General features: G+C 49.7%; 3 protein-coding genes across 7 annotated transcripts; 1 reads left to right on the top strand and 2 right to left on the bottom strand.

Moving 5' to 3' along the window:
* Window positions 1–13,463: 13,463 nt before the first annotated feature.
* Nolc1 (nucleolar and coiled-body phosphoprotein 1) lies at window positions 13,464–21,751 on the bottom strand. Its single transcript, XM_051146691.1, has 13 exons — window positions 21,474–21,751; window positions 19,058–19,113; window positions 18,801–18,943; window positions 18,566–18,699; window positions 17,698–17,869; window positions 16,127–16,260; window positions 15,876–16,011; window positions 15,362–15,490; window positions 15,054–15,164; window positions 14,408–14,944; window positions 14,146–14,252; window positions 13,939–14,031; window positions 13,464–13,836 (listed from the first exon to the last, which is right to left on the bottom strand). The coding sequence occupies exons 1-13, from the start codon at window positions 21,591–21,593 to the stop codon at window positions 13,678–13,680; spliced, it is 2,031 nt and encodes a 676-aa protein (XP_051002648.1). The 5' UTR covers window positions 21,594–21,751; the 3' UTR covers window positions 13,464–13,677.
* A 2,909-nt stretch (window positions 21,752–24,660) lies between these two features.
* Pprc1 (PPARG related coactivator 1) lies at window positions 24,661–41,032 on the bottom strand. 3 transcript variants are annotated; one of them, XM_051146689.1, is made up of 14 exons: window positions 40,849–41,032; window positions 36,573–36,755; window positions 35,851–35,997; window positions 35,646–35,744; window positions 32,717–35,543; window positions 32,424–32,477; window positions 31,319–31,376; window positions 30,528–30,595; window positions 28,965–29,682; window positions 26,747–26,881; window positions 26,580–26,646; window positions 26,341–26,462; window positions 25,365–25,516; window positions 24,661–25,147 (listed from the first exon to the last, which is right to left on the bottom strand). In XM_051146689.1, exons 1-14 carry the CDS (start codon window positions 40,999–41,001, stop codon window positions 25,044–25,046), a joined length of 4,887 nt encoding a protein of 1,628 aa, XP_051002646.1. In that variant the 5' UTR covers window positions 41,002–41,032; the 3' UTR covers window positions 24,661–25,043. The 3 variants fall into 3 exon arrangements, with proteins under 3 accessions (XP_051002646.1, XP_051002645.1, XP_051002647.1); XM_051146688.1 differs by having other exon boundaries at window positions 30,528–30,598; window positions 32,717–35,540; window positions 35,652–35,744; XM_051146690.1 differs by lacking the exons at window positions 28,965–29,682; window positions 30,528–30,595 and having other exon boundaries at window positions 24,662–25,147; window positions 32,717–35,540; window positions 35,652–35,744.
* A 10,605-nt stretch (window positions 41,033–51,637) lies between these two features.
* Ldb1 (LIM domain binding 1) lies at window positions 51,638–64,451 on the top strand. 3 transcript variants are annotated; one of them, XM_051146687.1, is made up of 11 exons: window positions 51,638–51,950; window positions 60,758–60,860; window positions 60,968–61,012; window positions 61,120–61,195; window positions 61,285–61,387; window positions 61,503–61,675; window positions 62,155–62,277; window positions 62,475–62,558; window positions 62,659–62,782; window positions 62,997–63,139; window positions 63,821–64,451. In XM_051146687.1, exons 1-11 carry the CDS (start codon window positions 51,926–51,928, stop codon window positions 64,049–64,051), a joined length of 1,230 nt encoding a protein of 409 aa, XP_051002644.1. In that variant the 5' UTR covers window positions 51,638–51,925; the 3' UTR covers window positions 64,052–64,451. The 3 variants fall into 3 exon arrangements, with proteins under 3 accessions (XP_051002644.1, XP_051002643.1, XP_051002642.1); XM_051146686.1 differs by having other exon boundaries at window positions 62,997–63,145; XM_051146685.1 differs by lacking the exon at window positions 51,638–51,950 and adding an exon at window positions 57,758–58,017 and having other exon boundaries at window positions 62,997–63,145.
* The last annotated feature ends 4,499 nt before the right edge of the window (window positions 64,452–68,950 follow it).

Genomic DNA, 68,950 nt, shown 5'->3' with positions numbered 1-68,950 from the left:
CTGCCAGGATGGACAGACCCTGTAACCTACTGGAATCTGGGAACACAGAACACAGAGGTCAATTGTTTCTAGATTAAACGCTTTGCTAGATACCCAAACAAAGTTTAAATATAAGCCAAGAGGATCTACCTAATTCCAAATAACCTGACTGTACGAGAGAGAGAGAGAGAGAGAGAGAGAGAGAGAGAGAGAGAGAGAGAGAGAAAGAGAGAGAGAGAGGGAAACCCTAGCAGTATTGAGATAAGTGGTTCTCAACCTTCCCAAAGCTGTGACCCTTTAATACAGCTCCTCAGGCTGTGGTGACTCCCAGCCATAAAATTCTTTCATTGCCTTTTCATAACTGTAATTTTGCTACTGTTGTAAATTATAATGAAAATATCTGACATGCAGGAAATCTGTTATGCAACTCCTGAAGTGGTTGAGACCCACGGGTTTAGAACCACTGATTTAGAGGACAGCAACAAAGTATAGGCACCAACAGGTGAAAATCTTACATTCCATTCCACCAAAAAAACTACTGACAGCTGGGCCAGGTGGTGCACATCTGTAACGCCAGGCAGCACTCAGGAGGCAGAGGCAGGCAGATCTCTGTGAGTTTGAGGACAGCCTGATCTATAGAGTGAGTTCCAGGACAGCCAAGGCTACACAGAGAAACCCTGTCTCAAAAAATAAAAATAAGGGGGCTGGAGAGATGGCTCAGAGGCTAAGAATACTGTCTGTTCTTCCAAAGGTCCTGAGTTCAATTCCCAGCAACCACATGGTGGCTCACAACCACTTGTAATGTGATCTGGTGCCCTCTTCTGGCATACAGGTGTAAATGCAGGCAGAGCACTGTATACATAATAATAAATAAATAAATTTTTTTAAAAATGAAAATGATGCCTAATTGAGTGGCAGAAAAGGTGACAAATCTTGACAGAATAGGATACACCCAACTCTCAAGAGAGAGGAGAGGGAAGCTACTTAAGAGGCAGTTTTACAGAGAGAGAAGGCCGTTTTACCAGGCCAGTAATAGAGAGAACTGAGGTAAAGATGGAATGAGCCAGAAAATGAGAAGAAGCCAGAAGATTAGAGCAGATTGCTGAGTTAGTTTGAGCTTAAGCAGAGCAATTCTGGGCCAGGCCTAGAAAAAATCCAGATTAAATAAGTCAGCTGGGAGAAGAGTTTGAGCCAGAACAGCTGAGTTGAACCAGCCAGCCCAGAGCTCAGAAAGAACAAGTAAGGGCGAGCTTATCAAGCAGTCTCAGAGGCTGAAAACATTCTAGGCCTAGGTTAGATTGTACAGAGGCTAGAAGTTTCCAGGACCAGGCCTGGGTTAGCAGAAGGAGGCAGTAAGACTCCAGACAACTGAAGAAGGAGAATAAATCTTATTTTACACAAGAGGTTTGTGAATTTAAGGCAAGCCTGTTTGTCTTTCTGTGTCTATCTGTCTATCTTCTCTCCCTCGTCTTTCTCTCTCATACACGGAGTGGGGGTGGGGGGCAGAAAAGAGCAATAATTGAAACAAGAAAAAATTTCTAGAGGAACAAAAGGGCAGATTGAGTAGGCAAAAGAGGCACTGATCTTAAAAATAGGACATAGAAAAGCCGGGCATGGTGGCACACGCCTGTAATCCTAGCACTTGGGAGGCAGTGGCAGGTGGATCAATGTGAGTTCGAGGCCAGCCTGGTCTACAGAGTCCAGGACAGCCAAGGCTACACAGAGAAACCCTATCTTAAAAAAAAAAAAAAGGAGCTGGGCGTGGTGGCGCACGCCTTTAATCCCAGCACTCGGGAGGCAGAGGCAGGCAGATCGCTGTGAGTTCGAGGCCAGCCTGGTCTACAAAGTGAGTCCAGGATGGCCAAGGATACACAGAGAAACCCTGTCTCGAAAAAAAAAGAAAGAAAAAAGAAAACAGGACGTAGGAATTATTATATCCGAGAAACAGAAAAGAAAGGGCCAGGTGTGGTGGCACACACCTTTAATCCCAGCACTCAGGAGGCAGAGGCAGGCGGATCACTGTGAGTTCAAGGCCAGCCTGGTCTACAAAGTGAGTCCAGGACAACCAAGGGTAACATGGAGAGACCCTGTATCGTGAAAAAAAATTTTAAAAAGGAGAGAGACAGAGAGAATTTGAGAGTATATTTGAAGAGGAAGTGCTTAAAAACTTCCCAAACTTGATGAAAGGCATGAATACAAACATTCAAGAAGGAATAGCCAGTAATGGCGCTCACTTTTAATCCCAGCACTCAGGATGCAGAGGTAGGCAGCAGATCTCTGTGAGTTCGAGGCCAGCCTGTTCTACAAAGAAGAGTTCCAGGGCAGCCAGGGCTACAAAGAGAAACCCTGTCTTGAAAAACAAAAACAAACAAACAAACAAACAAATTCAAGAAGCTAAATGAAGTCAAAGTGAAATGAACTCCAGGAGACTCATCCTGGGACATATTGTACTTTTTTTTATTTTTTGAGACAGGGTTTCTCTGTGTTATCTTGGCTGTCCTGGACTCACTTTGTAGACCAGGCTGGCCTTGAACTCACAGTGATCCCCTTGTGTGCGCCACCACACCTGGCTATTTTTTTCTTTTTTCTTTTTCTTTCTTTCTTTCTTTTTTTTTTTTTTTAGAGAGTCTCACTTTGTAGCCTTGGTCAACGTGAAACTCATTACATGTAGACCAGCCTGGCCTTGGACTTGTAGAGATCTGTCTGCCTCTGCCTCCTAGAATTACAGGCATGTGCTACCACACCCAGCACAAAGCTTTCTTTTTAACAATACAACATTTTTATGACCCGAGTGCCCTCCTTCTGACTTGCAGGTGTACATGCAGGCAGAGCACTGTATACATAATAATAAAGAAATCTGTTTGAGAGAGAGAGAGAGAGAGAGACAGAGAGAGAGAGAGAGAGTGCTCAACTGCTCTTGTGGAACACCAGGGTTCCCAGCACCCACAAAGGGCAGCTCCAGGGAACCCAACACCCTCATCTGGCCTCATGTGTTGCACATAAACACACTCAGGCATATACATATACATAAAAAATAATCTTCCAGGGTTGGAGAGATTGCTCAGTGGTTAAGAGCACTGACTGCTCTTCCAGAGGTCCTGAGTTCAATACCCAGCAACCACATGGTCACTCACACCCATCTATAATGAGATCTGGTGCCCTCTTCTGGCTTTCGGGCATGCCTGCAGGCAGAACACTGAATGCATAATAATTTTTTTTTTTTTTTAATTTACAAAGGCCAGGCGTGGTGGCGCATACCTTTAATCCCAGCACTTGGGAGGCAGAGGCAGGTAGATTGCTGTGAGTTTGAGGGTAGCCTGGTGCACAAAGTGAGAAACAAAACAACAACAACAAATTTTTTTTTTCAAAAAAGAAAAAGATGTCTCTTTTGCCCCTTTAGTCCCTTCCACCAACTGAGGGCACAGCAAAATGGCTTATGGCCTGCCATCTTGATCTTGAGCCTCCAGGCTTCAGAAATGTGAGAAGCGAACGTCTCTTTTGTCATAGCAGCCAAGTGGACTGAGGCCGAAATCAATACCAAGAAGTAGGGTTACAAGATGTGGAGGTGCACGCTTTTTTGTTTGTTTGTTTTTGTTTTTTTCGAGACAGGGTTTCTCTGTGTAGCTCTAGCTGTCCTGGACTTGCTTTGTAGACCAGGTTAGCCTCAAACTCACAGAGATCCACCTGCCTCTGCCTCCCAAATGCTGGGATTAAAGGTGTGCACCACCACGCCCAGCAGAGGTGCATGTTTTTAACCCCAATACTTGGAAGGTAGAGGCAAGCAAACTTGATTTAGAAGCCAGAGGTTATGTAGTGAGACCCTGTCTTCTTCTTCTTTTTTTTTTTAAGTGGGACTGGAGAGACGGCTTAGAGGTTAAGGGCACTGCTCTTCCAAAGGTCCTGAGTTCAATTCCCAGCAACCACATGGTGGCTCCCAACCATCTATAATGTGATCTGATGCCCTCTTCTGGCAAGCAATTGTACATGCAGGCAGAACACTGTATAAATAATAATAAATAAACAAATCTTAAACAAATAAAGATAGAACTTATTTAGTTTCATTAACTCTTCTGTTAAAAAAATTGGAATATTGCTATAACAGCTGCCTAAAACACAAAGGCTTTGAAACTAGACTGAAGGAGAGACAAACTTGTTTTTTAGGATCCCAAGTGCGGGATTGGAACGGTCTTGTGAGAGAACAGGTGAGGTTAATCCACTAGAAGACTGACCACATCATGTGGGAGCTTGATTGTTGCCAGCTGAAAAGATCCCATGAACAGACTCTGGGAGGAGATATATAAATGAGCCCAGAACTGGAGGTGGAGCTTTTTGGAGACTTGGGATAGTTTTGGCTGTTCATCGCTGCACTTCAAGGCGCTTTGGAGCTCTGGCTCCTGCTGAGGTTCGGGGTTCTGGTTACTCTAGGTTCCAACAGAAGAAATCCTGCTGATTGTGCCAGGAGAATCGTTCCTCGGAACTGATATCCTTACGGTTTTGTTATTGTGTCTATTAATCCTCATTTCCTATTGTTTTGGTTAGTCAGGTTATAAGTGACGTATGCTCGGTCACTAAGTTGTTAATAAAATATATTGGTTAAAAAAAAATTGAGCATACACTAGACAAAAGGTAAAGGCTATTAGAATTCAGAAGAACATTCTAGAAAAGGTGTATATTGCTATAAGAGTGGTAAGGGTAGGGCCGGGCGTGGTGGTGCATGCTTTTAATCCCAGCACTCAGGAGGCAGAGGCAAGCAGATAACTATGAGATCGAGGCCAGCCTGTTATACAAAGTGAGTCCAGGGGAAAAAAAAAGAGTGGTAAGGGCTGAGCTTGGAGTCAGAGGTGGATCTCTGAGTTCAAGGCCAGCCTGGTCTACAGAGAGAGCTCCAGGACAGCCAAGGCTACACAACGAAACCGTGTCTCAAAAGAGAATAAAAGCTATATAATAGACTTCAATAATTTCTTTATTATAATAGAGTATATTTTATTTATTCTTTGATAATTTCATACACGTAAATAGTGCATTGTGATCATATGCACCCCAACTTCTTTCCCACTCTCTACAGATGCCCCCAACATTCCTTCACCCCATTTCATGTCCTGTCTTTTTCACTGTTTTTAATAACCCCCGCCCCCAGTCCAGTGAGCGCTGCCCCTTGGGGTGTTCACTGGTCTCGTTGACTTGGTCTTGTCCAGGTAACCGTTGCCACAGTGAGCTTACGGGCACAGTGGCCATGCCATATCCTGGACACAGCACTCCACAGCACTCCTTCCTACCCTCCAGGCCTTGTCTTTTCTCTGGAGAGTCTCAGAATGGAAAGATGTATTAGAATGGATCAGGGTCTACTTATTGTAGAGTGGTGGTATTTGTATACTCATATTTTTCTTTTTCTTTTTTTTTTTTTTTTACACTTACTTATTGGAAGGTCCATGTGCACTGTGGGAGATTCAGGCACACACACCATGGTGTACATGTGGGTGTCAGAAAACAGCCTGTGGGAGTTAGTTCTCGCCTTCCACAGGTGATCAAACTCAGGCGCCCTCATTTTACACTTCCTGCCCTCGCTGACTGATTTTTTTATTTTATTTTGAGACAGGGTTTCTTTGTGTAATAGCCCTGGATGTTCTTGAGCTCTCTTTGTAGACCAGGCTGGCCTTGAACTCAGAGATCCACTTGCCTCTGGCTCCCAGGTGCTGGGATTAAAGGCATGCACCACCATGCCCTGCTCACAAAAAAATACTTTTAACCTGTATTTGTTTATAATACATCCCTTAAAATCTTTATTTCTGTTGTAGTCAAACTAAGCTAAACTTAATTCAGGATTGATATTTTCTTCATAGCTGGGAATTTCCTGCATCCTGTCTCAGTAATTAGTTGTGTGTTGGTTTCACAATGTAATAACTGCACGTGCCACCAAGTTCCAGTTTATGTGAGGCTGGGGGCCAATCCAGGGCCTCAAGAGCTCTCCCAACGGAGCACAGCCCAGAGTTGTTCTCTTAGAGGGCTTTTCTAAACCTCTCCTCAAATCTTCTAACAGAAAAGTGATTTTTTTTTCTTTTTTTTTTTTTTTTTTTTTTTTTTTTTTTTTTTCAAGACAGGGTTTTTCTGTATAGCCTTGGGTGTCCTGGACTCCCTGTGTAGACCAGGCTGGTTTCGAACTCACAGCAATCCACCTGCCTCTGCCTCCTGATTGCTGGGATTAAAGGTGTGTGCCACCACACGCTAAGGAAGAGTGATATTTTCTTTTTTTTTCTTTTTTTTTTTCTGTTTTTTTGAGACAGGGTTTCTCTGTGTAGCCTCGGCCATCCTGGACTCACTTTGTAGACCAGGCTGCCCTCAAACTCACAGCGATCCGCCTGTCTCTGCCTCCCAAGTGCTGGGATTAAAGGCGTGCGCCACCACACCCGGCTTGAGTGATATTTTCTTTGGAACAAGACAACCTGTTTTGTCCTCCAGAAAGACCTGTATACACATGACGTAGACATAGACACAGAGATATAAATAAAAGCAAATCTCTAAAGGGGCATTATCTAGATTGGCATACATGACAGGGCCTGGGTAGTCCAATAAAGCTGTCTGCATGATGCTAGGGAGGCTGAGAGCCCTATAACTCCTCAACACATAACTCAGAGGGCCCAGTCTGGTGTTGCAGTCCACGTTGGAAGGCCCAAACACCTGGAGTCTCATGGCAACAAAGGATGACGACAACAGAGACACCCTGGCCAGTGGAGACAAGGCAGGCAGGCAGCTCTGCTTTTTCTTGGGGAGCTTTCCATCTGGGCTTATAAGATGTTCTTCTCAGAAGGAGGCTTTCTCCCTCAGCTTCCCTGCCTGCCCTACAGAAGGGTCTATTTCCCTCAGTTAATCCCTTCTAGAAAAGCCCTCCTGCCCAGAGGCACATCTCTCTCTTTTTTGCGGGGGAGTTCTCTGTGTAGCCTTGGTTATCCTGGACTCACTTTGTAGACCAGGCTGGCCTCGAACTCACAGTAATCCGACTACCTCTGCCTCCCAAGTGCTGGGATTAAAGGCGTGCGCCACCACGCCGGGCCCAGAGGGAAATCTCTTCTTTGGTTTCAGAGCCCATCAAGTTGACAATCAAGTTAACCATTCCCCACTGCTTCAGCAGATACTTGAGGCGCCCGTGGCATTTCTGTGCCCCAAGGAAAGTACTGACTGCTAGGTCATGAGTCCGAGGGGTGTCTAAGACAAAGCATGGCTCATGTCCAGGGAAGGATGCTTGTGTGCAGCCTGGTACTGGCTCAGCCCATGGCTTCAGTGGGATCCCGCTGTACTTATTGTGACAGCATCAGAGGTAGGTATCCCAACATTAGGAGCTTCTACTTACTGCTGTAGCAAAGGGCAGAATAAAGCTGTACACACTACAAGTTAGCTGTCCCACACATCCCTCTCCAGATTCCCACTGCTCATGGCTTGTCAGCAGGTCCAATGTGCACAAGGTAGATTTAAAAAAAAAAAAAAAAGGGCCTCATTATATACCCTGAGTGGGCTGAAGCTTACCTGTGGACCAGGGTGGTCTCAAATCACAGAGATCACCTGCCTCTGCCAACTGAATGCTGGATTAAAAGGCAAATGCCGGGTCCTGGGGTCCTCCTCAAACTAAGGCACAAGCCAAGGAGAATATAGGCAGTAAACTTCGAACCCCTACCCAGACCTAGCTGATGAACATGATATTCTCCACCGTCGAGTGGAGAGTGAGATCTGACTCTCACACGAACTCTGGTGCCCCTTTTCTGACCCCGTCTCCTGGATGGGGAGGCCTGGCGGCACTCAGAGGAAGGATAGCAAGTTACCAAGAAGAGACTCGATACTCTAAGAGCATATATAGGGGGAGGAGGTCTCCCTCAATCACAGACATAGGGGAGGGGAGAAGGGGGGAAGTGGGAGGGAGGGAGGAATAGGAGGATACAAGGGAAGGGCTAACAATTGAGATGTAATATGAATAAATTAATAAAAAATGGGAAAAAAAGGCAAATGCCACCCTTCTCCAACTAGCTACAGCTAGGCTTTTATTAATTCTCAGATATATGTACTTTGTACAGCTATTTTTGTTGTTGCTGTCTCAAGATGGTTTCTCTGTGTAGCCCTGGCTGTCCTGGAACACACTCTGTAGACCAGGCTGGCCTCAAAGTCAGAACTGGCTGCCTCTGCCTCCCAAGTGTTGGGATTACAGGTGTGTACCCTCACTGTGCAGCTTTTGTTTTTTTGTTTTTTGTTGTTGTTGTTTTGGTTTGGTGTGGTTTTGGTTTTTCGAGACAGGGTTTCTCTGTTTAGCCTTGGTTGGTCTGGACTTTCTTTGTAGACCAGGCTGGCCTCGAACTCAGAGATCCACCTTCCTCTGCCTCCCAAGTACTGGGATTAAAGACGTGTGCCACCATGCCCGGCCTTTTCTGGTTTCTTAGAGAGAAACTTTCACAATGTGGACAGCCCTTAATGAAAATGAAGGAGGATATCCTTAATTCCATTCATCAGGACCCCCTGAGTTGGCACCCATCTTCATTTCCTGACAGAGGACTACACCAAGAAAAGGCAAGATGGAGGGTGGGGGCACAACTGTAAACCAAGCCCTCAGGGAGGCAGAGGCAGGTGGATCGCTGTGAGTTCAAGGCCAGTCCAGTCTAAAATGTGAGTCCAGGAAAGCCAAGGCTACACAGAGAAACCCTGTCTTGAAAATCCAAAAAAACAATTTATGTACCTTAATTTTATGTGCATTGGTGTTTTACCTGCATGTATGTCTATGTGAGAGTGTCAGATCTTGGAGTTACAGTTGTGAGCTGCCATGTGGGTGCTGGGATTTGAACACAGGTCCATCTGGACAAGCAGTCAGTGCCCTTAACAGCTGAGCCATCTCTCTAGCCCCACCGGTTATATTTTTTTAATAAGCTGTTTCCCAGCTAAACCCCACCCCCAACACTTGCATGTTTCATTTAGGCTGCCTGCCCTCAGAAGCACATGGTGGACAGCAGTTTGCTCTAAGTCACTAACCCACGAAGACCTGCTGTCCTTTCTTCCTCCTTTCTCTCATCTCTGTCACCCCCAAGCCTGGAAACCTTGGCTCTGCCTCTCTTCTGCCCAGTCCAGGCTGTAGGTGACTTTATTTACCAATCAGGGATAATTTGGGAGGCAAAGTTTATACAACCTCATTTTGGATATGTGAGATTTGATTGGACATTAAGGATCTTGGGGAGCAAGCAAATAACACAGTAGCTTCAGGTCAACCAGACTACTTTATGCCTACCTTCATACACTTCTGACCTCTTTCCCTCTTTGTACTTTCACTTGGGTGGGTTGCAGTGTTCCATGAGAGCCCTGGCTTCTCCAAGCCATGTTGCCTGCAGTTGACTTTCAGGTAACAGGCAAGCACGTAGGCCAAAAGGAGACCTTTTGCTACCTCCAGAGCCAGTGGGGGGTCAATGGAGGACCTGTCTTACAAGGCTTCCTATGCAGTGGGCAAGAGCCCCACCTCCTGGCCTCTTTAGTAACTGCACAAGTTGAAGCAGCCTGGAATTATGAAAACTTACCTTCAGAATAATTTAGTTTCGTGGCAGCTATGCGAGTCAAGAATTATTGGGGCTGAGAATGTGACCTCGTTGGTGGGGTGTTACCCCACCATTCATGAGGCTTTGATCTCCAACACCACATAAAACCTGGTAGGATGGACACTACAATCCCATACTCAAGAAAATCAGCTCATAGTCAGCTACGCAGTGAGTTTGAAGCCTGGGTTACATGTCTTAAAAAAACAGTGTGAGCCAGGTGTGGTGGCGCATGCCTTTGATCCCAGCACTCGGGACGCAGAGGCAAGTGGATCGCTGTGAGTTCGAGGCCAGCCTGGTCTACAAAGCAACGCCAGGACAGCCAAGGATAACACAGAGGAGAAACTGTCTTGAAGAAAAAAAGCATGGCTAAAGATACTTTCCCAAGGACCCACGTGGTGGAGAAACCTGAGTCTTATAATTGTCCTATGACCACATGCACACTAAGGTGGTGCCCCCACGACACAAATTTTTAAATTAGGCTTATTCACTTTGAGTGTTGGCCTGCATGTATGTATGTACACCACATGTGCTTGGTGCCCTATGTCAGAAGGGGACATTGGATCCTCTGGAAGTGTAATTATAGATGGTTATGAACCACCATGTTGCTGCTGGGAATTGAACTTGGATCCTCTGCAAAAGCAACAAGTGCTTTTAACTGCTGGGCCACGTATCCAGGCCCAGTAAGTATAATTTTTCAAAAGGTTTTATAAAGTAAAAAATGTGCTACAGAGTGGTTGTACATACCTTTATCCCAGAAGTTGGGAGGCAGAGGCCAGCCTAGTCTACAGGGTAAGTTCAAGGACAGCCAAGGCTACACAGAGAAACCCTATCCAAAAAACCAAAAACAAACGAAAAATCCCACACAAAACAAATAAAAATGTCAGACAAAATTAAGAACAAAAGGGTCATGAGGCTAGGGCAGACCTTGAGTCTGAGACTGGCCTGGGCTTGAGAGACCCTGTCTTGAAAAGAGGGGAGGAAAAAAGAAAATGGGCAGGAAAATAAAATTCAGGGTTTTTTTCTGGCTGGATGGTGGCGACGATTGCTTTTAATCCTAGCACTTGGGAGGCAGAGGCAGGCAGATCTCTGATTTCAAGGCCAGCCTGGTCTAGAGTCCCAGGACAGCTAGATAGACAAAGAAATCCTACCTCAGGGGGAAAATTGTAGTTTTCTTGAAACAGGATCTTATGTAGCATTATCTGGCCTGGAACTTACTATGTAGACCAGGCTAGCTTTGATCTGAGATCTGTCTGTCTCTGCTGGGATTAAAGGTCTTTACTGCCACACTTAGACCTAAGTAGGCTTGTTTGTTTGCTTGAGACAGGGTTTCTACCTAGCCCTGGCTGTCCTGGAACTTGCTGTGTAGACCAGATTGGCATCCGAACTCAGAGATGCACCTGTGCCTGTCTCCCAAGTGCTGGGTAGGCACTTGTCACCACATGGCTAAAATAAGGCATTTTACTGTAAAGCTCATTTTTAGCCCCTAGATGATACAAATGAATTAACAAGGGCTAGATTTGGTTTACAGGTCATTATTAGCTGAACTAAATACTAAAAAAGAAAAAATTTTTAAATGGAGGGGGGTTTGAGGGCAGAAAAGGTACTGAGAAGTATGGCTAAGAACTGCCAAACCTACAGGGCATGATGGCCAACGCCTATAATCCCAGCACTCCAGGAGGCTAGCCTGGTCTACAAGAGTCCAGGATAGCCAAGGCTACAGAGAAACCCTAGGGGAGGGGCAAGGGCAGCAAACTACTGCTCCAAGAAGTGTCTTAAAGTTTATTATGTAGTTTGGGGGCTAGAGAGATAGCTCAGAGGTTAAGAGCACTGACTGCTCTTCCAGAGGTCCTGAGTTCAATTCCCAGCAACCACATGGTGGCTCACAACCATCTATAATGTGATCTGGCCTGCAGGTGTACATGCAGGCAGAGCACTGTATACATAATAATAAATAAGTCTTTTTTAAAAAAATAAAGCTTATTGTGTAGTGTTCTGCTTATATGTAACACCTGCAAGCCAGAAGAGGGCGCCAGATCTCATTATAGATGGTTATAAGCCACCATGTGGTTACTGGGAACTGAACTCAGGACCTTTGGAAGAACAGCCAGTGCCAGCTCTCCAGTCCTAACAATTTTTAAAAAATAACCTTTCCACTTACTTTTATTTTGGTGCACTGGTGTTTTGCCTCCACATATGACTATATAAGACCATCATATCTTGAAGTTATAGTTGTGAGCTGTCATGTGGGTGCTGGGATTTGAACCTGGGTCCTCTGGGAGAGTAATCTGTGCCTTTAACTGCTGAGCCACCTCTCCAGACCCCCAAGAACTTTCTATAATGAACTCAAATAGGTCGCAGCCTTGTTCCCTACTCGTTCTGCCATGTAAATGTGCTTTAAGGACTTATCCACACAAAAACACAACTCTGAGCACATCACAAACCATCCATTTTATTGTTTTGTAGTAAGACGTAGAGCTTTGACCATGCAGACAGCAGCACATTTTCTTCCTTAAGGAGCTGCCACAGGAAGACAGCTTTCCTTTTTTTCAGTTTTTCGAGACACGGTTTCCCTGTGTAGCCTTGGCTGTCCTGGACTCACTTTGTAGACCAGGCTGGCCTTGAACTCACAGCGAGCGTTTCACCTGCCTCTGCCTCTCGAGTGCTGGGATTCCTTTTCTTTTTCTAAGCCAGATTTTAATAGATTATCAGGTGACTGTGGAAATCAAGCAAGGTGAGGCTACTCTTGGCCTCTTCATTTTTCAGACATGAAACCTGGTGTGCCTATTCCTACTAGGTCAGCCAGGGTCGCCTCCCTCTCCCTCACTCACTCTGGTTATCTTCATAATCTCTTCCCTTAGCCCAGGACTCTGCTCACTCACTTCCTGCAGTACTGGAGCTTACTCAGGGAGGCAGGCCTGCTAGGCCAGCACCCTGTCACCAGCTGACTACACTGTATCAGTAACATCATAAGTAAGGTACTAACAACTGGGTCACAGGAGCAACCTAAACAAGACATCACCACTCCCATGTACCAACTTCAAGACAAAATGGTCCTGTTCACGTGCCTCCCAACCTCACTGTAGTGTCTCAGCAGTTCTCCCTGCCTCCTCACACAGATGCCCTGTGATGTGCCCACTGTAAACCTACTTCACACAGAGGACTCAGGCTTTAACTAGTCATTTCCACTTCCCTGACAAGTGATTCTACTGTGAAGGTTACATTCTGTTCCTGATTAATTATGTTAAAAAGAATCTAATAGAGGCAGAATTTAGTATACAACACCAGTAACAGTCAGGTTGTTGAAGACACCTTTCAATGTCAGAAAAGCCTTTTGTTTGTTTTTTGAGACAGGGTTTCTCTTGTGTAGCCTTGGCTGTCATGGACTCAATTTGTAGACCAGGCTGGCCCCCAACTCAGAGATTCACCACCACACCCAGCTTTGAAATCAAAACTAAAATGTACTATAAACATGTAGCAGTAATAGTCATTGAAGACAAAATACTCAAGACAGTTGCACGGCATTCACACCACATGAGAATTCTGCCTGTCTGTTATTTCCAAGAACAGCAATTTTATCCCCAAAAACTGGTGGATCCATGCTTCCGTCTCAGACCCAATGAAAGAAGATCAGCATGCTTAGCAGACAAACACTGCAACTGTTAACAGTCACTGCCCCAGCAGGGCTCTGGGAGGAAGGACCGAATGTGGATGTGTGCACTCACATGAATAGAATCCTCCAGTAAGAAGTCTTAACATGACCTTCTGCTCCATCTTAGGCAACAGCTAAGACTTTAATCTGTGGAACTCATCTCTGATAATCACAACAAAAATCTGTACGAAATTATTTAATATAATAAAATATACAAATTTCTCAGTATGAAGACCCACAGAAGGCAATGACAACTAAAATAGATTTTGTTAAAAAAAAAAAAAACCAAACCATCCTCTACTTTGTCCCTGACAATCAATGCTGAAAAACAAACGTGTGCAGAAGCAGGGACAGGAAAGGACTGGAGACTGCAATGTGACAGTCTCAGGACCTGCTGAAACTGTCCTTGCCAAGACACTCTCCTAACAGCACTGAGTTTCTGGGTCCGCTGGAGGTGAGTGGCCACCTTCTTTTGCCTGGGATGACCACAGGTCACTCACTGTCAAACTTGACAGAGTTGACCTGGACAGAGATGGAGCCTCCCCGGTAGCTGCCTCGCTTCTTCTTCGTCTTTTCATGCCGGAAGGACTTGCCTTTGGTGAACTTCAGAACCTGATTGGCTCGCTCACCCCAGTCTCCAGCTGCACCTCGCTGGTGAACAACAAGGTTAGTGCACAGCCGTCCCAGCAGCCCAGCCCGAGCACTCCGCCCCCCCACCCCCTCCCCAGTCCCCAGAGCGGCAGACACCCTCACCTTGGCATCAAAGGAATTGTCAGCTACTCGTGAGTCCACCTCGATCTCCTCTTCCCTGACCCTTCGGAATGGGGAGGATGCCCTTCTTTCTGCCTAGGAGAGGATGAGGTAGAGTGAAAGGTAACCTGGTGGGTAACAGCTCTCTGTGAGGGCCGGTTATCAATGGCTTAAAGGCCTGTTTTCTAAGAACAACGTGGAACACCTTACTTTCTTCCTTTTGGGGAACGTGTTGGGAGTCTGGAGCTTAACTTTCTTGGCTTGAGGTGTTTCTGCTTCCTCTGCTGTCTCACTCTGCTTCCGCTTCTTGCCTGAACCTACAAAACAAAAAGCCAGAATCTCTGTTGGAAATCCGAAACCAGCAGCCAGGAGGCAAAAACCATGTCCCCTGTTCACCTCCCTCCCTGAGGACATCCCAGGACCGGAGGACAAAACCGAGGGATGACTACCTTCTCCTCTTTGTTTTCCCTACCCGACTTTCCGTTCTGAGAAGCTGGGGTGCCATTGGCCTTGCTGGCCTGTGTTTTAGGAGTGGCCTTGCCCTTGGGCTTCTTTTTCTCCTCTTCGCTGGAATCTTCAGAGGAGCTGCTCTCGGCTTCTTTCTTCACAGGGGCTGGCTTGGAAGTGGGTGCACCTGCCACCTTCTTCGCTGGGGGCTTAGGTGTCTCCTCCTCCTCACTGCTAGAACTGTCTGAGTCAGAGCTGCTGTCCCCACCAGCCTGAGGAGCCTGTTTTGCGGGCAGAGATGGGGCTGCTTTCGCTGTCACCTTGGGCTTGGTGGTTGTCACAGCCTTTTCTGCTGTCTCCTCCTCACTGGAGCTGCTCTCTTCCGAGCTGGAGCTACTGTCAGCCTTTCTGCTCTGAGGCTTCTGGCCACTGCCTAGAGGCTGCTTAGGAGCTGCCGCGGCCTTTGCTGCACATGGCTTGGGAGTGACAGCTGGCTTGCTTAAGGGACTCTTGGTGGTACTGACAGGCTTGGCAGCAGCTTCATCCTCAGAACTGTCAGAGTCTGGAGAAGAAGGGACAGAGTGAACAGCTCCCAGTCAAATTCAGGGGAGCCTCTAACAGCAGCCCAGGGCAGTAAGTACCACATTGGCCCATGGCCTGGGCAGCATTACCTGAGCTGTCTGAAGAGCTCTCTGCTTCTATCTTCACCGGCACTGCTTTGGCACGTGCCTTGGAGACAACAGCCTTGGCTGGGGTTTTTTTCTCTTCCTCAGAACTTGAATCTGGGGGAAACTTGGGACATTAGGATCGGTCCAGAATTACAAGCCAATCAATCAGGAGAGCAACATAAGGAACAGAACAACTCACAGGATCTTAGCCTTCTCTGCCGTCAGTCAGAACAACATAGCTACGGGCTACTTTTTCCTGTTCTTGTCCCTCACCTGCTCTTACTAAAGCGTCATCACCTCCTGTGACTCACCAGACTCGTCGCTGCTCTCTTCACTGCTCTCCGCAGGCGGCTTCTGTGCAGCAGCTTTCTTTGGAAACTGGGCTCCCAATGACTTCTTTGGTAAAGGAACAGAAGGCGGCGGGACTGAGCTGTAGGGACCTGTTTAAAAGGCAGAACAGCTTTTGAAACACATTCGCCAGGCATGGAGGTCAGGCTTTCCCTTTCCTGAAGACCGTGGCTGGGGTTCACAGGTCATCTCTAACAGTGTGTCATTCTGTCTCCGTTACATGGGGCATTGTGGCTTCTCTATTGGGCTTTTTGGATCCCTTTCTGGAAGATAGTTGCTGTGCCACGAGGACTTGGTTTTATGGACACTGATGCCCCCATTCCAGTCACCTGGTTTTTTTGTTTTTCGAGAGAGGGTTTCTGTCCTGGCTCTTCTGGACTTGCTTTGTAGACCAGGCTGGCCTTGAACTCACAAAGATCTGCGCCTGCCTCTGCCTCCCAAGTGCTGGCATGCGCCACTACACCCAGCTCAAATCACCTGGTTTTTTCTTTATGGGCTTTTTCTGTTCTTCTTCCTCTTCACTGGAAGAGTCATCGCTGCTAGAATTCTTCTGGGTTGAGGTGGCAGCTACTTTCACTGGTGCTTTGGCCACAACTTGCTTCTTAGGTACGGTCTGCATCAGAGAGAAAAGTTAACACTAAAGGAAAACACCTTCACAAAGACTCCAGTCAGGAAAGACCCTCTCCCTTACAGCCTAACTTCATCCCTGACACATCTACAGCCCGAACCTTCTTGGGGGGTGCTGCCGCCTTTTCCTCCTCCTCAGAGTCATCGCTATTGCTGCTGCTGCTGCTGCTGCTGCTGCTGCTGCTGCTGGCTGCTTTGCCATTGGCTACTTTAGGCTGTGCTTTAGGTGATGTACCTGAGAAGCGGAAGAAACAGGAAGACAAACTGTGAATTTCAAAATGTCAGTTTCTCAAGTCTTTCTCCTCAGTCTACTCATCAGAAGGAAGGGGTAACAGCACAAGATATGCATGTAGGTTGTAAGTGTTGCTCAGAAGTAAGGTAGTCCTCGGCACACACAAAGCCCTGGGGTTCGGCTACTTGATGTATACAACTATGCTAAGCTAAGGAACACCTATTAACCACAGCACTCCAAAGCCTGAGGCAGGAGGATCACAATGTCTAGGCCACTGGACTAGTGAGACCTGACCTTATCAAACAAGCAGATCAGCATGCATGGCACACACACCTACATACTTAGCACTTGGCAGAGGCTGGACTTCAAGGTCCACATAGGTTTTTAGATCCTCAATCAAAAATTAAAATTAGGCTTGTGGTGGTGGTGTACAGTTTAGCCCCAGCACTTGGGAAGCAGAAGCAGGTGGGTCTTTTTGAGTTTGAGGCCAGCCTGGTCTATACACTTGAGTCTACTGGTCTACACTGCTGTGATTACAGGAGTGTACTACTACACCCTGCATTTTTTTGTTTGTTTGTTTGTTTTTAAGGCATGGTTGCTCTGTAATTGCCTTGGCTTTCCTGGACTCTTTGTAGATCAAGCTGACCTCAAGCTCACAGAGATCTGCCCACCTCTGCCTCTTGAATGCTGAGATTAAAGGTATGCACCACCATCACCCGGCTTGTTTGTTTTAGAAATGGGGTCTCGTTACAAAAGTTCTTTTTAAGGGGCTGGAGAAATGGCTCAGCGGTTAAGAGCACTGAGTGCTTTTCCAGAGGTCCTGAGTTCAATTTTCAATTCCCACCAACCATCTATAACATGATCTAATTAATATGTACTGTATATATAACAAATAAATAAATATTTAAAAAAAAAAAAAAAAAAAAAACAACGTTCTTTTTAAAGTAATCCATTTTCTCCTGGGCATGATGACTGCATCAGTCTGAGACAGTAAGAGCTTGATGTTAACTGCTTCTCAGCCCTTATACTGGCACCAGCCATAAAAGATAATCAGCCAGGCGGTGGTGGCCCACACCTCTACCGCCAGCACTCAGGGAAGCAGAGGCAGGCGGCTATCTGTGAGTTCAAGGCCAGCCTAGGCTACACAGAGAAACCCTGTTTTGTGAGTTATGTTTCTGACCGCTTTCTCTCTTGGGTGGCCTGGAACTTGCTAAGCTGACTAAGCTGCCTTGAATGCACAACACAATCACACAGAAAGTGCGGGGGTTACAGGTATTCACTCGCCATGGCTAGCTTTTCTACACGTGTGTAGTTCAGAGAACCGACCCCAAAGCCTCACACATGCTAGCCAAGTACTCTACCAGGGTCTCAGTAAGTTTTCCAGGCTTGTCTTTATAGCTCAACCCTGGTCCCAGCCTCCCCACCTGAGGACAGAAATACCTGGTTTGGCTGGGGCTGTAGTCTGAGCTTTAGCCACCACAGCTGTCTTTGGCTTCTGTGTCTGTGACGCTTCATCCTCTGAGCTCGAGTCAGACTCAGAGTCAGAGTCAGAGCTCTCGGCCTTCTTAGGAGGAGCTCTGACTGCCTTGGCTTGGGGCTTGACTGCTTTCTGCTAAAACAAAACAATGAAAACAAAGATGGCAGCAAATATCTTTAATCTCAGCATGTGGGAGGAAAAGACAGGTGGATCTGTATGAGTTCAAGGCCAGCCTGGTCAACAGAGAACATTCCAGGACAGACAGAACTATACAGAGACCCTGTCTCAAACAAACAAACAAAAACCATAAAGCAAAATACACAAAAGTGCGATCGACAAGAGCCTCTGGATGCGCACACGGCACCCGAGATGACACGGCATTTTTTTGAGAAAGGGTTTTTCTGTGTAGCCTTGGCTGACCTGGAACTTGCTCTGTTGCTCAGTTGGCCTGGACCCTTTAGGTGTTTTAGGAGCCCCATTGAAAGGGAAAAGAACAACTCAAAGAGGACACGATACACAAACACTAAAACGAAAGGTCAAGCATGCCATAAAGTGGACCTGATCCTCATATGACCTTGCCAACAGCTCCCAACAAAAACACTTGTACTCTCAGGGCCTTACACAGTGTCCCCAAAGAACAAAGTCCAGAGTGGAGGAGGTGAATTCTGTCTGCATTTAGATCCCATCATTCTAAACCTCAACTTTATCATCTCCTTCCAAAGTCCCCAGAATTTGCCCCGTGTTGAACAGCTGCCACCACCCCGCACCCCGACCGTAAGCCCAGCACCCAGCTTGCGTTTCTTCATTTCCAAACTCCCCTGAAGCACAGACCTGAACAGGCTTCTTCTTCTCCTCCTCCTCCTCCTCCTCCTCCTCGCTGGATTCTTCACTACTGCTGCTCGCTGGCGCTTTGGCTACTGCCTTCCCAGCAGGCTGGGGCAAACTGGTCCGCTTGGCAGGCACGGCTGAGATGGAAATATGGGTACCCGTGATTACTGCATGCTGTCCAGGCAGGTGTCAGATGGTCTCTCTGGAGCACCACACCCAATGCCTTGCACGGCCTTACCAGCCTTCTTTGCTGGAAGCCCCTGGGCTTCTTCCTCTTCCTCACTGCTGTCCTCACTGCTGTCACTGGACGAAGTCTCCTTCTTGGCCTTCGTGCTCACTGGTCCGTTTGACTGTAATTTCCTCTTAGGGGCTTTGGCAGACCTGCTGATGTAGATTAGGCTGACTTCTTGGGGATCAGGACCTTCTCAAAGCAAGGAACACAGCCCAGCCCACCTGGGGGGAGAAAACAGCCCAAGTGTAACAAGGGACGCTTACTTGAGCCAGAAGCTATAGATGTCCAAGAGGGACGAGGCATTGGCATCCTGCTGTGTCTGTAAGAAAAGAGGTGAGGTTAAGGGGCTGGTGTGCCTCTCTGGGACAGATCTATGTTACTCTTTCATCAACTGTACTCTGCCAGCCAGGCATGGTCCCAACACTTCAGAGGCAGGTGGATCTGCGAGTTCAAGGTTAGCCTGGACTATACATTACATCTTCATAAGACTTTTCCTACTTGCATAAATTAGAAGAAAAATATTTGACTTACATATCACCTAACTTCAAGCACACACACACAAAAGGACCACCCCCGCATTTTATTGTATCTCTATCCCTATACATTTCCACTCATACTTTTCAAACTCTTAGATAGGTTTTGCAATTAATAATACAGATAGTGTTACCCAAGGCCTGGAGACATGGCTGTGTGGTTAAGAGAACATGCTTCTGAGGCCCTGAGCTCATTGCCCAGCACCCACAGCAGGAGGCTCACAACTACCTGTAAACTCAGCATCCAGGGGCTCTGACACCTCTGGCCTCTGCAGGTGCCCACAATGATGCGCACTACGCCCCCAAAACACATATGAATAATTTAAGCTATTTTCTAAGGCTGGAGAGGTGGCTCAGCAGTTAAGAGCACCGCCTGTTCTTCCAAAGTTCCTGAGTTAAATTCCCAGCACCCACATGGTGGCTCACAACCATCTATAATGATGGCCCTCTTCTGGCCTGCTGCTCTACTTGCAGAACACTGTATACATAATCTAAATAATCTAACTACAGACTTTCTTTTCTAGTTAATTGTCTTTTATTTTATTTATTTTGTTCTTGTTTTTTGAGACAGAGTTTCTCTGTGTACCCTGGCTGTCCTCAAACTCACAGAGATCCTGGTCTATAGAGCCAGTTCCAGGGCAGCCAAGGCTACACAGAGAAACCCTGTCTCAAGGCTGGGCATGGTGGTGCATGCCTTTTATCTCAAAAACAAAAACAGAGAAACTCTATCTCCAAAAAACAAACAAACAAATAAATAAAATAATAATAAAACAAAACAGAGTCAGGCGATGGTGGTGGACGCCTTTAATCCCAGCACTCAGGAGGCAGAGGCAGGTGGATCGCTGTGAGTTCGAGGCCAGCCTGGTCTACAAAGCAAGTCCAGGACAGTCAAGGCTACACAGAGAGACCCTGTCTGGAGAAACAAAACAAAAACCCAAAACCAAAACAAAACAGCAGTCACCTAACTTTTTAGTCACTGCATCATCCTTGAAAAAGGACCACAGGCTACAGTTTTTCAAGGTGTTTCCATGATGACAGCTTTAAAGTGCAGATTCTGGCAGGGCGTGGCGCCTTTAATCCCAGAACTCAGGAGGCAGAGGCAGGCGGATTGCCATGAATTCGAGGCCAGCCTGGTCTACAAAGCTAGTCCAGTACAGCCAAGGCTAACACAGAGAGATCCTGTCTCGAAAAGGCCAAAAAAAAAAAAAAAAAAAAAGCAGACTCTGTTCGAACTGATCTAGCAGCTGTCACTCATCCCATGCTTCCTGCTATCTACAATGGGATTACTGCTTTGTGTGTTTTCTTTAGATGAATCTCATGAACTCAAACACCATAAATTAGGCTCAGCATTGTGGCACATACGTTTAATTCCTGCACTAGGGAGAGAGAGGTGGAGGGAACTCTGACCTCCAGGCCAGCCTGGTCCATGGGGCTGGGGGGCAACCAAAAAACAAACAAACAAAACTAAATTCAGTGAATTAGATGGCATCCTGGTATGTTCAGGCATGCATTAGAATAGCATTTCTGCACTAGGAGGCTGAGGCAAGAGGATCAGAAATTCAAAACCATTCTCCACTACACAAGGGCTACATAGACGCTGTCTCAAACAAAAGGCAGGCTGCCGGGATCATACGTGTACAAAGCCGCAGGGCCTACGTTTGTTTTATTTCACTACCTGGAGCGCCAAGCTCCAGGCAGGCAACTTGGCAGGGCAGGATGTTCACAGTATACTGAAAGCAAGCGATTCCCGAACTCATTCATTTTATCTTCGAGACTCGGGTAAAATTGGGACCGAGCGAAAGTCCGACAAAAGCACACCAGAAGAACGAGGCACCGCCAATCCAAAGCCTCCGGAAGGGATCTGGCGCTTGCTCATCTTCCGTTGTCAGCCACATGACCTGGGCCACGCGGGACCCACGGCTGCAGCTACCGCGAAACTCACCAAGTATAAGCGGTTATGACTCCGAGCTCCCTAATCAGACCTGGTGGGAGGAGATGCCGAGACCTCGCGCTTTAGGAAACTCGGCAGAAAGGCTGTGCTGACACTGGGCTCACAGACCCCGGACCTATCCTCCTTGACTCCTAAGCATTCCATGGCCTAGATTATCTGTCCCACCCCGGTCCGCGGACCAAACCAAGGACTCACAGCGCCGGTCGCTTTTGCAAATTTGTTGGCCACCTCCGAGAGTTGGTTATCACGCAGAAAGCCGAGCACGAGAGGATAAAGGTCGCTGGGAACCACGCGGCGCAAGCCGGTATCCGCCATACTCCGGGGAAAACGCGTCACTACCGCCGCGCACGCCGCACGACCTAGGAACTGCGGAGCACGACAAGGGCAGAGGGCGGGTCCAATGTCGCCATCACGTCGCGCCGTGTGCAGCGGAAGCGTGGACTCCACGAGGCAGCTCTCCCTCCGCCTCCGAGGCGGAATCTAGGCGAAATCTGTAAGCTCCTTCCGGTCTCACTGGGTCACTCTCCTGCTAAGGGCGGAAACCGAAAACGGCTCATTGCGAGGGCGGAGCTTCTACGTCAGAGGTTACGCTCCGGTCCGTGGCGGGAAAACTTGTAACTTCCCGCGCATTATCTTTGCCGAATGGACTTTTTTCTACAGTAGTTTTTGAGCCCTGGCTGCTTACTCGGACCCTACAATAACGAATGGGATGGAGGCCTCCAGTTTCTGACTCGAACAACCAAAAGAAAAAGAAAAAAATTTTAAAAAGAAATCAAATTAAAGGCTAGGTTCACAATAAAAAAAAAAAAAAAGTGACCTTTTTGGTTTGTTTCTGTTTTGGATTTTCGAGACCTGAGTGCCAGGCAGAGGCAGGCGGATCGTTGTGAGTTCGAGGCCAGCCTGGTCTACAGAGTGAGTCCAGGACGGCCAAGGCTACACAGAGAAACCCTGTCTCGAAAAACCAAAAAAACAAAACAAAACAACAACCAAAAAAAAAAAAAAAAAGAAGGAAAGAAAGAAAAAAGAAAAACAACAAAAAACTTTTACCTCCATCCCACAAGTCTATGAAAAGTATCTCCAGCCACGTTACAGGCCAGGCACCTCACCTGTAGAGGAGGCAGAACTTGGGTTTCAGGTCAGCCCCAACTCTACAAAATTTAAGAGACAAGCCAGGCACGGTGGTGCATGCCTTTAATCCCAGCACTCAGGAGGCAGAGGCAGGCGGATCGCTGTGAGTTCGGGGCCAGCCTGGTCTACAAAGCGCAGGACAGCCAAGGCTGCACAGAGAAAAACCCTGTCTCAAAAAACAAACCAACCAACCAGATCCTCAACACTGCTTGCATGGTAGCCCCAAGGCTGGTGCGGTAGAGATGACACTGGGGCTCCCTGGCTAGACTCCAGATTCAGTGAGACTTTTGTCTCAAAAATAAAGTGAATTAGAGACATGTACTATTCTTCCAAAGGCTCCAAGGGATCCAAGACTCTTCTGGCCTCTGGAGCACCCACAGGCACATATAAATCTCAAAACACAGAGACACATTCATATAATTAAAAATAAATTTTTTTTGAGATAGTCTCAAAACAAAAATCTTGAAATGGGTTTGGTGGCACACACCTTTAATTCCAGCACTCTGGAGGCAGAGGCAGGAGGATCTCAGATTTCCAGGACAGCCAGGGTTAAACAGAGAAACCCTGGGGGTGGGGGGGGGGGTGATGGGATTGGTGACACCATGCCTGCCTCACTCATCTTCAATCTTAGAAGCCGCTTAGTGTAATGAGCTCAAGGCCAGCAGGGCCTACATACCAAGTCCCAGCACAGCTAGAGTGCAAGAACCAGTCGCAGGGTGGTGGTAGCATAAACTTTAATCCCCAGCACACACATTTATTTATTGGGTTTTTGAGACAGGGTTTCTCTGTGTAGCCTTGGCTGTCCTAGACACTTTGTAGACCAGGCTGGCCTCAAACTCAGAGCGATCTGCTTGCCTCTGCCTCCGAAATGCTGGGATTAAAGGCGAGTGCCACCACACCCAGCCCCAGCACACACCTTTAATCCCAGCACTAGAGAGGCAGAGGATCTCTTGAGCTCAAGGCCAGTCTGGGCTAGAGTCACTTTAGGACAGCCAAGGTTACACAGAGAAACCCTGCCTCAAGCAAACAAAAACAAAACAAAGCAAAAACAGGACAATTGACAGGAATCTCTGGTTCACACCTCCACACACAACTCGGAAAAAGAAAAAAGGGCCAGGCAGTGGTATCACATGTCTTTAATCCCAGCACTTCGGAGGCAGAGGCAGGTGGATCTCTGTGAGTTAAAGGCCAGCCTGAAATACAGAGCAAGTTCCAGGACAGCCAAGGCTACACAGAGAAACCCTGTCTTAAAAAAACAAAACAAAAGAAGAAATAAAGGTGTGTGCTGAGGATTAAAGGTTATGCTACCACCACCCTGAGACAGGTTCTTGCAATCTAGCTGTCCTGGAACTGCATAAAAACAAACAAAAAACAAAACAAAACAAAAAGGTGGCTATGTTAGTTCAGTAATACAGCTTTCGCTCCTCATGCCTGAGACCCTGGATTCAAACCCTAGTACTGCAAAAATAAAAAAGAATTTGTCTAACAACATTAAGGACCGGAGTATGACTGTCCAGACAGCACATGAAAATGCAATCCTCCTGTGGGCAGGTGGAGAAAGGAAGATGCCTCTGAGCTCACTGGCCAAGCCAGGCTAGCCTAACTAGTGAGCAAGCTTCAGAACAATCAAGTGGTCAGCCTTCCTGAGGGTAGCACTAAGAAGTGGTACACATCTGTAATTCCAGCACTTGGGAGGAGTTCAAGGCCAGCCTGGTCTACAAACCAAGTCCAGGAGAGCCAGGGCTACACACAGAGAAACCATCTCAAAAAAAAAAAAAAAAAAAAAAAAAAAGAAACCCAAAGTAGTCCTATTGCCTCTGTATACACACATGCCCTCCACACACACATACAATAGGCCTGAGGATAAAGTGCAGTTGGTAGAGTGCTTGCTTGCCTGACACACACAAAGCTCTTGGTTCAATTCCCAGCACCATAGAAAGCAGATGTAGCCTGCAATCCTAGCACCTTCTGGTACACAGTGAGCTAGAGACAATCTAGGTATAAGACTGCTGAAATATAAACAAACAAGGCATGTTTTCCCACCAGGTGTGGTGGTGCGCCCCTTTAATCCCAGCAAGCCAGAGGCAGACGGAACACTGTGAGTTCAAGGCCAGCCTGGTCTATAAAGTGAGTGGAGGACAGCCAAGGATACACAGAGAAACCCTGTCTAGAAAAAGCAAAAAACAAATAAAGTGTGCCCCCCCCACTTTGACCTATTTTACATGAGCAGCCAAGTAAAAGCCAATGTGATTTTACACCTCCCCAGTAGAGGGGTCCTGGGACCTCAGTTAAGGTAAGCGCTGCCCTAATGTGTCCACAGATACTAGATACTGTGTGCACTTGACACCAGCACATAGAAAGAAGCACAAAACAAGGAGTTCTAAATTCATGTTTATTAGACAGTCCCCTCAGACCCAGCGTACATAGAAATGCATGTTAACTTATTCAATGCCTGTTATTTAAAAAAAAACAAATACCACCTAAAAATCCAGAGTTAACACATTTTTATTTAACTTTTTTCCATTTCCTTATAAAACAGTCATTTCCACACTAGCAGCTCTCTCCCCTGGAGTGGGGGAGGGGATGAGAAGAGGTTGGGCACCTCTAGAACAAATGGGAGGGGAGGAGCGCCCAGGGTTACCTCCTCAGGTTCTTCTGGGCCTGTTTCAACAATGTATCAAAGTCAAGAGAGTCGAATTTGCTCTTTACAGGGGCAGGGTCGAAGTCTTCCCGGTTGGAGTCTACAGAAACAGAGAGGAGCAAGCATTAAGTCTTTCACTGTACTTCTCAAGCACAGGGAGCCAACCCATGCAAGCATGGATGGAGCAAGCCTGTACCGCTTGTAAAGAGCTGTGGGAGCGCCTCCCCGCTAGGTTCTTCCTGCGTCAGATGCAAGCCGGCTAGCCTTCCTTCCCATCGCCCTCCATCACTCACTTCCCATCGCCCTCCATCACTCACCGAGGTCAGAGTAACTCCTCTTGCAGAACTGCCTGCGGCCCCCGAAGCAGAGGTCAAAGGGCTGCTCGTCCGCCTGCCGCAGCTTGTGGCCACTCTCAATGGCTGCAAATGCCTCTTCAGCATAGCGGTAAGTGACGAAACCATAGTTGTCACTAGTGGGGAGAATGAGCCATTTGGGCAGAGGCCATGGAGTAATTCAGCACCCCAGGATACAGAGGTGCATCTTTTCATTTCCCCTATGGCCAACCCTCTGATTATAAAAACAAAGGTGACCCCACTCAGCCTAGCACAACAGAACACAGGTATAAGAATTTAACAGAGGGGCTGGAGAGATGGCTCTTCCAGAGGTCCTGAGTTCAATTCCCAGCAGGTGTTCATGCAGATAGTGCACTCTTATACATTAAATAAATAAATAAGACCAGGCATGGTGGCGCACACCTTTAATCTTAGCACGTGGGAGGCAGAGGCAGGTGGACAGATGTGAGTTTGAGGCCAGCCTGGGCTACAAACTCAGTGCAGGACAGCTAGGGCTACACAGAGAAATCCTGCCTTGAAAAACCAATAATCTTTTTTTTTCTTTTTTTTGAGTTTTTGAGACAGGGTTTCTCTGTATAGCCTTGGCTGTCCTGGACTCACTCTGTAGACCAGGCTGGCCTTGAACTCACAGCGATCCACCTGTCTCTGCCTCCCAAGTGCTGGGATTAAAGGTGTGCACCACCACACCCAGCTACAGAGAGTTCCAGGACAGCCAAGGCTACACAGATAAACTGTTTCAAAAATAAAAACAAAAAAAGAACTTAACAAAAGAACATCCAAACTATAAGACTTACCCTTGGAATTGGGCTGTGGTGGCGCACACCTTTAATTCCAGCACTTGGGAGGCAGAGGCAGATCTCTGAGCCTGCTCTACAGAATAGGTTCCATACAGCTAGGGCTACAAGAAAGCCTATTTCAACAAACAAAAAAAAAACCTTACCCTTGGACACGAAAATGAATGGTGCACTCCTCAATCTCTCCAAAAACAGAGAACCTCTGTTTCAGCTCTGACCGAGTCATCCGGCCAGGAATCTTCCCAATGAAGACTACCCTTCTTTCTTCCTGTGTGGAGAAAGGATAAACGCGACGCTATGAACCAGAGCTGCGACTCTTGATGATTCTGAGCTCAAGGCACAAGGGGAGGCCCTCCTCACCCCCAGGAACTGCCTTCCTACTCACTATTGCACGTTCCTTCTGCAGCACTCTCTGCCTTTGGTAATGGTCATGTGAACGGTAAGTGCTGTACCTGACAAGAGAGGCACCATCAGCCACAGAACAAGCCAAGACTCAGACATCGAAGGCACCTGCCCTGCTTCCTAGATGCCCTCAAACAAGCTCAAGCTCACCGGTGCCTCCGGTCACTTCTATGAGGGGACAGGGAGGGAGATCGGCTTCTGGAACTGGAGGATGAGGATGAGGAAGAGGAAGAAGAAGAAGAGGATGAACACCTTCTGGAACGTCCAGAGGAACTGCAGCTGGACCTGGAACAAATGCAGAGGGATGACAGGAATGGTGCAGTATGTTCCACAACCTCAGCCAGGCTGACCTGCCTCCATGTCAGGAAGCTCAGGACCAGACAAAGCAGAACAACTTCAGGTTTCCTTTGCAGACAGCAAAGGGGAGACCCTTCACAATATTTTAGATGCATCAAGCAGCACTACAGATTTACATGACCTTTTATTATCCTTTCTTTGAGATGGGGTCTCAGGGTTAGGGTTAGGGTTTTTCGAGACAAGGTTTCTCTGTGTAGCCTTGGCTGTCTGAGCTTGCTTTGTAGACCAGGCTGGCCTCGAACTCACAGCGATCTGCCTGCCTCTGTCAGAATTAAAGGCATGCGGCACCACCGCCTGGCCCAAGCCACACTTGAATATGTACTTCTCCTGCCTCTGCTTTGCCAGGCCTGGGATTCTGCTGCCATGCCCAGCATGCACAGCTCTTTCCCCTGGTATTGAGGATTATACCCAGGCCTTCCACATATGCAACACAGCTCTATAACTACTGAGCTTTAATTACAGCATGTTTTCCACCACGCTATTGAAAACAGGAAATCACTTAACAAATCAGAAACAGAAAGGAAATTCAGGGAGAGCAAGGAGATGGGGGGCTAGCTCACACTACCTTTGGCAACTACTCTATCCGCAGTGCTGGAGTGGGTACCAAAGCCTGAGCTCTACCTATGCTACTGTATCTAAAAGAAATACTGAGCCGGGCGTGGTGGCGCAAGCCTTGATGATTCAGAGGTTAAGAGCACTGGCTGAGTTTAATTCCCAGCAACCACATGGCAGCTCACAACTATCTATAATGAGATCTTCTGGTGTACAGGTGTACATGCAGGCAAACTGTATACATAACAAATAAATAAATCTTTTTAAAAAACTGTCACCAAGATGAGAGCCATTTCTGAAGATAGGCATCAGTGCTGAAACACTTCATTTATTTTTGAGACACTGTTTCATGTATCCCAGACTTTCCCCAAAATCTTTACGTAGCTCAAGTGAATTTAGCTTGTTGTCCTTTGGCCTCCACATCCTCAGTATTGTAGACATGCAATACAAGTCTAGTTTACATGGTGCCGGGACTCAAATCTGGGGCTTCATGCCTGCTACCAGGCACTCAACAGCCCCAGCACAGGAAATCTTTTCCTTTTTCTACATTTATTTGTTTTGTGTGTGTGTGTGTGTGTGTGTGTGTGTGTGTGTGTATACACACTACAGCATGCATAGATGTCAGGACAATTTTCAAGAATTGTTTCTCCAGTGGCATGGTTCGTGCCAAATTCCGAAGCAACCTTCCTGCAAAGGCCATTGACACAGAATCCATCAATGTGTGCTGCTATACCCTTCCTGGATTTAAACTAATGAAAATAATAAATATATAATAATAAAATTATTATTGGAATAATAATAAAAGTGGATTTGTGCTCTTGTTTAAAAAAAAAAAAAAAAAAAAAATTGTTTCTCCCCAGGCGTGGTGGTGCACGCCTTTAATACCAACACTTGGGAGGCAGAGGCAGGTGGAGCACTGAGTTTGAGGACAGCCTGGTCAACAAAGTTAGTCCAGGACAGCAGAGGCTACGCAGAGAAACCCTGCCTCGGACAAACAAACAAACAAACAAAATAATTGTTTCTCATTCCACCATGTGGCCCAGGATCACACTCAGGTCACCCAGCACGCAGTGTTACCTACTTACTGAGCCATTTCACTAGCACTAAGGGTAACCCACTACCCTGTACTGATACCAAGAAAATCCCATGTCTAAGCACTGATGACAGTAACATGAAATAATCACAGCCAAGAGCGAACTCTAACACGTCTACCCAAGGCACATCTCAAGGAAGCAGGAAAACTTCAGGAATATCCCAGACTCCAACACAGGATAATCCCACAGCTTGCCTCAAGAATCCACAAAAAGGAAGACAAAAGCCAAAGACGGAAACCTTCAGCCATAGTGACCAAAAGACCAAAAGGACATGAGTTAAGCCATAACCTTTTCAAAGTAAAGCACCAAAGAGAGTTCATGAGCCTCTGAAGTGGAAAGAATCTTAACAGGCCATCAAAGCTCACCTTCGCCACCTCTTGTGTGGGGGGGAGAGGGACCTGGACCGGGACCGGGATGAGGAAGACACCGATGAGGATGAGGATGCTTCACTGGTCCGGTTGGACCCAGAGCTGACAGACCGGCTGCTGCGGCCACGGCGGCCCTGCCAGGCCCGACTTGGGGGGCTGACTGATCTGCAGGCTTTCCGGTAACAGCGCATTGACCTCTGCTTGCCTGGGGGCTCAGAGGGAGTCCTAGTGCTCATGTCATTCCGGCAGGGTGAGGCCTCAGGAGACAGCAAGGTGGATGGGGCAAGACAGGGCGCTGAAGGATCTGCCTGCTCATTGCTAGTCCTGTGATCAAGTGGCTCCTGGAAAGTAGTTGTGCATGGAAGTAGGGGAACAGCTGGGCCCAATGACAAGACAGGTTTGATGGTGATGTCCTGATGGCGCTTGACATTCCATCGGGAGCCCACCTCTGGAATGACTAGGGCAGGCATCTTTTTGGGGGGTGTCCTGCTTCGGACACAATAGTCATGGTCCCCAGAGCCCACGTGGACTGGACTAGGGCCATGGACCCCTTCTTGGAGGCAGGCTGCAGCTGGATGTCTGGCCTCTGTAACTCCTTCAGGCTTCAGAGTTCCCTCCTGGGCAGTAGATTTAGGAGATTTGGCTTTGGCCAAGAGTGAGACAGCAGCCAGGGGTTTCCATAATTGGTGGGGAGGGGTAGCTGGAGGGGTGAGCCCTGTGGGGGGGAGGGAGGATGGAGATAGCAGGGTGAGATCCAGTTCTATACTCCAGATTCTGTGTATCTAGGCTCGAGAGCCCACTTCTCAGAGTACACTGAACATTGACAACAGCCCAACTGCTCCCACGCTTTAACCACAAGAGATCTGTATCTAAGGTCAGCCACCTGAACCTACCTAGTGACCAGGTTCCATCTAATTTACCCAATCGTTTTATGCTTACCGCCACCCTCCACCTGGCATTACCTAGTGCCTAGGTTCCACGTGCCTAGACTAGTACTATAGATTTCCCACTTCCCTTCTGGATCCATTGCAGTTATCCAGATTCCTGCTAGACAGACCATCCAAAAACCAATGTGAAAATGCTTTTTCAACAATAAACAGACATGATGAAATTCCAGAGCTTAAATCCCCATAAGCTGACCTCTTGTTTAATCACTCGAGCCTTAACTCTGCTTTTCCATCTATTCACTACCCTAATCAGCCTCTCTCCCTGGGTCAAACCAAACCACTCACAGAGCTGCAGAACCTCATAGCTGCTTCTGCTGCTCAGAGTGCTCCGTTTGTCCCCTAAATGCTACCATCTGACTGACAGCAGTGACTGTTGTCGAGCCTTAGCTTAGAGAGACGGCTCCATACAACCCTCCCCTTACTGCCCCCTCACGTCCTACTGAATACATCACCTCGGATAATCCACATGCTTGTTTACACATCTGCCCCTTGACCATGAACACAAAACACGGAGATCAGTTGTCTGTACCCCACTGCCTACACAAACTTGATGTACAGCAGGTACTGCACATGTGCTGTACACACCAAGAGCCAGAGTTCAACCTGAACCCACCTGCCACGTTGGCCAGTTCTGGGGCTTGTAACCGGTCTAGGGGTCTCTTCTCCTGGGGAGTGTCAATGCTGCTGGCAGGGGGGAAAAGGGAAAGCCTGGTTCATTGCCTCAATATCTTATACATCTGCTTTCCTCAAAAAGCCATGAAAGCTGTATGTAGAAAGATAACCTGCATGCCTCCACTGCCCCCATGGTCTTCTAGCACAGAAGGTACTTAGTGATCAAGCTGTCAATTGGGCCTGTTCAATTCTGCCAAACTTCAGGAGGCTGGCTGGCTAGGCCTTCGAGATGACCCTGTGCACCTCCACCCCACCCCCTCCTCCAATCAGGACCCTGGCCTACCAAGCTCAAATCTAACCAAAATCAGGGTCAAAACATGCTTAGCAGATCAGGAATGTGAAAAAGAGGCCTCTCGTTAAAACGCTGGAAAGTAAAGGGGTGCAGGTGCCTATGCCTTCCAAAGAGTTAGGGGAAGCCCCAGCTATTTTCCCCTGTCTTAAGGGACTTCATCATCAGCACTGAACAAGCCTGAAGTCTAATAACAGAAGGGAAGAAATCCCAAAGAATAAGAGGCACCTCCAAGGCATTTGGAATTCCTGACAGCACATACCCTCCCCCACTCATCACCCAAGACAGGGTCTGACGTTCACAGAGAAGGGGACAGGAAACTGGCAGAAACACTAGAGTCGACGAACATCCCTGCCACAAAGGGGTCCAGTTGGAAGTCCTGGAGTGCTGGCCGGCTGCTGACCAACAGCTGTAGGGTAACTCGTTCACATCTCCATACTTACCCTGAGTTTCCTACAGCCAAGCTGTCAGCAGGAGCCGCGAGAGGACACTCCTTTTTGGCTGTAAAGAAACCATATTAGTTAAAAGCCCAACCAGTTGTCCCAAACTGAGGTGGCATAGAAGTGCATCCTGACACCCAGGGAAAGAATGAGCCAGCTTTGCCTACATACCCCCACTGAGCTCCTAGAGTCTCAAGGTCCAACATGGTCTGCCTAACTAATTTCCAAGCCATAAATTGAAACAGGGTCGCTAGTCCAGCAGGCCTGGAACTCACCATTAAAACCAGGCTGGCCTTGAGCTCAGAAATCTACTTCTCAGTGCTGGGCTTAAACACCACACTTGACCTCAGACTTGTCCTGCAACTGAATCCAGGCCCCTGGCGCAGGCTGAGCACAGTTCTCCCGTGAAAGCACATCTCTAAGACGGAGCCTTCCTGCCTCACTGTTTATACTCTACCATGGACTACAAACACTTGCTACCAACTCCAGTGTCACCTGTGCAGGTTCTCTGCCCCAGCTATACCACAGTAACCTCCACAGCACCTAGCACTGGGCCTTGTCAGGAGCAAGTCAGGCTCCTCACTGTCTTCCAAAAGAATTTTCTGTTGATTTATTTTGAGACAGGATTTCTGTGTTGCCCTGGCTGTCCTGGAACTCGCTCTGTAGACCAGGCTGGCCTCAAACTCAAGAGTTCCAGATGCCTCTGCCTCTTTAGTGCTGGGACTAAAGGCCTGCGCCACCACTGCCCTGCTCCAAACGCATCTACCTTGTAGGAATAACCCAATACCTTTCTTTCTGCCTTATACACAACATACAGAGCATGAAACCCGCCTCTCGAAGCTCAGCTTAAGAGCTGCTTCCCTGGAGAGGACGTCCTCAACCCACCCCACCTCCTGGGTCCTCCCCTTATTTACTCACTTAATTACTGAGGCTACACCATCATGGCCCTGGCTTAGACTTCTCTCCCAGGTGACATGCTGTCTCCTCTTCTGGTGGTTGGGGCTGCCCTCTACCCTTTCTTTACCCCAGTTGAAGCCACTCCAAGGCTAAACCCAAAGGATGCATAAACAAAAGCAAGAGTTGAACAAAACTACCTAGGTTTCCTCACCTTCTGATTTCTCAAACTGCTCCAACAGACTAGACAGGTCTGATGCTTCAATTCCTGTGAAGGGAAAGAGCACAGACTAAAGTCGCCCCATCCCCTTTACATGCCTCCCTGCCCACCAAAATGAGTGGACCAAGGGAGCAGCACACAGCAAGGACTCCAATCCGTATCTCAAGACCACTCCAAAGAAATGCAACCAAGCGCAGCCTTGTGCATGTATGTATTCCTTCTGCCCTGTGGGCAAGGCTTCCAGCCAACCCCTATACCCTTCTTGTAAGGACTGCATCGCCACTTACCAATCTCACTGATGAATGCCTGGACCACGTCCTCAGGACCCTGAGTACATGGTGGGGGCAGGAAGGAGAGCTTCCTCAGACGGGCTGGATGGGCCGCAGGCAGCTTTGCCACAGTGCTCTGCCTTGCTATGGGAACAGCCTTGTTAGCCGTCGGCAGGGGCTTCTCTCTTGGTCTGCTCTCCTGGGCCTCAGGCTTTAGCCTCTCTGATGCAGACTCCCCAGTAGCTACACACTCAGCAGACAGACTTGGTGGAGTCTTGATCTGGGGACTTTGTACCAGGGTGGACACTTTGTGTTTCGGTTGGGGAGATACAGGCACTGGCTGGACCTCCGGCTTTGTAGGCTCTATTGGTGGAGCTACGGGGCTGGCTGGCCCAGAACTCAAGGAAGGAGACACTGGCACAGGAAGCACATCTTCAGAAGGCCCAGCTGGATTACTACCGGGCTCCATATTGGATGGGGGAATAACTCTTCCAGTAGAGGCAGAAGACAATGGAGGTGGAGAAATAGTAGACCAGAACGGAGGCTGTTGCAGCCCTGGGCCCCACCCTAGGGGCCCATAGGCACAGCTGGAGCTGTAAGGTGAAACTGGTGCAGGAGGGGGTACCCAAGGCACATTGCAAGTCGGGGGTACAGCATAGGTACCAGGAGTAGCAGACACCATGGGCATCGTTGGTGGTGGGGGCAGACAAGAATAGCCAGATGGGGACACAGAGGGATAACAAGGCCAGGGCGGCACAGGGGTGTAGTGAGTATAGGGTTCAGATGGAATTTGTCTCATTGACACTGGAAGTCCAGCAGGTTGCAAGGGTGGTGGGGGCAGACCGGGGACTCCATGGCCACTTGAAGGAAGAGAAAGCAGAGGAGGTATGCCTGGAGGAAAAGGCAAAGGAGTGGGCACTGTGGGAGGGATGGGCCCAGCAGCAGATACAGACTGCAGGGTGGGAGGGGGTGGTCTAGCTGGAAGTGGCATCTCATGAGATGGCAACTGTTCAGAGTGAGTGGAAACCATAAGTTTGCTTGCAGATGGCTCGGGGCTAGGGGAAGCAGGGCTGGAACCCACAGACACAGAACAAGTCTCTGGCATAACTACAGAGTTTCTCTGTGGAGCTGTCTTCTTGGCTGGTGCTGGCGGAACAAGACAAGGGATATCTGCCAGCCCTTTGGGGGTCTCTGGGAGACTAGGCCACTTGCTGGCTGGGGGCTGAGAATTCCTGTCTTCTGTCTCTGCTTGCCGTTGCTGCCTTCGCTGACGATACTCAGACAGGCTGAGAGGCCGAGGTCTGGCTTCCTGGGTTGTAGAACCTACAGCATCCTTGACTCCAGTAGTGATGTCTTTCAGACGGTCTGAGGACTCCAGGGGCGGGCGGCTCCCCTGAGCTGCTGCTGCTGCACGTCTGGGGTCAGTGGGTCTGGTCTTAACTAGCACAGGATCAACTGGAGCCTGATCATTTGGGACAGGGTCAGCTGGTGCTGTGTTAGCTGGAAGAGCATTAGTTGGAGACAAGTTATCTGAAATGGGAATAGCCACTACAGGTTCAACTCCTGTCCTATCAGTCAGGACTGGGCCAGTTAACACTGGGCCTACTGGTAGAGGACCAACCAGCTCTGCTCTAGCTGAAGCCTGGTCAACAGGTTTAGCATCAGCTACAGCACGGCCCTGAGTGGAGCCAGTTTCAACAGAGTCGAGCGGCATAGCGGCAGCTTGGGCAGAGTGGTTTAACGGCAGCTCGGCCTGGCCTGTCTCCACCAGTGTAGGACCGAGATCTAGATCATCCTCTTCAGTAGGACTGCCATCTAGTCCTGCACTTCTCTCCAAGTCCTCCGACCCAGTCTTCTCCAAGGCAGCAGCCCATGCCCGAGCCCAAGCACGTGGCTTCCCCCTGCTCTGAGGAGCCCCAGTGTTTCTCCGAAGTTCTTCCTGAGGCTGTTTCTGTACGTTGCCTGCCTGAGAGCTCCCCTCCGTGGTCACAGTAGACTGTCCACGAGAAGATGACCTCAGCTTCCTGGTATAGCCTTCCAAAGAGGCTGCTGGCTGCTCCTTGTTCTTTTTCTTCCTGCCCTTTCTGGGAACTCTCTGAGAACCCTGAACTGCACTGGCCAGTGGGTTCTGAGGCTCCTTCGGTGCCAATGACTCTACGATTTCCTTGGGCTCCAATAAACAGGCAGAGGTCAGAGATAACTCTTGATCAGAGCAAGGGGCAACCTCAGGCACAGCAGCTTCTGTCCCGGACTCCACGGTGGGCATGAGTAGCTGTAAGGCAGGACTGGGCCCTCCTGACTCGTCCAGGAGCATAGACTGCGACCCAGAAGGAATCTGCCGCACCACAACTGGGATCTCCAGGTCATCTCCAGCTGTGGCTGCCTGGCCCACAATCTCCAGCACCACACAACCCTCAGGCAGCGTCAAATCTTCGGCCTGTTCCTGAAGCTCACCCTCAAGTGATGCCAAGTGGGTGAGGCTGGGCAAGCAGTATGGATGCATGGCCCGTACTAGTTCACTCAATGAGGAGATGCTCTCATCACCAGATGCTGGCATTGTCACCTTTGCTGCTATTGACCTGTCTTCTTCCTCAGGGCATGCCAGGTGCATGGGGAAGTCCAAGCTGTTCACTGAGTTGTCGAGTTCCCCAGCAGGTATTGGACCACTGAAGCTGGCAACCTCTTCCTCCTCCTCTCCATCACTGCGCTGTTGGGGAGGAGGGGACTGACCCCATCGAGGTCTTGCTCTTGAGAGTCTCCAGCTAGGCAGCTTAGGGGAAGAAGTCTCCAAGAACGGAGGTGGAGACAAGTCCCAAGGAGAATCTGCAAGGGACATCTCAACCTGCAGGAGAGAAGGGCAAACTCAGGAGACTCCTCAAGTGCTTTCCAAACCAACCCTAGCTATCTGTCTTCCCCATCTGCAAGCTCAAGAGGGTCCCCACGTCAGGCTTACCCTACTACTGCCTATGCTGGGCCCCAAAGGGTCGATTGGGGCGATGAGGTCACGTTCTGGGGGTGTCCGAGACAGAGTGAGTAGCTTGTGCAGCTATGAGGAAGAGAGACCCCAAATCAGCCTGTGCAGATCTCTATGACCAGGCTCACAGGTGTGGTTGTAACCTTGGCCCTCTGCTCCTCCCCCATCCCGTACTCACAGAGGAGCTCTCCCGAGGAGAGGCAAGCAGCTCTGAATCGGGAATGCTGTCAAACGGAGACAGGTTCTCAGAATCTGCATTGTCCAAGATCTCCGTCAGAGCGGTGAGCAGCGACATTTCATTCTGGTCCTCCAGAGATAACCTGCTCTGCTCCAGAAAGACAAGAGGCCCCCACAAGATCTCTAATAACCCTTTAAGCCACGAAAAAAACTAAGTGCCAAGAGAACTCATCTCCCAGACTCACTCAACTTAATCTGACAGCAGGAAGGACCTGGATGAGAGCAAGCATGGGCGCCAGTCTCTACTACTGACCAACTTGGGCGCTAACAAGGACCTGTTAGATTGAGTTGGAAGCCTGGGCTTCACACTTGTACATTCAAATGAGGTGGATGATGCTCCAGAAACCGTCTTGCACTAGACTGGAATTAGACTCAAAAGCAGTGACAGAAGCTCCTAGACATGTAACGTAGGTCAGAGACCCTGAAAGGAGGGTAAGCTCTGGACCATAGTCCAAGATGAAGGTATCCTTCATGAGCCATACTCTGACAGTCTGCAGTCTAACTCCACCACCACACAAAACACAGCTTTCAAGGATGTAGGTTGAGCATCCAAGAGGCCAAGGACCTGAGATAACAAAGCCCTATCTAAAACAACTCCAAAGATTCAAGATAGAAGACCCCATGGATCCTCTGTGAAGAACTCCAAGCCCTGCCCCAGCTCACCTCTCCAAGACTCCCAAAATCCTCAATAAGGGATATGAGGGAGGCATCCATGTAGCTCTGCATGGTCTCCAGTAGTGTCTCATCTTGCAGCATCAGCTCCTCCATTTCCAGGTCTTTCTCCCTCAGAGATGGGCCCAGCCGAGGAAGGTTTGCAAAGCTAGAGTCTTCCCCCTCCTCATGGACCTAAGGCAAAAGAAAAGGTAAGTCAGAAAGACCCAAGTCTTCTGGAGGGCAGCTAACTGATAACTCCATTAAAACCAGGTATCTAGCCGGGTGTGGTGGTGCATGCCTTTAATCCCAGCACTAGGGAGGCAGAGACAGGCAGCTCTGCGAGTTCAAGGCCAGCCTAGGCTATACAGAGAAACCCTGTCTTGGAAAAACCAAAAGGAAAAAACAGAAGTCATCTGCTGCTGGGCAGTGGTGACACACACCTTTAATTCCAACACTGGGAAGGCAGAGACAGGCAGATCTCTGAGCTCAAGGCTAGAGTGCTCTACAGAGTGATTCCAGCACAGCCAGGACTAAACAGAGAAACCCTGTTTCAAAATAAATGAACAGATAGACAGACAGACAGACAGATATAAGTAGTAGTGGTCATCATCACTCTCAGTGGAAAAGTACCAGATGGAGGGGCATATCAAAGAAAATGGTCAACCAGGAGACAGGTAAGCTCCAAACATATGACCCACAACGAGCCGCCCCAGGCCTCTGCTTTGTACTGAGCTTCAATCCTCCCTTCTTTCAAGGTCTTGGGCTTCCCTAGCCCATGCTGGTCTCTAACCACAACAGCCCCAACATTCTTCTCAACCTTTTAATTTCCTGACCATCACATCCTGCCTACCCTGTCAATCCCAGAACATAACCCTGGGCCACAGCAATGGCTCAGCTTCTCAGTTCAGTCCTCTGAACTCACAAGGCAGAGCAGACTGATTCCTTTCAGTTGTACTCTGTCCACACACCCAGTGGTACAAAAGGGCCCCTAGCCACCACCACACCCACTGTAATGCCTTAAACTTTTAATGCAAACAAAAGTGGCGATACAAGCTTTTAATCCCAGCACTTGGTTAAGGAATGTGCCAGGCCAGGCAGAACTATATACATATCTTCTATACAACCAATATTCATACTCCCTTTTCTACTTCGGTGCTGGAGACTAAACCCACTCTAAGATGCTATAACTGAGCCCCACCTCTAGGCTCACTGGTGAGCTACAACATGTCAATGGTAGTTTAAAGGAAATCTCTTAAAGAGAAAGCTTGATTCCACAGGCAGAGAGGCCCCGCCTCCCATACTTGTGTAAACTAGCAGTATCTTCAGCTTTGTCATGAAGCAGGACCCGCCCAGACCTGTCAAGTGTCATAGGCAGGGCATGGGCAAGGCCCAAAATGGAACTGGTGAGGCCAGAGCCCCAGCTATGCATATCTGCTCTTGGAAGCATGATGTAAAAGCCTGAGAAGGGAGTCAAACAAACAAACAAACAAACAAACCAAACTGCCTTTGGCACCAAAATGGACTAAATGGAGCACTTGGACTCCTCCAAAAGAAAAAGCAACAGGTATGACCATACCCCTCCACACACCTGGTCCTTTTAAGAGCTGGAGCTGCAGAGCCCAAAGAGAGTAAAGGCAGGCTTAGGGACACTTTAGGGAGTCTAGGCCCAGAGATAAAAGTGAAAAGGCAGCAGGTTTTAAGGACTAACCCCTCCCATCCAGGTCTTCACAATCCTGTAATTACAACTAGAAGCTGAATAGTGCCCGGCTCAGCAAACAGTCACCGGTGAGCAAGTAGCCTGCATCTCTAATTGCCCCACCTCCTCTTTCTACAGCCCAGCCACTAGGCTAGACCGGTCCAGCTCTATAAACCTCCTCTCTACAGGTGCTGGAGGCCAAGACAAGAGACATATGGCTCCCTTTACATGACTTGCCCCATATACTTCACCGTCCCCAGGTAGAATAGATAGCTCCCACAGGGTCAAGATCACCCAAAGGCCAAGTGAGCTCACCACCACCACCACTTTAAACTCCAACAACCACGCCAATTCTGCTCATCCACAATTCAAAGCCCACTTTTTTAGTTTTTCAAAACAGTCTCATGTAGCCCAGGTTGGTCTTGCACTTGCTATATAACCAAAGCTATCCTTAAACTCTCGATTCTCCTATCTCAAAGCCTAGAAACTTTTTTATGTTTCTAGACATTTTAAAATATATAACTAGTTGAGCCAGGAGGAACAAGAGAAAAACAGGTAACTAGTCACGCCTAGGACCATCATAAATCCCTTCAAGAGGCACAGTGGTGCTGTCAGCACTGGGGGGGGGGGGGGGGGGGGGGGCGCAGAGGCAGGCAGAGCTCTGTGAGGCCAGCCTGGTACACAGAGTAAGTTCCATAACAGCCAGTACTATACAGAGAACCAAATAATAAAACAAAATTTTACAATCCCTTCAACAGAATCCTAGCACTGGCCTCCTTGTAATGCCTTCTGTTGTGGCCTTCCAGCCTCTGCTCAGTTTGTCCTACGCCATCCCACCCTTTTGCTAGGCTGGCCTCTCTTCCCAGAAGCCTTTGTTCTTCACACTCTCCTCTCTAATAAAAGTCTTTCACACAGTTCAGTCTTGGAGGTCTCGATTTAAAATGTCTCTCCCAAGTTACATTACTGGTGACTACACAATCCCAAATAGCCTGCACTTTCCTTCTGTCTCATCCACCATTATTAACCGTCTCTCCTCAAGAGACAACAGGAATGGCATTTGCAACACATCTGTACTTAAATATATGACACCTTGGTAAGTACTGGGTTGACTGACCATGTGACTTGTATAAGAGCTGGATCTTGGATCCTACTGTCTCTCCCAGATGGTAAACGTGAACAGCACTGGCCACAAAAGATGTAGAAGGTTGGAGGAAAAGGGTGGTGGATCCCATGAGTCACGCCCCCAAAGTCACTCCCCCCCCCCCCAGTTTTGCTGGACCTACTACTATTACTGGGAAGTCCACCTCCTGCGGGGGGTTGCTGTCAAGGACTCTGCTGAAACTGCATCAAGAACCCAACTAATTCCTTGATCACGTCTCCATCAAGCCAACATTTTTTTTGGAAGCCCAGAACTGAATAGTTGGAGAAAACACTTTAAGGAGAACTAAAAGACACAAGCAGCACGCACACAATTTCAGCACAAAGAATTCTTCCTGGCCGATTAAATGTTCAACTAAGGGTGAATGGTTCTCAAAACACCTCCAATTTTTCATCTCTCCATCAAAAATCGCAGAAAGCCTCACAGACACAACTCAGACAGTTGTCTGTGAATTCAACAGAGCACGCCTTAACTATCTCCTCCCAAAGAAATGGTAGAGAAAAAGTGGGAGGAAAAAAAAATTACACTAGTCCCAGGTAAAAATGACACTTCCATGACCCTTGAATCACATATGAGGGACTGTAGGTAACCATAACGCCAGTGTCTGTGACTCACAACCCACTCCAAGCCGGTCAGACAGAAGCCTCCACGAACTCATGCCTCCACAGCCCTTCAGCCTCTAACCCTCACTTCACGACCTGACTTTATGAGAACATCTGGAAAAGTCCACCATCTGCCGACCGACAGAAGGCGTTGTTAGGCGCGTTCAAGAGCGAAAAACTACTAAGGCTCTGGGCAAAGTTCTCTTCAGCAGCCCCTACCTACCTCCAGGCCGGAGGTCCCCAGCACAAGCCAGAGATGGCGGGAGCAGCTGGGACACACCCAGTTCCCGGCAGTGCGGCTCCAGCGCGGATACTAGATGCCCGACAGCCTGGGACAGGAGCCACGTGGACATCCCTTCCCCGCCCCCACGTGGACCCGCGCCCCGCGCTCCCCCCGCCCCCGCCGGCAAGCCCTACCCACGTGGGCGCTCGGGCCGCCTAGGGGGAGGGGGAGACAGACAAGTTCTCCCGGGAAATCGTCCCCCCACGTGCTCCGAAAAAGGAACTACGGCGCCAAGCTGGAGGAAATCTCTTCGGCATTCTTAGAAAGAAGTCTTAGCCTTCAACTCCAACCCCGAGTCCCTGACGCCCCAGCTAGGGCCACGTTTCCGACGCCGGACACTGTGCCCCCGGCGTTCTCAGGAATCGCCGCAGGGTTCCTCCCTCTGCTGGCGTACCCCCAAACCAACAACTTAGGTCCTCTCAGCCCTACCCAGCTCCCGCAGCATCGGCACGCAAGCGCTTCCTCCCTTTCCCGTGGCGTCCACGTGTCACCGCCCGGCACACGCCGCTTTGCAGCCAGCCGCGGGCCGCCGGCCACCCTCTCACCTGGTCCGCGGCACTGTCGGCGCCCACGGTCCCATGCGGCGCTTGGCTCCGACTCGCCCAACCGCCGCCGCGAACTCCACCGCCAGGGTCAGGACCCGGGCCCCCGGTCGGAGGCGGCGCGGCTCGGTCTCTCCGTCCCCGGCGCGCCGCCATCTTGGCCCCTGAACACCCAGAGCTGCTCTGATCGCCGGCGCCGCCTCGCCCAGTCGATTGTAGGCAGAGAACTACATTTCCCGAAGGACACTGCAAGACTACGAATCCCAGAAGGCCATGCAGCGAGTCACTTTTGCACCCTGGAAGAGGACGAGGACCCTGACCTCCCTCGAGGGATTCTGGGACTAGTAGTCTCTGAAGGAAGACTAGCTGATAGGGGCTGTGGACGAATTGTAGGGCTCAGTTTTGTGGTACTGTCGGAGACCACGTTACTGAGTATGCAGTAGTAAGGAAGAGAGTCACCATTTGCGTATCACGTTATTTTTGTCAGTTTGTCCAAATGTTAGACCCTTTTCTTTGTTTGACGTTCTACCTGCTGCATTTTCCTTTCACCTTGCTTCAAGTCGGCCGCTGTTTTGAAACAGCACCCCCAAGTGGACACTTGCAGTCTAAACACTAACCCTTACCTAATCTCATACTGCGGCACTAGTGCAATTTTTTCTCTTAAAATACCGCATTTCCCACTCTTTCTCTACAATTACACAAAAACCTACGTTGGTCTCTCTACCAAGCTTCATTCCTACTGCTCCAGAAATCCTTGTCATCCTCCAAAGACATGTGTTCTTTTTGCCTTTGTTCCTCTGCAAGGAATTCTAACCTCAAAATACAAACCTTATCTTCCGCCAGCCACGATCCTTTTCTGTTTTTACATGTCATTTCTATCTTTACTGTTCATTCATTAGTCATATTTTCCTGTTTTTAAAAATATATAAATAAAATAAAATAAAAATATTATGACAAAACCTGAGGTCATTTGAGGGGGCTGGAGAGAATGCTCGGGAATTAAGGACCTGCTGCTGCTCTTCCAGAAGAGCTAGCATCCTTGTCAGGGAGCCCACAAACACCGAGAACTTGAGCTCCAGGGAATCTGATGCCCTCTTTAGACCAGAGTTGGGGGGGGGGGTCACTTGCATGCACACAGCATATACACACACTTGATTTTAGGGGTTTTGTTTGTTTGTTTTTGGATGGGGGTTGTTTTGTTTTTGTTTTTTGAGACAGGGTTTTTCTATGTAAAAGCCCTCGCTGTTCTTGACTGATTTGTAGACCACGCTTATCTCTAACTCACAGAGATCCACCTGCCTCTGCCTCCCTGAGTACTGGGATTAAAGGTGTGCACCACCACACCCAGATGCCTTAAACTATTATCATTCTTTTTTGTTTTGTTTTTTCATAACTGGGCTTCTCTGTATGTCCCTGGCTGTCCTTGAACTCACTCTGCAGACCAGGATGACCCTGAACTCACAGAGATTCACCTGCTTCTGCCTCCTGAGTGCTGAGATTAAAGGCATGCACCACCACACCAGGCTCTTTTTTTCTTTCTTTCTTTCTTTTTTCTTTTTTTTTTGGTTTTTCGAGACAGGGTTTCTCTGTGTAGCCTTGGCTGTTCTGGACTCACTTTGTGGACCAGGCTGGCCTCGAACTCACAGAGATCCGCCTGCCTCTGCCTCCCCAGTGCTAGGATTAAAGGCATGTGCCACCACCTGGCCACACTGGGCTCTTTCCTTTTTCTCTTTAATCTTTTTTCCCTCCTTTCTTTCTTTGTCTCTTCTACATGTCTCTATTTAAATCTGTATTAAAGAACATTCTTAGCCAGCTAGTGCATGTCTGTAACCCCAGAATCAGGAGAGTAAGGCAGGAGGGCTGCCATGAACTTCATCTTGAATTCAAGTCCCAGGATGTCCTGTGCTGCAGTGAGACAGTGTCTTACGAAATAAAACAATACAAACTCCAGCTTTGCTCCACTAGAAAAAAGTAAAGTTTAACTGAGTGTGGTGGCGCTGATCCTAGCACTTGGGAAGTAGAGACAAGAAAACAGTCCAGGCCAGCCTGAGCTACAAAGCTGTAGGCCAATCAGGCCTACATAGCAGGACTCTGTTATGAGTTTTGCAGGGCTGGAGAAAGGGCTCAGTGGTGAAGAACACTGACTTCTCTTTCAGAGGTCCTGAATTCCCAGCAACCACATGGTGGCTCACAACCATCTATGATGAGATTTGGTGCTGTCTTCTGGTGTGCAAATGTGCATGCAGGCAAAACACTGTATACATTATAAATAAATCTTTTTAAAAAATTGTTCTTGAAGCTGGGCGTGCTGGCTCACGCCTTTAATCTCAGCACTCGGGAGGTAGAGGCAGGCAGATCGCTGTGAGTTCGAGGCCAGCCTGGTCTACAAAGCAAGTCCAGGACAGCCAATATAACACAGAGAAACCCTGTCTCAAAAAAAAAAAATTGTTCTTGAGAAACTAGTAAACATGCTATAAGATGCCACTGTAGGGGGCTGGAGGGATGGCTCAGAGGTTAGGAGCACCATCTACTATTGCAAAGGTCCTGGGTTCAATTCCCAGCAACCACATGGTGGCTCACAACCATCTATAATGAGACCTGGTGCCCTCTTCTGGTGCACAGGTGTACTTGCAGGCAGAACATTGTATACATAATAAATAAATCATTAAAAAAAAAAATTTAAAGCCGGGCAGTGGTGGCACACGCCTTTAATCCCAGCACTTGAGAGACATAGGCAGGTGGATCTCTACAAGTTGGAGGCCAGCCTAAGTGAGTCCAGGACAGTCAAGCCTATACAGAGAAACCCTATCTTGAAAAAAACAAAAACAAACAAACAACAACAACAACAAAAACAAAAGGCTGGGCATGGTGGCACATGCCTTTAATCCCAGCACTTGAGAGGCAGAGGCAGATGGATCGCTGTGAGTTCAAGGCCAGCCTGGTCTACAAAGAGAGTTCAAGACAACCATGGCTCTGTGTAACAGAGAAATCTTGCCTTAAAAACAAAACAACAACAAAATGTTGAATGAATGGTTACGGTAAGAGAAACTGAGCCTGGGGTATTTAGGGAATTTAAATTTGCCCAAGGTTGCATAGCTCACAAGCACTTAAGGGCTACACAGAGAAACCTTGTCTTAAAAAAACAAACAAATGGGGCTGGAGAGATGGCTCAGAGGTTGAGAGCACCGACTGCTCTTCCAAAGGTCATGAGTTCAATTCCCAGCAACCACATGGTGGCTCACAACCATCTATAATGAGATCTGGTGTCCTCTTCTGGCTTGTAGGCAGCATACTGTATACATAATAGATGAAGAAATCTTAAACAGGGGGCCGAAGAGATGGCTCAGTGGTTAAGAGCCTCTGCCTGTCAAGTGCTGGGATTAAAGGTATGTGCCACCATGCCCAGCCTTTTTTGTTTTTGTTTGTTTGTTTTTTGATTGTTTGTTTTTTCAAGATAGGGTTTCTCTGTGTAGCCCTGGCTGTCCTGGACTCCCTTGATAGATCAGGCTGGCCTTGAACTCACAGCGATCTGCCTGCGTCTGCTTCTGGAGTGCTGGGATTAAAGGCATGCGCCACCACTGCCCAACCTTCTTTTGGTTTTTCAAAATAGGGTTTTCTCTGTGTAGTCTTGGCTGTCTTGGACTCAACTTTATAGGCCAAACTGCCCTCAAACCCAGGAAGATCTGCCTGCCTCTGCTTCCCAAGTGCTGGGATTAAGGTGTGCGCCACCACACTGGGCTCTTTTTTGTTGTTGTTGTTGTTGTTGTTGGAGATAGGGCTTCTCTGTGTAACTTTGGTTGTCCTGTACTCACTTTGTAGACCAGGCTGGCCTTGAACTCACAGCGATCCACCTGCCTCTGCCTCCCAAGTGCTGGGATTAAAGGCATGCACCACCACGCCTAGCCCTGGCGCTCTCCCTCTCTCTCTCTCTCTCTCTCTCTCTCTCTCTCTCTCTCTCTCTCTGTGTGTGTGTGTGTATGTATTTTATGTATTTGAGTGCTCTATTTACATGTACTCCTGTATGCCAAAAGAGGACCTTAGAGGGTATAGATGGTTGTGAGCCACCATGGGGTTGCTGGGTACTGAACTCAGGGCTTCTTGAAGAGCAGACAGTGTTCTTAACTGCTGAGCTCCCTTTTGTAGACCAGATTGACCTCAAGTTTACAGAGATCTGCCTACGTCTGCCTCCTGAGTGCTAGGCTCAAAGGCATGTGCCACCACACCACATCTAGCAAATATTTATTTATTTATTTTATGTCCATGAGTGCTCGCTCTGTCTGTATGTACGCCTGCACGCCAGAAGAGGGCATCAGATCCCATTATAGACAGTTGTGAGCCACCATGTGGTTGCTAGGAATTGAATTTAGAACCTCTGGAAGAGCAGTCAGTGCTCTTAACCGCTGAGCCATTTCTCCAGGCCCCATTGATATATTTTCAAAATTGTATAATGTGACATGTCAGGCTTGGTGGCACACACCTGTGATCCCAGAGCTCGGGAGAGAGAGGCGGGTGGATCCCTGTAAGGCCAGCCTGGTCTACAAAGTGAGTCCAGGACAGGCAGGGCTATTACACAGAGACGCTGTATCTGGAAAAGCAAAAACAAACTAACTAAAAAACCTAAAACGACAAAAACAAACAATAATGTGTGTGAGTGTTTCGTGTGTAATATGTGTATTTTGAGTATGGTGCTACAAGTGCCATATTTATATGTACAGCAGTCAGTGGACAACTTTTGGGAGTCCTATCTCTCTTTCCACTGTAGATCCAGGTATTGAACTTAAGTCCTCAGGCCTGTATGACAAGCACTTATACCTGCTGAGCCATTTTACCAACCATATAAAATTATTTCTAAGTGGGGCTGGAGAGATGGCTCAGAGGTTAAGCTCTTCCAGAGGTCCTCAGTTCAATTCCCAGGAACCACAGGGTAGCTCACAACCATCTCTAATGTGATCTGATGCCCTCTTCTGGCCTGCAGGTGTACATGCAGGCAGAGCACTGTATATATATATATATATAAAATAATAAATAAATACATCTTTTAAAAATTATTTCTACAGCTGGGCATGGTGGTGCGCGCCTTTAATCCCAGCATTTGGGAGGCAGAGGCAGGCAGATCTCTGTGAGTTCGAGGCCAGCCTGGTCTACAAAGCGAGCCCAGGACAGACAAGGCTATACAGAGAAACCCTGTCTTGAAAAACAAACAAACAAACAGGGGGCTGGCGAGATGGCTCAGAGGTTAAGAGCACCGGCTGTTCTTCCAAAGGTCCTGAGTTCAATTCCCAGTAACCACATGGTGGCTCACAACCATCTATAATGAGATATGGTGCCCTCTTCTAGCCTGCAGGCACAACACTGTATAAATAAATAAATTTTAAAAAAAAAACAGAAAAACAAACAACAACAAGAAAGAGAGAGAGAGAGAGAGAGAGAGAGAGAAAGAAAAAGAAAGAAAGAAACGTTTATTAGCCGAGTGTGGTGGTGCACACCTTTAATACCAGCACTTCGGAGGCAGAAGCAGGCAGATCTCTGCGAGTTTGAGGCCAGACTGGTCTACAAAGCAAGTCCAGGACAACCAAGGCTATACAGAGAGACCTTGTCTCGGAAAAAAAATTATGTCTAAGTAAACATTTGAAGTAATAAGTTTCATTACGACATTTTCAGGCTTTATGACATATTTCAGTGGTAAAGTATTTGTCTAGCATGCTTGAGGCCCTTGTTTAAATCCCCAGTACTGAAAAAAATTTAAATTATGGTGACATTTTCATATATGCTTTAAGCTTTATTCTTATTTTTAAAAAGCTGTTTTGTGTTTATGGCTGTTTTGCCTGCACATATGTCTTTGTACCATGTGTACCGTGTGTTTTCAGTGCCCTTGGAAGCCAGAAGAATGCTACAGATCTCCTGAAATTAGGGTAATGTATCATTGTGAGCTGGCGATGTGGATGCTGACAATTGAGCCTGGTCTTCTACAAGAACAGCCTGTACGAGCCAGGCAGGGGCACAGGCTTTTAATCCTCGTACTGGAGAGGCAGGTGTGTGTCTCTGAGATTGAGGGCAGCTACAGATCAAGTTCCAGGCCAGCCAGGGGTACACAGAGAAACTGTCTCGAAAAAACAAAACAAAAGCTGGGCATGGTGGTACATGCCTTTAATCCCAGCACGCAGGAGGTGAATCAATGTGAGTTCAAGGCCATCCTGATCTACAAAGTAAGTCCAGGACAGCCAAGGCTACACAGAGAAACCCTATATCAAACAAACAAACAAACAAACAAAAACCCCAAAGGGCTGGAGAGATGGCTCAGAGATTAAGAGCACTGACTGCTTTTCCAGAGGTCCTGAGTTCGATTTCCAGCAACCACATGGTGGCTCACAACCATCTATAGTGTGATCTGATGCCATCTGCTGGCCTGCAGGTATACATGTAGGCAGAGCACTGTATACATAATAATAAATAATGCTTTTAAAAAATAAACGAAAACAGGTTGGAGAGATGGCTCAGAGGTTAAGAGCACTGACTGCTCTTCCAGAGGACCTGAGTTCAATTCCCAGAACCACGTGGTGGCTCACAACCATCTGTAATGAGATCTGGCGCCCTCTTCTGGCGAGCAGGCCATGGAGGCCGAATACTGTATACATAATAAATGGGTCTTACACAAACAAAAATACCCAGCCCGTGCTTTTAACTACTAAGCCATCTCTCCAGCCTTATACTTTATTTTGTCCTCCTTCCATCCTTCTCCCCCATACCTTTTCTTGCTGACTTTCCCCATCCTTCTCTGTTTTTTTTGTCTTTTTTTTTTTTTTTTTTTTTTTTTTTTTAGTTTTTCGAGACAGGGTTTCTCTGTGTAGCCTTGGCTGTCCTGGACTCCCTTTGTAGACCAGGGTGGCCTCAAACTCACAGAGATCCGCCTGCCTCTGCCTCCTGAGTGCTGGGATTAAAGGTGTGCACCACCACCGCCCGGCTCTCTGTTTTTTCAAAACAAGGTTTCTCCATGTAGCCCTAGTTGTCCTGGAACTTGCTCTATAGACTACTCTGGCCTTGAACTCAAACTCAGAGATCCACCTGCCTCTCCCTCCAGAGTGCTGGGATTAAAGGCGCGGGCCACCACCGTCCAGCCCCTTTCTCTCTCTTACAGTTTCTTCTTCCCCTCTAAATACAATATACTAAGCTCTCTGAACCCCAGTGTTGCAGAGCTGAAGACAGGCAGAATAGCGCACCTTCCGGCCTGTGCTCTATTACTGAGCTGTTGCCTGAACCTCAGTTTGCTTGCTTGTTCCAACATATGCAATGCATAGCACCCTCCAAGGGTCCTCGGGAAATCCAGGTGTGATGCCCCAGCACTTGGGAGGCAAAAGCAGAAGACTCAGTAGCTCTAGGCAGAGGAGAAGCTAGGCTGGTAAGGCGTTTGATGTGCAAGCAGGAGGATTTGAGTGTGGTGGTAAATGCTTGTAATCCCAGCACCGGGGAGGCGGAGATGGGCACATCCCTGGGGCTCCACAGTAGCCAGCCAGCCTAACCCGGGAGCTCCAGAACTCACTGAGAGGCTATCTCAAAACTAAGATGGCCAGAGGGCCGGCGAGATGGCTCAGAGGTTAAGAGTACTGACTGCTCTTCCAGAGGTCCTGAGTTCAATTCCCAGCCACCACATGGTGGCTCATAACCATCTAATCTGTGATCTGATGCCCTCTTCTGGCATATAGGTGTACATGCAGACAGAGTACTGTATATATATATATAATAAATAAATCTTTAGCTGCGCATGGTGGCACACGCCTTTAATCCCAGCACTTGGGAGGCAGAGGCAGGAGGATCGCTGTGAGTTCAAGGCCAGCCTGGTCTACAAAGCGAGTACTAGACAGCCAAGAATACATAGAGAAACCCTGTCTCGAAAAACCAAAAAAACAGAAAAAAAAAAAAATGTTTAGCTGGGTGGTGGTGGCGGCTTGTGAGTTCGAGGCCAGCTTGTTCTACAAAGTGAGTCCAGGACAACCAAGGTTACACAGCTACCTAGAGAAACCCTGTCTCAATAAAAATAAAAATAAAAGCCGGGCGTGGTGGCGCACGCCTTTAATCCCAGCACTGGGGAGGCAGAGGCAGGCGGATCGCTGTGAGTTAGAGGCCAGCCTGGTCTACAAAGTGAGTCCAGGATGGCCAAGGCTACACAGAGAAACCCTGTCTCGAAAAACCAATAAATAAATAAATAAATAAATAAATAAATAAATAAATAAGATGGCCCCTAAGGAAATACACCAGAGGTTGACCTCTGGCCTCCACATGCACACAAGGACCTGTCCATATATGAAACTATATACACACGTGCACAGGCACATATAGCTGCAAAACACCCATATACCCACACTAAGAGGAGACCACAGGTGTGAACGCCTAACAGAGCCTGGTACTCGCCCACGAGTGCAGTTCAGTTTGTTTGGTTTGAGGAGCCGGGGGTTTCTCGGTGTAAAGAGCCCTGGCTGCCATGGACTCGCTTTGTAGACCCCACTAGGCTGGTCTTGATGCAGTTTGGTTTTTCAATTCCTTCCTTTCATTTCACAGTCTACATCGCTATTCTAGAAGAATCTCCGGCTCAAAAGGCAGGAAGACCTCCTTAGGGTGGGTTGGAATCCCTGTCGTCCACCAGGTGATCAGGAGCACCATGGAATCCGGTCTGGCTAGTTGTGTGGAATGAGTGGCCTTAGGGACAAGGGGTCACAGGACTGGGACAAAGCACAGTCATGGATGGTAGTGATAGGGAGTCCAAGCTCAGTGACATCCCCCTCTCAGGGTACCACACAACATTCAGCGTCCTCCTGTCCTCCTTGAAATAGTGTCACAAATTAAAAAAATTTAAAATAAAGCACACGGGAACTGCCTACTACACCAGGAGGAGGGGCTACGTGTATACAGTGTCTGGTTTACAGCTCATCAAGCTACAGGTACCAATTACAGGAGTTCAGGGCGGGGCTATCGGCTGTCCGGGTCATTCCGCTGGGGGGCTGTGCTGGGATTCAAACCTGAGCGTTCAGAACCCTGGGCTATTGGTTACCTTGGGTTCTCTCTCCTCCCTCTCGTGCTGACCTCTGAAAAAGACTGGGAAGGAGAGGGGCTCTCGCGGAGGATGCTGCCAAGGAAATGTTGTGTGTAGATGGTTTCAGAAAGTCCCTCTAATGCCCTTGGTGGGGCGTGGGGACGGGAAGACGTCAAGCAGCCTGCTCCTGTTGTGCGGCGCTGCCCCTAGTTTAAACACTGGGGGAGGGGTGTTTTCATTCCTAGGCACGTCCGTCCTCAATCCTCAGACTTTCCTTCCATAGTTTCTTGCTCCTTAGCAAAAACCCGAGGTTGGGGGGGTCTTATAACTGTCTAGCTGCCACATCTGTAGCCCTCCCCTGGCCAGTTAAGCCAGCTGTGCAAACTCTAAGTTGGGGTAGGGGAATCAAGAACCATTATCAACCAACTCCCGGTTTAGCAACAAAGGGAAGCCACCCTCACCCCCATCCAGTTCAAAAACCTTAGGGAGGGGACACCAGTCCAGGTCCCCAGCATCTACCCGTGGAACACACCTTGAAGCTTAAGAGAGGGAAGCTAGGGCTTAGGGACCCCCTTGAACTCTTTTCTTCATACCCCGCTAATAAGTATTTCCTGTTTATGAGGCAGCTAGGGCTGGGCTTTGGGCTTCTTCCCCTGTAAAGGCTGGGTTGGGGAGTCCTTGAGGATTGCCTGAAGGTTGGGAGGGCTCTCCCTTTGGAAGAGTTTTCTCACTTAAGACTATCCAGGATGCCCCACCCCCACCCGCGCTGCGGCCTCTGCCCCTACGGGTAGGGGGCTCTGGAGAAGTCGGCTTCCTGTTCTCCACCTCCAAAACACTCAACCGAGAGCTGCTTCCAGGGGCGGAGGACGGCGGTGGGTGGGTAGAAGATTTCGGGGCTGGAAGAAAAAGGTGGGGGGTAGGGAGATGTCTTAACTGGTGCGTCAGAGCCTGCAAGAGGAAAGGATGGCCTTCGTAGTCCGTAGCTCACCCCCCACCCCCAACCTAGTGGTCATTCCACCGTCCCAGTGTCCCCTTGCAAAATGCCGATCTCAGGCCCTTAGGCGGGGGAGGGCGGGGACCCCCCCTACTTAATTAACCCTTTTAGCTCTAATCCCAACTGGTTTAGCAGGCACGGTCTGGTTAATTTAGAAAGAGGATGAGACCAGGGGTTGCTCTGAGAATTAGGATAGTGCCCCTGTTCCCACCCAGCTTCGGGTGGAGCGCGCCACGCAGGGTCTGTAGAATAAGGCTAGGGCCTCAGCGGAGAGCACAGGCAGGGGTCAGCGCCCCATCCCTCCCGGGGGTGGAGAGAGGGCACACCTCACTGCCCACCCAGGCTCCGCCTCCCCCAATCCCCGCTCCCGCTCAGCCAAGCTCCCAACCCAGCGCACCGGGAGGACGGACGCCGAGCAGGAGGCTTCGCCTCCTCCCGCTCTCCAGCTCTCGCCCGCCCTCGCCGGGGTCTCTGCCTCCGTCTCGTTTTTTAAGAGCTGCGTCACATGCATGCCGTTCCCGGGAGCGCTCCCTGCCCCTCGCCGCGCGGCGCACGCACGTCGTCGCTCGCGGCGCGCTCGCCCGGGTCACTTTGACACAGCTCTCCCCTCCTACTGGCAGGACAATTAGCATATTAATAAAGCCCGGCCCAGCCCGACTCAGGCCGGAGAGCCGGCGCCTGCGAGAGGGAGAGGACGCGCGAGCGGGAGCGAGCGCGAGGGCGGCGGCGGCGGCGGCGGCGGCGGCGGCGGCGGCGGGGAGGGCGGCGGGAGCGCACAGACACGCACACGCGCACACACGGACACACACTCCGGGGACGCACACCCGCGCGTACACACGCAGAGGCAGCTCGCCTTCCTGCCTGGCTTCCTTCCTGTCTGCTCCGTGCCTGACAGGCCCCTAGCTGCAGGCAGGGGCTGCCCGCAGCGGGCAGAGGCCGGGCCGGGCCGGCGGCGAGGGCATCGGGGGCCGCGGGCGGCGGCAGCGGCTCATGCCCGGCCTGTCCCTGCGAGGGGCGGGCACCGTGACTCGGCTGGGCCCCCAGCGGCGGGCGATGTGAAGATGTCAGTGGGCTGTGCCTGTCCTGGTGAGTGGGTCTCGCGGCCGCTTGGCCCCTCCCTCCCTCTCGGGCCCCCTCACCCCTGGTTTGGCGATAATTTGTATGTGGGGGGCGTCGAAGGCATGGTGGGGGTTGGGGTGCTGTATAGAGTTAGCGGGGCCTCGGTCGGGCGAGGAATTTCTTATATATATATGCATATATATAAAAATGCGCAGCAGCCCAGAGGCACGGGGAGGGGGTGCTGAGGATGATGGCTTGTTTTTTTTTTTTTTTTTTTTTTTTTTTTTTTTTTTGAGGGAGGGGAAAGCTAACTGGGGAGGGGTGGGGGGGGACTGAAATTCCCAGAATTCCAGGGTGTTAGCCAATCAGAAGTGACTTTGGACTTTTGACCCCCCCCCCTCAGGTCATCGTAGAGTTGTGATTGGCTGGTTTGGGTTTCCCCCCCTTTACTGCTGCTTCTTGCCTCTTACATATTTTGTGACATTTCCCCCCCTCGGGCTGTTTTTGAGGATGCTGTTTGGGGGAGGAGTTGATTGGGGCCCATCTTGCCCCCCTTTAACTTTTCCTGTCTGTTGCCAGGGAAGGTTGGCCCTCCTGAGGGACAGAAAGCTCTCCTAGGGGGGTGTCAGATAATTGGGCCCTTGGGTCTGCTATCTCTGCCTTCGTGGGGGGTGAGTGTAGCAGTTTCAGGTAGGCTATGGAGTAAGAGTGGTTTGCAGAGTTGAGTTAGGGGGAGCAATGCTAGATCCCCCGAAGTGAAAACTTGAGGACCCAAATTCAAATCACAACCTCTAACACATCCTAGGTCTTGCTAGGGGCACCTGTGTCTGAAATTTTTCTCGTAGAGTGTAGGCTGGACAAGTGCTGGGAGGAAAAAGTGGAGCCATGTGATGGGAGAAGTAATCTGAAGAGGGTCTCAGAATATAGCCTCCTGCTTCCTTATAACTCTGGGTCCTCCAATTGGCCTTCCTTCCAGGAGGGGGGTCAGTGTCCTGGGTCTAGGCTGGTAGGATCTCTTTCCTCTCTCGATGTCCTGTATTCTGAGAAGCCTGTACTTCACAACTAAGACCCGCCCCCCACACACACACCACACACACACACAACACTCACACAAACACACAATCCCCCAAGGGAAGCTGCCAAGACAGAAGCTTCCTTGGAAAACATGTGACCCCGACCAAGTTGGACTGGGTTGGGCATACACTTCAAGTGCCTGCTGAGGCTGACATTGTAGGGGTGTAGGGCCCTGGAGGAGGGCTGGAAGAGCCTGAGGATGCTGGAATATCCGGGTGTGGGAACCCCTGGCTTCTGCTGCAGAGGGTGGAGAAGAGGAGGAGAGGGAAGAGCTTGCCAAGCTGGAATCCTGCCTGGCCTCGTATCCTTCCTTCCCACCAATTTGGGGTGTGTGTGTGTGTGTGTGTGTGTGTGTGTGTGTGTGTGTGTGTGTTTTCTCCTTTGCAATTGACCAATGCTAGTTAGACAAGGTAGTTCATACTCTTCGCACGCCCTTCCTTCCATCCCTATAACAGCATGTATGAGAGCCCAAAGTAAGGTAAGGCTTTAAACAAATTATTGGGCTGAAACTTAATTTTCCCTCCCAAGATAGGGTTTCTCTGTTTAACAGTCCTGGGTGTCCTGGAACTGTCTGTAGACCAGGGGCTGCAGGGCTCAGACTCAGATCCCCCCTGCCTCTGCCTCCTGAGTGCTGGAAGTAGAGGCGTGCAGCACCTGGCCTGCCTGAAGCATACATTCTTATCCCTACAAATAGTAGGTAGGGAGAGAGGTTGTCTGGCTGGGGGAGGATGGGAGGTTGGGGCAGAATCCCTGCGTGAGTGGGAGACAAGCCTTTTCTCCTCGCAGTCTTTGTGGCTAATGTGGAGACAAGGAAGGGACCCATGCTCAGGGATGTACAAGGGAAACTTCCACCAATGCCCCAACACTCGCAATCTTTTTGTGTGTCTGGTGGCTTGGCTGAGAGAGAAGGAGCAAAAGATGGCTGAGGGAGTCTTTTTCTGGATTATGAAGAAGTCTGATGGGCTGATGTCACAGGGAATGGACGGACGTTAGGCTTCAGGAGGAGGACCACGTGGGAAAGGGCTTAAAGAGCGGCCTGAGGGTGGAGAACACTAGGAGCTGGGCGAAGCGAGGGGACCAGGCTTGCATGTATAGGTGAAAGCAATGCTTCATTTTGCCAAGGGCATTTTGGCAGCATACAGCAGTTCAGGTCTGAGGACCACCACCACCACCCTGAGCAGCCCTGGGGCCTAGGCACTCTGGCAGGCTGCCTGCCTGCTTGCCTGCCTGCCTGCCTGAGTCTCTCCTTTGTGCTCTGCTGTCTCTGAGCTCCTCCTCCCCCAGCCCGACAGAGAGACAGCACATGCCCCACACATGTGACTGAGGGAAGCCAGAGCACACGCGCACACACACACACACACACACACACACACACACACACAGCCACACAAATGCACACACGGAAACACCTCTCCAGCCCCCTTGGTGCTCCTGGGGTGGAGAACGTTTTCTTGGGGCTTAATGACCAGACATGAACGAGCCTTGCTAAGGAGCCTGTCCCTGGGCAGGATGCTAAGGGGCTAAGGCCTGTCTAGGGCAGCGTGTAGCTCAGAAGGGTTAAGGCAGGGAGAAGTAGGGGGAGGGGAAGAGGCAGCAGTGGTGGCGGCTGGGAGCCAGGAGAGGAGGATGGCAGAGCGCCAGGCCAACGGGAGGCCGGGCACAGACAAAGGAAGGGGGGCAGGCACACTGGAGGCCTGGGTCAGGGGCCCCGGGCAGGGGGCAGTGCTGGTACCTCATACTGTGGGCCGCTTTTCTTTGAGCCCCCACCTTCAGAAATACTCATAGGCTTCTCTCCCTCATCACCTTTGTCATTCTTTGCTCTCCCCCCCCAAGCCCCCCCCCACACACCAATTTTTAGGGCCTTCTGACATAGACCTGGTGCCTTTGGCTGGACCTTTTCTGCTCTGTACATTGGGGAACTGGGTCAGAGCAGGAGAAGACCTGCTACAGGGAAGGAACTAAGAGCCTTTTGATTGATAGGTCAGAGTCTTGATGTATCTTGGTGCTTATGGGCTCCTCTCTCAGTGAGAAGGGAGGCCCTTCGTGTGGCTCCTGTCTGACTCGGGATGGGGCTTCTGAGCTCTGGGCTGGGACCAAAAGCATGTACTCCTCCCCCATCCCTATGCACTCCTCCCCCATCCATATGCACTCCTTCCCCATCCGTATGCGGACAGTCGTTTGAAGCCTGGGAGAGGAAGGAAGCAGGACTAGAAAGGCTGCTCCAGGACTGAGTTTACATCAGGTGGAGTTAAAAGAGTCCAAGTTTACAACCTCAAACCCTCCTGGCTCACTTGGTCTGTTGTTGAAATTTGTGTATTTAATCCCCTGCACACATGTCTGTGTGTGTGTGTGTGTGTGTGTGTGTGTGTGTGTGTGTGTGCTTTTTTGCTTAGGCTTTTTTGATTTTTCTTTTTTCTTCTTCTTCTTTTTTTTTTTTTTTTTTTTGTTTTTCGAGACAGGGTTTCTCTGTGTAGCCTTGGCCATCCTGGACTCACTTTGTAGACCAGGCTGGCCTCGAACTCACAGCGATCCGCCTGCCTCTGCCTCCTGAGTGCTGGGATTAAAGGCGGCTTTTTTGATTTTTCAAGACAGGGTTTCTCTGTGTAGCCTTGGCTATCCTGGACTCCCTTTGTAGACCAGGCTGGCCTTGAACTCACAAAGATCCACCTGCCTCTGCCTTCCAAGTGCTGGTAAGTATTTTAAGACAGGGTCTCACTATGTAGCCCTGGCTGGCCTGGAACTTGTTATTTAGACCAAGCTGGCCTTGAACTCACAGAGATCTGCCCACTTCTGCCTCCAAATGCTAGAATTAAAGGCTTGTGCAACCATATGCAAAGGCGTCTATTTACTTTTGAAATGGTCTCTCTGTGTGGCTGAGGCTAGCCATGGGATTCTATGTAGTCCAGCCTGTCCTCAAACTCATGGAAATCCTTCTACCTCAGCCTCCCAAGTTCTGGGATTCCAGGTGTGTTCCACTCTGCCCAGATCACTTTGGAATGTTTAAAGGCACAAGGGACAGGCATTGTTCTGTTGGTGTTGGAGGGGTGTCTCTGATTTCAGAGTCAGAACCTACATTTTTCAAGCTGAAAGGAATGTCTTAAGTCCTAGGGGTAGGCTGTGCATTGCAAGTTCTGGCTAAAATGGCATAGACTTCATCGTTTGTGAGAGCTTGGGTTAGCATAGGAGCAGGCTGAGGTAGAGATTAGAGCGCAGGCTCCCAGGAAGTTGGAGTATGGAGAGTCTGTGTAACAATTGATCTGGTTATCCAGCGTGTTCCAGATTTAGCAAGTAATAACACAAGTTTTGGTGTGTATATTGAGGTCAGGATGCATGCGTGATCCTGGTCCCCATATAAATGGAAGTCAAGATTTAACTCAGACTCTGTATTTGTCTGCACGTAATGTGTCTGGGCTGAGTGTATTTAGGGTTTAAGGAGTGTGTATCAGATACTGATTTATGTGAAAGTGAGGGGTGTAATTTATGTGTGGAGCATGTTTACAGAACCCGGTGCAATATTATCATTTTCTTGCTTCTGTGTGTGTGTGTCATGAAAAATCCTGTCCTTGGGTTGTTCATGAATGTAATTGGGGGAAGAAGGGTAGTAGAGGACAGAATCACACCGAAAAGAATGAAAGTAGGCGCACCTTCCTCAGAGTGTGCCTGTGCGTGCGTTTCCTCCTCCTGTCTGAAGAAGTAGGGCCTGGCCTTCCGCCGAAGTTTCAGAAGTATCTCTTCATATAGGAGGAGATGCAGCAAGCCCTATCCCTCTAACCAGATACCTTTATTAAGACCTGGGATGGTGGGAAGGACCCGATGGTCCCTTTAAGGGCCCCTGGCTAGGCAAGTCTGCCCTTCTCACCCTGACAACGCCTCTTTCCCTAGCATCCACGTGGCTTCAGGGTGGTGTCCGGGAAGGGTGTTTCCTATAAAGGGGATCTAATCCTGGGCTTGGAACTTGGTTGGGTTTGGGCACGAGAGCCTGGAGTGTCTGGCACCTTTTCTCTAGTGTTTACAAAGCTGCACTCAGAATGTGTTTCTGACAAAAAGTAAACCCAAGCTTCCCACCTAGCGGCTCTTGGATTTCTCCAGAGTGGCAGCTCAGGCCGGCCTTTAACCCGAGAGATCTGTAGGAGGTTTGGCTGGCTGGGTGAAGAAATTAGGAATCTGCAGAGGCCAGCACCGCCCTTCACCCCTGCATGGGGCTCAGGAGGGTACGTTTCGCTGCTGGCTTCCCTACGCCTCCCCTCGGTCCAGGTCTCCCCTGGCCCAATCCGTTCAGTCCCCAGTCTCCAGGTCTCAATCTCTTTTGTTTTTCTCAGCAGTCCCTCCTCGCTCCCTCCCTCCGCTCTTCCTCCTCGCTCGCGGGGGGGGGGGGGGGGGCGGGGCCGGCGGGGCAGCTCCACCCTCCGCCCGCCCTGGGGCCTCCTTCGGAGAGAGGCTCGGAGAGCGAGCGGGGAGGAGAGGGAGGGAGGGAGGAGGGAGAGAAAGGGAGAAAGGAAGGAGCAGGCGGGCGCTGCGTGTGTCTGAGTGTGCCAGTGTGAGTGAGTGTGAGTGCCGGGCCCTGCCTCTCCCGCCTCCCCAGCAGAGGGGCCCGGTGGCCTAGGGAGGGCGGGCGGGCTGCTTGGAGGCAGAGGCAGCCAGAGGCGGCGGCGGGCAGAGCCGAGGAGGAGGAGGAGAGACGAAAGAGCGGAGCAGCCATTGTTGAGGGAAACCTTGCAAACAAAGAAGGCTCCGGACTCCCCGCGGCCCCCCGCTCCCCAGGCCGGCCCCCTGGTCCCCAGCCCCCGGCCCGGTGGCCATTGTAACTTTCCCCCTGGGCTGTGGACGCCGCGGGGCGGGCGGAGGCTGTGCATGCGAGTCTTTGTGCGGCCTGCGGAGTGGAGCTCCCAGCCAGACTGGCCTGTCCCACTCGGGACATGAGCCGCTGAAGTTGGCTCCACCTTAGTCCTCACCCTTGCCAGGGTCCCTGAGGACTTGCAGGCGCTCCCTGCACCTTCCCCGACCCCCTCAGTTCTCCCAGGTAAGTCTGGACACCTTGAAAGCTTGATGGGGTGGGCATAAGGCCCTGTGTCTAGCCCAGGCCTGCTATGTTGGCGGGGGAAGAAGTGCTCCAGCGCCCAGCGTGGGGGCTACAAGCATGTTGACCTATGGTCAGCCCCAAAAGGGAGGAGGCCTGCCATCAGGTCAGTCTGGTTACCATGGAAATGCCCAACTGGAGGTACCACCTCAGCCCCCAGGATGCTGCTTCCAACCTGAGCAAACTTTGCGAGTTCTGAGCTCCCCATTTCAACTCCTTCCTAAAAACTTACAGATTGTTGAGGGGCATATGTTGACCTTAGGGCTGGAAGGCACGTTTCTTTCACTCCCACCCCCACCTTGGTCCCAGTATTCCTCCTACTGTGGACAGGCAGCAACAAGGACAGATGGTCAGGGTGATGGCCCTCCCCTTCCTCCAGCCCCTTGTGCTGGGGCTACTGGGAGTTGCTATGGCTCTTGGAGAGGTGCTGAGTTTGTTTGTGTCGGTTCACTTGAGGTGTAACTAGAGGCCCCAGTGTTTGGGCTCCAGCTCACCAAGAACTTTTAACCTAGCCCCCAAAAGTACCTGTGAGGATCTCAGCAGTCTTGCTCTCCTTCTTATCAAGTTCTTGGGGGGGCCCAGAAATTCGGTGGAGCAGAGGTAGTTGGGAAAAGAAGGGGTGAGGGCTAGTTCTGAGCAACTCTAGATTCTTGGGTTCATTGGCTTTTGGTGGGTTGCCTAAGTTCCAACTTAAGCGCTGTGTGGCTTTAGTCTACTTGTCTGTTGAGTGGGGACTCTTGGAGGCTGGGTAGAGACTGTCCTTTTCCTGAAACACAGGTTCAGTCCAGGACTAGTGTGTAAGAGCGGTATGTACAGAGCTCCTGCATAGGATGAGGGCTTTTTGTGGGCACCCTGATACCGCCTGGGGCCGCTGGGTTCCAGCCCTTGGTAGGCGTGTTGGGGCGAGCTGAAGGTGGAAGCCTGCTAGGCAGGATGAGGCACACGCGTGTGCAGGCATACACAAACTCTGACTCTTGGCACCTTTAGAGACTGTAGTCTGGGCCCCTCTGGGATACCCCCTTTGCCCACATTGTAATATGGGGCCCCTGGAGAGAAAATTAAATGGCACATGTTGGCACAGGGTCTTCCTTTGTCTCCCCTCTCCCCCCAGGAACAAAATAGATTTAATGTTTAAGTTGGGGGACAGAGCTCTTGATATAGCATTCAAGTTTTAGGAGCTAAGGAAGTGAAAATAACAGAGCCAGAACCTTCAAGACCGTGCCTCAGTTTCTCCTCTCTTCTGGTGGTGTGGGGAAGAAGAGATTGCCTGGGTAACTGGCTCCTGTCCAAGTATGAATTTAACTGTGGCAGTCAGAACTAGTATGCCAAGAACGATATATACACTGCTTCACAAAGTGGGGGAGGGGACAGCCCCGCATGGGCCCATATACACAGTGGAGACTCCTTTCTACTTAGTATTGGCCTTCTAGACTGAACCCTGGAACATAGCCTCCTTCCCCAGCTTCTGTGCCCATCCAGGTAGAGTGGCATCTAGTAAAGGCCCATGTACTCCCCCCTCCCACCTCAAGTCTCCAAAGAAAAAGGGTTAGACTCTATCCATTGTAGGTGTGGGTGTGGGGGCTGGGCTGATAAGGGGATGGCTGTTGGTTTGGAAGGCCAAAAGCTCAACTGTTTATCTTGTGGGCCGCACCCAACAGGCACACCAGTCCCCCCCCCCCCCCCCCCCACCCCTTATCTTTCTATCCCTTGCCCTCCTGAGACCCTGCAGGGTGGAGGAAGAGCAGAGAATTCCCTAAATCCCTCAACCCCAACCTTGGCCACCGGAGATGAAAATAAAAGGGGTCAGAGGGCACGCACAGAACAGAATGTGGGGGCTAGACTATCTAGGCTCAGGCCCTGCTTTAGCCGGTTGTACTGGCAAGTCTTTTTGGAACCCTCAGTTGCCACATCTTAAAATTGGGAATGTTATTGTCAATCCTGCCTCACAAAAATATTAGGGTCGAATGAAGCTATGCAGATAAGATAGAAAGGTGGTTTGTCAGAATTGTAACGTTTTGGTCTTTTTTTTCTGTGATGCTGGCATTTCTTCGTTGCTTTAGTTCATCCGTGTTTTGTTTTGTTTTTTAAAGATTTATTTATTTATTATTATGCATACAGTGCTCTGTCTGCATGTACACCTGCATGCCAGAAGAGGGCATCAGATCTCATTATAGATGGTTGTGAGCCACCATGTGGTTGCTGGGAATTGAACTCAGGACCTCTGGAAGAACAGTCAGTGCTCTCCAGCTCTTTTCTTCCTTTCTTTAAAGTTTTATTTTATTTTTAATTATGAGGGGAGCATGGGGTAAGTGCACACAAGTGCAGGTACCCACAGAGGCCAGAAGAGGGTGACCTGTCCCCAGGAACTGCAGTTATTAGAAGGCCATGAACAGCCTCGTGTGCGGTGCTGGGGACCACATTTGGGTCGTCTGGTGGAGTGAGCAGTGCGTGCTCCCACTCGTGAGCCAGCTCTCCAGCCCCACTCCCAGTTTCTGAATTAAACAAGGTGGGATCTGACGTTGAAGAGCCAAGGTGACCATTAGAGCTGACCCCTCCTCTAGCTTACCACTCTCTTCTACCCAGGCCAGAGACCCCAGAAGACCAGACCATACCCATATGGTCTAGCAGGCTTCCAGGCATGCTCCCAAGAAGCTCAGGGGAGCTGTGCCATTCTCTCTCTTAGGTTGTTCCTCAAAGTCATTCAAGCTGTACTCACCGAAGGAGCCCCCGAACGGCAACGCCTTCCCTCCCTTTCATCCCGGCACCATGCTGGACCGGGATGTGGGGTGAGTTGCTTTCCTGCTTCCTAACCCCCATTAGATGGTAACCTGCCTGGAAAGGGAAGGGAGTGTCCCCTCCCCTTCTCCAGTAATTTCTCTCTTCCCTTACACAGCCCAACTCCCATGTACCCACCTACGTACCTGGAACCTGGGATAGGGTAAGTGGGGTACAGCCAGGAAGGAGGCTTTCCTTTGCGTGAGTGCAAGCAGAAAGGGGTAGAGACAGCACGACTCTGCTGCTGACGCCACTTCTTCACTTCCCCAGGAGGCATACACCGTACGGTAACCAAACTGACTATAGGATATTTGAGCTTAACAAACGGCTACAGAACTGGACGGAGGTATGGCAGAGAAATGGGGTGGGGGTGTCCAAATGTACTTCCCTATGGATGTCCTACCACACACACATGCTCACCTCTGGGTTCTTCAGGAGTGCGACAATCTCTGGTGGGACGCGTTCACGACTGAGTTCTTTGAGGATGATGCCATGTTGACCATCACTTTCTGCCTGGAGGATGGACCAAAGAGATACAGTGAGTGGCCCCAGTGATACACTTCTTGGAGTTTGTGAGCCTGGGAGTGTTCAGAGGTCTGCCTTGGGCCTTTTTGAAACACCTCTCCTCTGAAAAGTTTGTCCTGTCTCTCTAGCCATTGGCCGGACCCTGATCCCACGCTACTTCCGCAGCATTTTTGAGGGGGGTGCCACGGAGCTGTACTATGTACTTAAGCATCCCAAGGAGGCATTCCACAGCAACTTTGTGTCCCTCGACTGTGACCAGGGCAGCATGGTGACCCAGCACGGCAAACCCATGTTCACCCAGGTCAGCAAACCGACAGGCTAGGGAACACCAAGGGCACCTGGATTTGATTTGCTCTTTTCCAACATGTGCTGTAGCTGTCCCCCAAGGGGGCGTAATGGGATGCAGTCAAACGAGAAGGGAGGGCAAGCAGCCATAGCGTCCAGCAGATATTTACTTGGTTTATTCATGTCAGTTTTCTGGGCCCCGAGGTATACAGTGAACGAGAGCCTGCCCTCATAGAACTTGTAGCAGATGGGTTTTTCTCTGGCTACTTGGGAAAAGGACGAGGATCTGTTAAGCTTTCCTACTATGTGTGTGTAAGTATATGTGAGTGTGTAAAGGCCAGGTATAACAGGTATATGGGGAGGGGCATGCTGCAACAGTTACGTACTCAGATACTTGGGCAGGTAGCAGAAGCAAACATAGGGGGAGAGCTGTAACAGGCACATTTCTGTGTGTTGGTGGGACGGGGACCAGGGATATGACGAGCCTATCCCCAGGTGTGTGTGGAGGGCCGGTTGTACCTGGAGTTCATGTTCGACGACATGATGCGGATAAAGACGTGGCACTTCAGCATCCGGCAGCACAGAGAGCTCATCCCCAGGAGCATCCTGGCCATGCATGTGAGTTGTGGGCGGGGCCTGAAATGAGGGGAAAGGCTAGCAGCTGTGGGTTGAGCCGGCTGCTGTGTGCTGTTTTCTGACTGAACTTAGAGAGGGGAGGTGGGTTTACTTGTGTGTAGCTCCTTTCTCTCAGCTGTGTCACATGCTCAGGTGAACAGATGCAACTCAGATCCCAGTGTTCTTTTTCCTGCTCTTAGGCCCAGGACCCCCAGATGCTGGATCAGCTCTCCAAAAATATCACCCGGTGTGGGCTGTCCAACTCCACTCTCAACTACCTCCGAGTGAGTCTCTGGTCGCTCAGGTCTTGCCCCATAGCCTGTTTGTTCCTCGAGCTCCGCGTCTGCCCCTAACGGTCTAATCCGTCTTCTGGTCGACCCGCAGCTCTGTGTGATACTCGAGCCCATGCAGGAACTCATGTCTCGCCACAAGACCTACAGCCTCAGCCCCCGAGACTGCCTCAAGACCTGCCTTTTCCAGAAGTGGCAGCGCATGGTAGCGCCTCCCGGTGAGTGCCTTGCCCCCCTGCGCTCGCCACACTCTTGACAGGACACCGTGAGGCGGCTGTATCTTCTGTCTCCTCATGATGTGAAGTTCCGTTTGCTTCTTTCTTACTCGTGGGACTGCAAGACCGAGACCAGGGTAGAGGCAGGCTCCTGAGGCCTGGAAATAGAGAGTGGGGTCCAGAGCCCGCTCCCACCGAGCCTCCTTTCTCTGCACAGCGGAGCCTGCACGACAGCAGCCCAGCAAAAGGAGGAAACGGAAGATGTCAGGGGGGAGCACCATGAGCTCGGGGGGTGGCAACACCAACAACAGCAACAGCAAGAAGAAGAGCCCAGCCAGCACCTTCGCTCTCTCCAGCCAGGTACCTGTAAGCATCTCGGCTTTCTTCTCTTCTGGGCTGCCCCACTGCTCACCCTTGACCCCAGTCTGAGCCTGAGCTTACCAGCAGTCATAGAGGCATAGTCTTCCCCATGTACTCTAGAGCCAGCATGCTCTGGCTCCTTCCACTGATGAGAGAATCTTTGCCAAGGCACATACATGCATGGTTGTGACCACACAAGCTCAGCCACAGGTACATAGAACACGGGACAGGCTCAGCTGTGAGAATATAAGACGTTCAGAGCAGATAGTGTGGCGCACGTGCCATCAGAACACACCCACACCGATGGAAGGACGTGCAGACTTGGCTGTTGCATATGTAGAGCGCATGCACACACACGTTTCCCTCCCTCATATCTGTGATCTGCCCATTTACATGTGGACAGAAGTTTAAGGACCCCCTAAAATCTGAGGGAGGTGGAATAGAGAGCTGGGGAGGGGGATGTTATTTCTTCCCAGAATCCAATGGGTAAGGGCTAAAGGCTGTGATGTTCTGGAGCCCTTCAGTGGGAAGGGTCCCAGGAGTTGGGGTTTTAAACTTGGGTATGAAGAGGGGGTGGGGTGTTGAGCTTCTTGGGAGGGTATGGGGCTCTGGGGATATCTGCTGCCCTGGGTCGGGCGAGCCCCTGCCCCGATTATGTTTGGGGACCTCCGCCACTCTCAGGATGTGATGGTGGTGGGGGAGCCCACCCTGATGGGCGGGGAGTTCGGGGACGAGGACGAGAGGCTCATCACTCGGCTGGAGAACACCCAGTTTGACGCGGCCAACGGCATTGACGACGAGGACAGCTTTAACAACTCCCCTGCACTGGGCGCCAACAGCCCCTGGAACAGCAAGCCTCCATCCAGCCAAGAAAGCAAATCGGAGAACCCCACATCACAGGCTTCCCAGTAAAGGCCTGCCATGGCCGCCCAGCGCTCCGCCTGCCCCACCCCTCGCAGCCCCAGGGAGCGGAAGACAGAAGGAAGAGACTGAGCATCTGAAATGGGCAACCTCCGTCCACCCGCTTCAGGGAGGAACTGGACTCACTGGGGGCAGGTGCCAAGATTTGCCCCTCAGTTGCCCTGGGCTGGGCCTGGCCCCTGCAGAGCCTTTTGGGGGAAGGGGGTACTCATGTGGATGCCTATGTGGACCCTGGGCCTCTGAGAAATGCCCTGACCCTCCTCTCCCCAGGGCATTTGCCCCCATTCTCACCCCAGGTCTGGGTGCCCCATCTTCCTGATTTACCCCTTTGAGCCTGGAGTTTATACCCACAGCCCTTAGGGGCATCAAGTTTGGGCCGTGGTTGAATGCCCTCCCCGGGTTGGCTGTTCATCCAGGGTGAAATTCCGGGCTCCTCCCTTTTGCCATTCTCCCAGCTCCAAGTTTTTAAAAAAAAAATAATATTATTAAAAATGTAAATTAAAAAAAAAAGTCACTCATGTTCCCCTATTCCCCTGTTGAAAATCCAGCTACCTCCCACCTGGCAGGCGGAGGGCCGAAGGCCCAGGTTGGGTGAGAATTGGGGCAGGGGAGTCGGTACACAGTCTGAGAAGCTTCAGACCACTTGGCCATCTCCTTCCGTCCCTCCCTCTGGGGTGGCTGGAGCTGGGGACAGCATGCCATGGATTGGGGATGGGATCGCTGATGAGCACATCTTCTGACACCCCCACCGTACCCCCACGTCCATTGTCTGTCTGTCTCCCTAGCCTCTAGGACTCTGGCCTGGCTTAGTGCTTGTGAGTCCTTCTAGCTCTACCCCATCTATGGTGTGTATCTTCACAGTCCGCTCCAGCAGCTGACTCGGATGGGTGGGGAGGCTCCCTCAGGGAGCGCTGGGGGAAGGGAGCTGCTTTGTCACTTTTTTGTAGGGTGTTTTGTTTTGTTGTTTTGTCTCGGTGTGTCAGGAATAGGATGAGAGGGCCTTGTCCACTTACTCTAGACCCCTCCTACCCCAACCCCTCAAACTGCGCATCTGGTCCTGACCTCCTTGAGGGAAAGGAGCCACTAAGGCCATCCAGGGAGAAAAGGGCCTCTGTCCTCCCCCAAGGTGAAGAGACATCCCTCCCCCACGTCCTATCAGGCAGTAGGCACCATCTCCACTCTGTCCTGTAGTTGGAGCATGTGGAGGCTCTGGGTGAGGAGAGGCCAAGAGCAGGGTTCTGTGTGTGGCTTGTGGCCAGGTGTGTGGGTGCCTCTTTTCTCCCCATTCCCCCTTTGGATTATGGGGTCCCTTGGGCTCTGCTTCCTCCATGGCAGCCACTTTTGAGAGGATGCTGTCAGGAGCCAGAGGAAGGTGGATGTCCCATCCTTACTGTAATGATTTTTCCCTCTCCTCTTTTTTTTTTCTTTTCTTTTCTTTTCTTTCTTTCTTTTTTTTTTTTTTTTTTTTTTTTTTTCCCCTTTTCTTTTCTTTTTTTTTTTTTTCTTTTTTCTTTTTTTTTTCTTTTTGGCCATTTGAGTCTTGTATGGTACCAACCAATAAAGAGACTTTTTGGTTTGAGAGTGTCCTGGACAGTCATTGGTACAGTTTGTCAGGCGTGGTACCAGTACTCAGAAGCAAGAGCATCCCTGTGAGTTCAAAACCAGCCTGTTCGCCTGTTCTATATAGTGAGTTCCAGGCTAGCCAAGGCTGTTCATTGAGACTTGGCTCAAAAAGAAATCCCTCAGTTGAGGACGGGCTTTCTCAGGAATTTGCTTCCTGCTCACATTTTCCTCAGTGGAGCTGTTCTGAATAATGCCTTTCATCATAGCTTCCAACCTTTCTTCATCTCTTCCTAGATAACCCACTCCAGCCCCATCCCTTCAATGTTGTCTTTCCTCCCAGACTTACCCCACTCCAACTGCTGCCCATTAACCTCCAGCTCTTAACAAGGTTCCTGTACTCTGAGCCAGGGTCCTGGAACAGAGCCTGGATGAAAATGTTGAAGGCTTGTCGGGAAGGGGTCCTTGGAGGGAAATTGTGTTACAGGAACTTGGGGCAGTTGAGGTGCCTGTGAGGCTCTTTGTTGTTTCCCGGGGCATTCCTAACAAACCCAGCCACCCAGCCCAGATGAGGCCTGAGCCAGGGCTCCCTGGAGCCTAAGGCCCCTGCAGAGGGATTAAGAGAGAATTGTTTGCAGGCAGACTTTGGTTGGGGTCGAAGTTCCAAAGGGAGATAGGTTTCTTTCCTGTTAGCTAGTAGCTCCAAGTCCCATGTCCCCAGCACTGAAGAGGTTGTCAAGATAGGGGAGACCCGCTGTGGGTTGGAGCTTGGGTCTTTCATCCGTGATGTGCTCTCCCAACACAACACACACGCACACACACACACACACACACACACAAACACAAACACAGCACAGAGGCTTGGCCTGGCCTGACAAGGCCGTAGACTGCCACTTCATTCAGAGCACTAGGGATTACCTGCAGCTGGTCTATACCTGGTGTAGAGCACACATTTATCCTTCTGTGCCTGAGGGTGTGCCAGTGTGTGTTTCCGTATGACTGCTGAGCTGAGGAGGTCCCAGGGATGTCAAAGTTGTGTAAAGTAGTATGTTAGTGTGTATGTGGGCATGTGTATGCACGTTTATATACGTGTTGGAGAATTCATTCAGCGTGTATTGAGTCCTCTTAGCTACCGGACTGGATTCTAGGCGCAGAGGTGTAGTACTGTAAAAGGCACTGAAAACATGGCAGGTGCGCGTGGAGGCTCCCAGTATATGGTAAGGATAAGTTGATGGTGAATGTGTGACTTAGCAGTGACGATGTGTTGTTACTGGGGAACAGTAGTTGTGAGACTGAGTTGAACATTAGCGCGCTTGTGTGTGTGTGTGTGAGAAAGAGGCAGGTGCAGACCTTTCCCTCCTTGAGGAAAAAGGATGGGCCCAAAAGAGGGGAACTCTCACTATTTGAACTCAGGAAACAGTGGTCAGCAGTTTCCTCTGGAGCCCCAGAGCTGCCTCCTCCTCCCCATTGTCCCCCAGCATGCCTTGTGGGAAAGGCTTCTGGTGAAAGCAATTTCTGAGGTAAAAGAAGGCACACGTCTTTAATCCCAACACTTGGGAGGCAGAGGCAGGTGGATCACTGTGAGTTCAAGGCCAGCCTGCTCTACAAAGGGAGTCCAGGATAGTTAAGGGTACACAGAGAAACCCTGTTGGGTAGGGGAGAGGGGGAGGGAGAGTCCCTCGAGGCTACAGGTGTAGGGTAGTCCCAGGCTCCAGCATGCTGTTGTAGCACATGTCTCAGTCTGTGACCTAAACCTCTGGCCCTTACCTTGCCCTTAGCTCCTTTCCCACAGTCCTGGCTTACGCACATCTAACCTGAACGCTAATACTTTCCTTCAGACCCCATCTAGCCTCACACAAACTACAGCTCCCTTAAGATAGTTTGGACTTACAACTCCTCTTGAGTAGGAAGACTAGGAGAGGTGGCTCTGCAGTTAGGGACATTTTTCTACTCTGAAGAGCATCAGAGTTCATTTGCCAGCACCTACATGGCTCCTCTCAACCCTTTGTGAACTCTGGTCCCAAAGGTTCTGGCACCCTCTTCTGATTCCAAGAGCACCAGGCAAACACCGGGCACATAAAATAAAAAGAAATGTTTAAAAAAGGAGAACCCGTGTTGGAGAGATGGCTCAGCGGTTAAGAGCACTGTCTGCTCTTCTAAAGGTCCTGAGTTCAATTCCCAGCAACCACCTGGTGCCTCACAACCATCTATAGTGAGATCTGGTGCCTTCTTCTGGTGTGCAGGTGTACATGCAAGCAGAGCATTGTATATGTAATAAATCTTTTAAAAAGGAGAACCCAGCCAGCCACCCTACACCATTCAATCTGATCACAAGCTCCTTTCCTTAAACAAGAGACTGGCCTTCCCAGCGCTTCCTGTAGCTCTCTTTGACTAAGCCCAGTTTTATCTTGGAGACTGGTAGAAAGTGAAGGGACAGGAGGTCAGAGGTGCTAACCTGTGTTCTGGGCCTGACTGAAGGGAAAGCAACTCAAAGCAGGATGTTTGACAGGATGGTGAGAGGACTGAATTCATGGCTAGCCTGACGGGCATAGCAGACTCTATCTCAAAACAAAACAAAACAAAAAACGGAATTTTGAGTCCCTGGCCCTCTAGTTAAAGGCCAGATTTTTTCTCCCCTTTCGAGACGGAGTCTCTGGGTAGTAGCGTGTCCTGGACTCGATTTGTAGACCAGGCTGGCCTTGAACTCACAGTGATCTGCCTGCCTTTGCCTCCCCCTGTGCTGGGATTAAAGATGTGTGCCACCTCGCTCAGCCTTTTTTCTCTGTGTATCCTTGGCTGGTCTGGAACTTCCTCTGTAGACCAAGCTGGCCTCAAACTCACAAATATCCACCTGCCTCTGCCTCCCAAATTCTGGGGTTAAAGGCTGCCGCTGCCTGCTGTGCTGAGTGCTGGGATTAAAGATATTTACTACCACCTTCTGTCTTGGTTTCTCTTTTTTTTGTTTTGTTTTGTTTTGTTTCTTTTTCTTTTTAATCCCACAACTGAGGACTAAACCTGGGGCTTTGCATGTGCTAGCAAGCACTGTAACCGGTTCACCTTATTTTCAGGCAGGGTCTCTCACTGATGACTTGGCTAGGCTGGCTACCAAGTGAATTCAGGGACCCATTTGCCACCCCTCCGGCACTGAGATTGCACTCCCAAGCCACACCCTGCTTCGATTGTGTGAATTTAGGACCCAAACTCAGGTCCCAATGCTCATATGGCAGACACTTTGCTGGTGTGAGAAGTGTCTTAAAAAATAGCTGAAACCCAACACCGCTAACATGCCCCCCCTCTTGAAATACATAGCTGGTGTCTTAATTGTTTGAG

Source organism: Acomys russatus, chromosome 5 (genome assembly GCF_903995435.1).
Source record: "Acomys russatus chromosome 5, mAcoRus1.1, whole genome shotgun sequence".
Classification (NCBI taxonomy): Eukaryota; Metazoa; Chordata; class Mammalia; order Rodentia; family Muridae; genus Acomys; species Acomys russatus.
The sequence above is the reverse complement of the archived record's forward strand: the minus strand, read 5'-3'. Positions and strand labels throughout refer to the sequence as shown.

What these genes read in the sequence shown, in the direction of transcription:
- Pprc1 (XM_051146689.1), bottom strand. Translation starts at nt 41,001, where the DNA reads ATGGCGGCGCGCCGGGGACGGAGAGACCGAGCCGCGCCGCCTCCGACC. An exon ending in GGCATTCATCAGTGAGATTG is followed by an intron (nt 32,478 to 32,716) that starts GTAAGTGGCGAT and finishes TTCCCTTCACAG; the next exon opens with GAATTGAAGCATCAGACCTG. An exon ending in GCAGTTTGAGAAATCAGAAG is followed by an intron (nt 31,377 to 32,423) that starts GTGAGGAAACCT and finishes GTTTCTTTACAG; the next exon opens with CCAAAAAGGAGTGTCCTCTC.
- Ldb1 (XM_051146686.1), top strand. Translation starts at nt 51,926, where the DNA reads ATGTCAGTGGGCTGTGCCTGTCCTG. An exon ending in ATGCTGGACCGGGATGTGGG is followed by an intron (nt 60,861 to 60,967) that starts GTGAGTTGCTTT and finishes TCCCTTACACAG; the next exon opens with CCCAACTCCCATGTACCCAC. An exon ending in TACCTGGAACCTGGGATAGG is followed by an intron (nt 61,013 to 61,119) that starts GTAAGTGGGGTA and finishes TCACTTCCCCAG; the next exon opens with GAGGCATACACCGTACGGTA.
- Nolc1 (XM_051146691.1), bottom strand. Translation starts at nt 21,593, where the DNA reads ATGGCGGATACCGGCTTGCGCCGCGTGGTTCCCAGCGACCTTTATCCT. An exon ending in GCCCATAAAGAAAAAACCAG is followed by an intron (nt 15,491 to 15,875) that starts GTGATTTGAGCT and finishes CCTTTTAAACAG; the next exon opens with GTCCCTACAGCTCAGTCCCG. An exon ending in ACAATTCCTTTGATGCCAAG is followed by an intron (nt 13,837 to 13,938) that starts GTGAGGGTGTCT and finishes GTTGTTCACCAG; the next exon opens with CGAGGTGCAGCTGGAGACTG.